We start from the raw sequence: 72089 nt of genomic DNA on the forward strand, positions 1-72089 counted from the left end.
AGAATAACAGTTCTGGACTATACGGCCTTTGAACGGAAACGTCTTGGTCGCCTTTTATATTTCAGAGAAATCTTTATTTAGTTTGAAAACGAGCCATTTGGTGCTTTTCTATTACAACCATTAGGCAGCATGTTTGCATAACTTTAAATGATTTCGCACTTTAATCAAAACAAATGGAAATCTCTTCACCAAATAATAATGAAATAGGTTTGTAACAAGGTCAGTAATTAACTGAGATGAAAAACAGTTTTTATAATTTGAAAATTTAGTTTTGAATTAAGGGGCAAATCTGTACATCGCTTTGGCGCTAAAGCACTCCACCTTTTTTTCCGAGATAGAGACTAAACAGTGACTTGCAAGGAGGAAAAGAACTCCGTTTTTTCACTGTTTAAAATGATTGAAGATATTACTTACTTCCTTTTTTCTATATTTGTTCCTTTTTTAAACTGCTTTGCATAACAACGATATTTGGTTAGGTTCAACAATGGATAATTTGAATAAGTGTAAATATATAACTGAACTTTCTGGCGGATGAAAACTGTGTGCTGCACCGAGTAAAGTCAAGGTCATGAGTTCGAGTCTGTCTGGCGCCGTTTTAATCTGGCGGAAATTATATAAACGCGCACACCCCGTTGCGGAGTGAAAATTTCATTCACGAGATACATTCAATTAGCTGTTACAGGGTAATTCCAACCCAATATTACTGGGTATACTAGAACCCACTTTACCATTCTAGGTGGCGTTTTAAAGTAATTCAGCTACAGAAACCCAAACAAACAGCGCAAGCATCAGTTTGAGTCTGTAATTAATCACCCGTCTGCATTGTGCAGCACCGAAATATTTAAATTAGCTTGTTCTACACTCGCCAACGGCCTTGCCGTAGTGTTAACGCCGTTTCTCGTTTGGAGGTTAACGCTGTCGGACTCTGCTAGCGCTTGGATGGGTTACTGTCCAGGACTTCCGTGTGTGTGTTGGCAAGTGGGGTGCACTCAGCTTTTGCGAGGCCAATTGAGGAGCTACTTGACTGAAAAGTAGCGGCACCAGTCACGAAAACTGACAACGTCCAGGAGAACGGTGTGCTGACCACGTGCCCCTCCTATCCGCATCCGGTGACGCCTAAGGGCTGAGGATGAAATAGCTCCGATCGGTGCCATTGAGCCCTCAAGTCTTGTTCGGACGGTGTTCATTTTATTTTCCTTCTGCTGGTAAACTGGAGCCACACAACAAGCGAAAAGCCTTTTAAGACTGTAGCTGTAACAAAACGGAACTATGTTGGTACGTGTGCTTCATCTCTAACGACCTCGCCGTCGGTTTGCTCTTAAACCGAAACATTCATTTCAAAAGATTTGGACTCTCGCTGTGCTTGTGCAGTGTCTGGGAGACGGGGCGGGGCCTAATTTCCCGCACACGCTCGCGCATCCTATCCAGCTCTTAAAAGGGATGGATCAAAGCAAAAAAACATGGGGTCGTTCGGGATTTGAACCCGGGACCTCTCGCACCCTAAGCGAGAATCATACCCCCTTTTTTTTTTTTTTTTAATTTTTATACAAATGGATAAAAGGCCGTTCCTCTTCGGCTACATAAACAGAATAATAGGAAGTCGTCCCGTTACGACAAAGGATGCTCCATACAATAGCCCGCTGCGAATTTTTCGATGACTGTCTTCACGTTGCTGTGTTGTTTCCGTTGTTTGTTCAATCTCATAAAAAAGGGAACTGGGAAGAGGTGCTATGGTTATCTTCTCATGTCATCGATAATCCAGTTGCGAGGCGGATTATGGAATTTGCTCCAAAGAAAATTGGAAAAATATTGCCTATATTTAGGGTTCTTGACGATCGCACAATGTCGTTCGTTGAGGTAATACCGAAAATCGGATACTGTCTTTTCGCCATTACCGAAAAGGTAGTGAACAGCGTGGCCGCTGATGCACGTCACAGAGTTCGTTTTTGCTCTTGGGAAATAAATCTTATCGGGGAAAAGAAGTGATCGGGTAGTTATCCTGTCGGGAGTCGTGCGTGTGAGAAAAGCCAATTTCTGACGCACCAAATACCAAACGTCCTTTGCCGACCCGCATTCGAAACGATGTTCATCCGTGTCAATCACTTGGCATGTGGCACACAAGAGTGAATCAGGGTGGTGGATGTGATGTAGGCGGGACTGGCACAACTGTTTCCCATTAACAGTTACGTGCCATGCAGATTGCACGTCAGTATCAAGGGTGGTGGCATTCACTGCCTGCCACACAGCGCGCCACTTTGTAGTGGGGTGTTTGCTTTCAATCACATTCGGCGTCCTGTTCATTTGCAGGGCAGCATATATCGCCCTCGTCATCATCAAGCGTGTGGGTGCGGTGCGGATGTAGCTTAATTCAAGGAAGAATTGGCTAGTGTAGAAGAAAGGTGCTGGGATGTCCGATATCATCACAGGGGGTGAGAGTGAGATTGGTCGTAAGGCTTCCAGTAAGAGACTTGTGAGGCACGTCGGACTTCGTCGCTACAGTTGCAGGTGACAGCTGACGAACAGGGCCTTCACTCTGTTCTGAAGATGACAAAGGCCTAAACACCTCTGTTCCTCGGGAGGGTTAGGGACTCGTAACGAATCTTAAATAACATGCCCGTATTATCAAAGGATCCCAAAACCGCCATCATGCGGTGAGCCAGGGTAGGTAGTATCGGGAGTATCTGTGCAAAATGGGGGATACGTGACGCCAAATAGACGTTAGCATATCGTGTCCGTTGCCTGAGTTCTAGATGTCTAAGACGGTGGTCACTTATTCCTGCTCTCATCTGATTCAATAAACGCCTGTAGTTAAGGGCTGTTGAACGCTTCATGTCAGATGTGAAATCAATGCCAAGACAGCGGATTGTGTCACTGATTCGTAGCGGTGCGACGCTCTCGTCGGGTAGGCTTCTGCCTATAGACAGGGCGTGTGATTTGTGGAGATTGAGATGGCTCCCCGATGCCGCGCCGTAGGTCGCCACCCACGCCAGTGCTGCACGAACATCGTCATTATTGCGAAGAAGGAGTACCAGATCATCCGCATAGGCAGTGAGCAAAAAGTGTGTCCACCAAGGGATATCCCAGTCAGGCGTTGTCAGAGGCCGCAGAAGAGTGGTTCCAAGACGATGGCGTACAATATCGCCAAAAGAGGGCAGCCTTGTCGCACCGATCGCTGGATCTGTATCGGCGGCGTAAGACACACGAAACGTGGAGAGATTGACACACTTCGTGCAGGAGGCGGCCAGGCGTGTGGCTGTCGGCTGGGACACAACGGACAGCGCTGCGTGTCTGACTGTGTAAGGCAGCGCAGTGTTCTGATACAGTAGAGCACGTCAAGGCTGATGGAGAGGAGAAATACAGACGAGTCGAGATACTCTACAAGAGATACGCTTGTACTGCCTTCAATCAGTTGCATCTCATGGGCTAGTTTTTCTCTTCCATCTTTCTCTCTTACAATACGGAACGCCAAAGACTACACGTATCCGATGAATATAACACAAACTCGATTCCTGAATTTTTTTAGATTGTATTGCTTATAGTGAAGGAATAAATGGTACAGCAAATCGCTTCCGCATCGACGTTAACTAATGGAGTTGAAAACAAGAACGATCGCAAGATTGTGTCTCATTCACAGAATGACAGGATCTTGTTACGGCAAAAATTTCAGTCCATGTCGTCTTAGTCATCTCATTTACGAACGAATTTAAAGCAATTCCTTATTAGGAGGGATATTCCGAATTAAAATTTGTCCATACTGTCAAAAGTTGGCGGGGCAGTTATGTAAATGCACATGTCTTTGTGTCTCTCATATGCAACAGTTGGTTACTGTCACTGCGGCCGTTTTACGGACCGATAATATTAACTGAAATTTCTTTTTCCCGCCAACAGCTAGTTTACGCCAGCGATGACAGTTACCATCGCACTTACTGGTATCTAAATTGATAATCAGTTATGTCTGACGTTTGAAGCTGATTTGTGAGTGAGCTTAGCTGTGTTGGTACAAGCAATTTTCCCAAATCGTCAAAATGTTCAGGACGAAGAGCGCATTCGACCGCCATCTCTTATTAATGACGATATAGTAAGGCACAGACAACAGAAACGTACCAGTCAGTACTGGAGGCATGGGCCACTCAGCGGGAAAGTGACGACTCACCACAATGCTAGCCCATGTACGGTTCAGCTCACAACGCCTTTTCCGTCGGCGTCACATCGGGAACTGTTTGACCATCCATCCTATTACGCTGTCCTTATTTCCACAGATTACCAAACTTTGTTTTACACGAAGAAAAGGTACAGATAACTGTCACATATCGGTTCCAGCCAAAGGCGGCAAACGATTACAGCACAGAAATAGGCTGCTTGGTTGATTCGGGGAAGGGGGCCAAACAGCGAGGTCATCGGTTCCATCGGATTAGGGAAGGGTGGGCAAGGAAGTCGGCCGTGTCCTTTCAAAAGAACCGTCACGGCATTTGCCTGAAGCAATTAAGGGAAATCACGGAAAACCTAAATCAGGACGGCCAGACTGCAGGTTCCGTCGTCCTCACGAATGCGAGTCCAGTGAGCTGAACACTGCGCCACACCGCTTAAAGAAATGGGAGACATGGTCACCAGTATGACATTTGTCCCAGGTGCAATTATTAGTCCAGTAGTAGCTCAAGAATATGTTTGTCTTCAAATAAATTTTCCAGCCACCTACAGTCTCCTTCTGTTTACAGGTCGAGGGAAATCTACTTTCTAGGTTATCCTCGTACACCTCAAGCGTATAGTGAGACATCACAGGGACTTACATTCAGTGATTAACATAGACGAGGCTTTGGCTACAGGGAAATGTCACAAAAAGACTTCTCTATGGGCTCTTGAAGACCGTCACACAGCCTACTTATTGTGGTGACGCCGTACAGTCACCTCAGGTGATCACTGGGCAGTGGCTGGTGCTCGGTATAAGCCAGCGGGCCACACGGCTTCCTGTTTCCTTTGCTGCCTGTGCAGCCAAGATCGAAAACCGTCCCACAATACTACTCGACAGACTACAGGTATTCGCCAGAAATGCAGGTAACTACAGCTGTAACCACTTCCGTATGGGCATGGCAAAAACTGCTCGTTCCATACAAGCTACGTTTCTCTAACAAATGTGGATAGGTGACTGAGCCATTAGAAGAGGTATCAAATGTACACATAGGGTACATTACCCAGCATCTGGAGGTACACAGCATCTACGGGAATTTATAACGGCAATTAAATTATTTAAAAACAGCTTTGTGCGCATTTAAGAATCGTTTTGCGCAGTTTTTTTGTTAAGCAGGAGCAGAATTCATTAGACACAACGAATCTTGTTTACAGTTACGCCGAAACGCGTGAATGATGGTGTACATCTTCCGAAAGTATCAGCAGAGAACGCAGAGCTTCTGCTTAAATCAGACGATATGCTCATATAATGTACACGTTTTTCTATTTGGAGAATGCTAGGAAATGTGTGTCCCATATAGTATCAAGTGCGCGCTACTGTAGTTCACCCAACAAACGGACGATATATGATAACAGAACATCAAAATAAATTTTAATGCTACGCTAAAAGTAAGTACACTATTTCCCGAAATTCTGCAAATCCGTTTCATTGGATACAAACGCGTGCAAAATGCAGAACTCACCCGGGATTTGAGCCCCGGATCCCTCGTACCCGAAGCGAGAATCATAGCCCCCCCCCCCTCTTTTTTTTCTTTTATCTAATTTTGTTCAATACTGTTCGTTGCCTTTGCTTGGGGAGGACGTCCCTTGACAACCGTTCAAGTTAATCGTTGATCCATTCATCTTTTTTTCCTCTTTTTTTTTTTTTTTACTATAGAGGGCACCCCACTTGCCAACACACACACGGAAGTCCTGGACAGTAACCCATCCAAGCGCTAGCAGAGTCCGACAGCGTTAACCTCCAAACGAGAAACGGCGTTAACACTACGGCAAGGCCGTTGGCGAGTGTAGAACAAGCTAATTTAAATATTTCGGTGCTGCACAATGCAGACGGGTGATTAATTACAGACTCAAACTGATGCTTGCGCTGTTTGTTTGGGTTTCTGTAGCTGAATTACTTTAAAACGCCACCTAGAATGGTAAAGTGGGTTCTAGTATACCCAGTAATATTGGGTTGGAATTACCCTGTAACAGCTAATTGAATGTATCTCGTGAATGAAATTTTCACTCCGCAACGGGGTGTGCGCGTTTATATAATTTCCGCCAGATTAAAACGGCGCCAGACAGACTCGAACTCATGACCTTGACTTTACTCGGTGCAGCACACAGTTTTCATCCGCCAGAAAGTTCAGTTATATATTTACACTTATTCAAATTATCCATTGTTGAACCTAACCAAATATCGTTGTTATGCAAAGCAGTTTAAAAAAGGAACAAATATAGAAAAAAGGAAGTAAGTAATATCTTCAATCATTTTAAACAGTGAAAAAACGGAGTTCTTTTCCTCCTTGCAAGTCACTGTTTAGTCTCTATCTCGGAAAAAAAGGTGGAGTGCTTTAGCGCCAAAGCGATGTACAGATTTGCCCCTTAATTCAAAACTAAATTTTCAAATTATAAAAACTGTTTTTCATCTCAGTTAATTACTGACCTTGTTACAAACCTATTTCATTATTATTTGGTGAAGAGATTTCCATTTGTTTTGATTAAAGTGCGAAATCATTTAAAGTTATGCAAACATGCTGCCTAATGGTTGTAATAGAAAAGCACCAAATGGCTCGTTTTCAAACTAAATAAAGATTTCTCTGAAATATAAAAGGCGACCAAGACGTTTCCGTTCAAAGGCCGTATAGTCCAGAACTGTTATTCTAATCAGGCAAAATCGCCGTGAGAACCGAGGCAACCATACCACCGACGCGCCAGTTGAAGATACAAGTTTGGTAAAACACCGTGTCCTGGTGGTTGCAGAAGTCCATAAATGCCTCCTGTACGTCTTCGTCCGACGGGAATTGTCAACCCTTCAAGGACTGTATTACGGAACTGAAGGCAGGATAATCGCTGGCCTCCCAGATCGACCGGCCTCTTGTAGTGAAACGCGACCAGCACGGAACTCGGCTCAGCAATCGACAAAGGTGGTTCTCGACAGACATGCTGCCCCACACGCTTGCTTCATGCTCCATTGTATGTCTACCGGTGTTTGTCCTTCAGCACCTAAGAAAAGAGTAACAGCAAGTTGGTCCTGTTTGAACGCATTTTGTAATAACGTTGCAATTGTTTACGTTTCTGCATTTTCGCATGCACGTTGCATAAACACGAATGCCACATTAATCCCTTGCCTATATGTCGGTACTTATATACCGGCATCGGAGACATTACAGCTACACCGCAGCAGCGCCCCCAAAGAAAGCTTTTGACAGCCCCTTATAATTAAGGATCAGGGCTTAATTAATGATTTGTTTACTGCGTAGTACTGGCAGTTGGCATGTGCTAGGTGTGCTAAATTCAGGTGTTGTGTAAGCGTTGTACTATGCAGTAAATATGAGCCTGTATGGTGAAAATTAATCAGTTTCTGTGGTTCTGATGAACATACTAAATGATGAAATGACAAATTTGTAATTTACCACTTTCCTTTTCATTGCACTTCCACAAGCGTCCTCAATTTTTCAACAATGTAATATTTCTCTGTTTCTTACTTTTCCCCCGTTACAAGAACAATTTGGGCTAGAAAAAGTAGGCTGGCCGCACGACATACTTGGCGAACGGGTGGTGGACTCGTTTCCGCCAGAGGTAGATCTGTTTTGCGAAGAATGTAATACAGTATTCAGATAAACTAACATATGTCAAACGAACTTTATTTCACGGATGACGTCTGTTATCTGCAAATTACGAAAAAAATGTTTAAATGGTTTTGTGACAGTCAGATGGTACTCTCGCAATGACTGCGCAGGTGAGATTTGCAAGGTAAGATTTCGCACATCAGTCTCTCTTCCTCTCGCATTTGTCAACAGAAATAGGAAAAACCTGTTCCTTCGGTCACGTACGCTGCAGTGGTAGTGAGAATGAATGTCAGCCGGTAATTCAGCAACGGCGGCCGGCGCACGACCTTTGCTTCCCAGTGACAGAGAAGACTAGAAGAGCACTGAATACTCACGCCGCTGACTCGACGCCCGCGCGAAGACCGGGATACGTGACGGCTCTGGGGCGTGGCAGCCACTTATGTGGGCCACACGAGAACGCAGTCTGTGCACTCCTTCGGTAGCTCAGTTGGTAGAGCGGTGGACTGTAGTGGTCATTCTGGCAGATATCCATAGGTCGCTGGTTCAAATCCGGCCCGAAGGAATATTTTAGATTTCTCTATTTGTCAGACTTTTCCCTTGAGCGGATATATGGGCCCGACTGCCGCAAAGATTTTGAATGCCCAGCAAAAACTAAGAAGGGTGCAATGAGCACATAGTATTAGATTGGCGCTTAAGTTAGTATTATTTTTCAATAATTTTTATAAACACAACACAACACATACATATAGCAGAGTCTTTACTCATCAACGCTGGGGTAACTTTTCGATTCCGCAATTGTAAAAATCACAAAGTTTTGAGATGAACTCATCGAGCCGTGCTCATAGCGCATTTTCATCGAGAAAAGAAGTTCGTTCAAGGTTGTTCGATAGACAGCGGAAAAGGTAAAAATCTGAGGGCAGGATCTGGTGCATAGTGTGGGTGCAGAATGATTTCCCAACCCAAAGCCGGTATAGTGTTTCTTCTAAGTCTAGCAGAATCCGGGCGGACGTTATCGTGGAGTAACATTGCTTTATTCTTGGATTGCGTATGCAAGACGTCTCAATTCTTGGCAATACAAATCAGCAGTGAGGTTACACCTCGGGGAAGCAGTACGTAGTACACGCCACTGTCGCTCTTCCACCAAATGCATAACATTATCTTTTGTGGATGCACGCAGGTCTTTGTTCGGCGAGATGTTGCTTTGTTTGGGCTCAGCCATTCCTTTCTTTTCCTCTTGTTAATATAAAGATACCATTTCTCGTCAGCTATAATGAAACAGCATAGAAATGGTCGGTGTTGTTCTCGAGGCAATTGATGATGAGCGAGCAGAGATGCACATATGGGCACCCGCTAATATTCATGGTTTTAGCTTGGAGCCTGTGGTACCCGTACACGTGATTTTTCAAACTACCCCGTTGCTTGCAAATGTCGAACGATGACGGAATGATCAAATTTCGTCACATGTGGCACTAACGTGGATAATTGTGGATTAATGCGTTTGACTATCTTCATCAAACTCCGAGGGTCTTCCGAACCGTCGGAAGTCACTACTGTCAAAATGATCCTCCGTAACCAAGAAAGCCATTTTCTTGCCGTGCTCTGTGCAATGGCGTTATCCTCACACACGGCGCAAATGTTTCCGGCTGCCTCCGCTGCTGTCAAGCCTTTCCACAAGTCAAACAGAAGAATGACGGAAATGTTCCGATTTCTCCACTTTGCACTCAATTCTGTAGATTCCACAGCCCCACTCACAATCTCCAAATGACAAAAGGCAATGACTCAAATATCAACAGTGAACCATGCAACAACGTGATAGGTACTCCGCAAGCCAACGTACGATGCATGGCGAAAGGGACTTCGTACAAATGCTATCGATTATCCGTCCAATTCCATACAGGTATTGAGCGAGGGTGAGATGACTGTCTCCATGCCTGTGTAGGCGTCCTGGTCTTCATTACCTTGTTCTTACTATCCGTACGCCAGGTATACGGTGGTAGCAGCAGAACTGTCGCACGCTTCACTTCGAATATTCGTCGCCCCAGTTTACCCAAGAGTTTCGCGACAATCCTCAGTGCATATTTTGCATTATGACCCGTTTATTACGAAAGCTGTTTTTCTTTAAAGCCGACTTAGATGTGTAATTAGAACACAGATGCATTTTCCATCAGTTATGGTAGCGTATATTGGCCTCGGTTACCCGCGTTACTGGGTGGTTGTCGAGCAGACATCTGTAGCGAACCCTGATGTCAAACTGCGATAGATGCAGTCCTCGCCTGTATTCTTACAGGTAAACACTTGTGAAACTCCTCTCTGTCCCACACCAGCGTCTCGTCAGTTGAACATATTTTCTGCCAAAAATAATAAAGGTAGTACTTTAGACCCCAGCGTTTTCCTCGTGAGTTGTAGGTAAAGGGTTGATTTTTAGTGCCCCTGTTACTTGTTTTGAATGGTATTGTGAAATTTTTTCCCAGCAGGATAACAACTGTTGTATGCCGTCATCATTTTTTCATCCGTATTGCGATTTTCGGCAGTCCTTGTGTAGCGCTTTGCATATAGTTGTGTAACGAGGTTCAATCTTTATGACCTAATTACAAAGTTAGGACCGATCTTTACTTCAGTTTTCCAACTAAAGTAGCTAAAGTACACTAACCTAAGCTTCCTGCATCTGGGCAGTTTCCAGGTGTTGGATGGTGCCCTAGGGCTTTCTGTCCAGAAGGACCAGGGTTCGAGCCCGAAAAGGGCCTCCCAATTTTAATTTCCCGCCAATTCTCGGAGGGGGAAGGGTGGTATGGGATGTCAGTACAGCCCTGGAACAAAGAAATTCCGACCAAAGTTTCGAAATTCCGACCAAAGCTTCGAAATTCCCATCAATAGTGCATGTGGGTGGGCGGAAGGGGAGGGGGTGGAGAGGGGGAGGGTGATGGGGCCTATGTGCAGGCTAAGAAAAACAAATGTTCAAATGCGTGTGAATCTTAGGGGACTTAACTGCTATTGGGGTTGGGGCCCCATTACCCTACTACTAAGACGTGTGTTCGGATTGGCACTGACAGCTATTCTTTTATGGTTTCAGAGTCATTCAGGAGGTTCTCAAGACAACTATTCATGCAAAGCATTGGTCTTTTACCAATCATTTATGGAACAATTGTCTTGTAAATCATTCCAGAGTCGTTTTTTGTCACTGCAGTAGACTGTTGCATTTTCTAATATTTCTGCAAATAGATATGGTGTCTTTGAAGCACTCCCGGTGGAATAGCAATGTAGGAAATCTGTGAGACAGTTTGGGTAGAGAGACATGAAGGAATGCTGCACTTTTTGGAGGTGACAATTCAGCGAAAAAATGCCCAGTGAATGATCGCACCGCAGTGCGGTAGGAACTGCATCCGAAGAGCAGTGCCTTCGACAGGCTTTACACAGCTCTGAATTCATTCTCTTGATTGTTTGCTAGAATGACGTGTCGTGTAAGTTGTGAAGTATAATAAACCTTTTTCTTATCTATTAGGAGGCACATCATCTATTTTCTTTAGTTTTTCGTTTTTTTTCTTACTATATTGATAATATTGTCACTCAGCCGTTTTCTTCAACCAACGGCTTCATACTTAAAAAGAACAGTGAAAGCTGTGAGGAGCAGGGCACCAAATCGTCCTAAAGCAGAAGCGACAAAATGTGGATTTTGTTTTCTGGCAGCTGATCTTCGAAGCTTATGCCTGGATGACCTAGCTTCTTATGACATTCTTGCTTTTCCTGCTGTCCGTAGTAACTGATTCATGGTTAATGTTCACTACATATAGTACACTCCTTGTTTTTAGTCCTTTTAGAATTACTGTTTTATCCCCATAAACTTGAACAGAATATTTGCACTATGCCATCTTTCTCGGTAATAGCATTCACAGACACCAGATTTCTAGAGTTCAGAAACATAAATAACATCCTTGAGAATACAGTTTTTACCTACAAAGTTTAGTGTTGCATCTTTTTTCACTGGTTAGCCTTGTTTGGCAACTTACACAAGTCTATCACAGTCTTTTACTTTCGTTACCTTGTCCAATTCATAACACGTACGAGTAAATCGTGCACATGCACTATCAACAATCATGACCATATCTTCTTCCTCATTAGTTCCTTCTGGAATATTTCTTTGTTGCATTTATATGCAGGAAATACAATGCCTTCCTTCTTCTTTTAAGTCTCCCTTTGTGTTCTCTTCAGTGACGACTTCTCCCTCCTTGTCTTCTGTGGTGTCCCCTTTTTTTGTGTTCTTGGGTGATGTATTCTTTCTTGTTTTCTTCCATGAGTGTGCCAAAAATGTTATATTTGTGTTGTCTTTGCTCTTAAAGTAACAATCTTCTTTTTCTTCGTGGTTTATCCTTTTGCATAGAGGACACGGCTCGAAAGGCCTCAGTTTTGGTTCCAGAATTTATTTTTATTTGTAAAGTGGCATTCTCCCTCTCTGTGATTATTTTTCTTTCGTACAGAACAATGTTCAGTTTTTTTACGATTCTTGCATTCTCTTGCAAAATGTCTTTATCGAGCACAATTGTTACAGATTAGATCCGTAATTTATTTTTGTTAAAATGAACAAATGCTAAACTTTCTTCTTGCTTATTACCCTTCGACTGTTCATCTTCTCTTATGAGCCTTGCAATTAAATTTTCCATAGTCCTCTGAGCATAGGCTATTGAAACCCATGCTGCACAAAATTTTTTAATTCATGTGGCAAAAGAGACATTATCTCGGGTATGAGCATGGTGTCTGGCAGCTTTTCTGACTGAAGAGGGTTCAATTCAAATGCTGTGTTCTGTAGAGCAGTTACGTTACTAGCCAATTCCTTATTTTATGAGATATGAAATTTTATAATTTTTGAAGGAATCGCAAATTTCTTGCAGAAGTGTCTCCTTTGTATATTTCTTTAAGTTTATCTTACGCAGACTTGGACGTTTCACAACACTATATACGTCGCTTTACCTTCTTGTCAATTATCCTCATTATAGATCGTTTCGCCCTCCTTTCCCGTTGCTGACATTTCTTCTGCGTCGCATTTTTTCAAGTGATTCAGTTCCATTCAGAGAATCACTCAAATCCTGACTAGTAAACAGAATTCTGACTTTGACGTCCCACATGACGAAAGTACTGCTGCTTACGAGCCCTTAAATGTCGCGAAATTCTTCATTTTCTTGAGGCTTTTTAGGTGTCTCTCTTCTTTAAATGTTTCGTGTCTGTTTTCACGTTTCTTTGTTGATTTCGCGATCTTTTAACGCTGTTTCGTCCACTGTTTTGCCCTTTCTTATTTTTGAGGCTGTCGATTTTTTTTTCTTTTGGTGTTCACTTTATAATGAATATTGTAAGATACACATTGTTTAAGTAAAGGAATATTTATTGCCTTCTTCATACAACAACTGGCCACAGACACAGACATTATGCACACTCTCCAATAATTCGCATCTTCTACTTGTTCTGGTTGCCAACCTTGCAAAACATAGTTAACACTGCCTTTTACCAACTCTTCAGAACTTTCAACAGACAGAAGAGAAAGCTATAGACCCAGATACGAATCTAAATATACATCGCACGTTGATGAGAGCACTGGAAATGTACGCAAATATTAGACAAAGTGGAAACTGAAAAAAACCAGGCGCAATACTGAAATGTTTAGTTGGACCTCCTCAGTTTACACCAACTCGGTTCCGTTAAACACAAGCTGCTTCACTGCTATTTGGACTGTGGCTCCCATACGTACTGTCTTCAAACGCGTTTCATTAAACCAGTGGGTGATTAAAGCTCTAGGTCAGCCATGCACAGACCGCGACCCGCCCCTCATCGCTCGTTCTTGTAAATCGACAAAAAAAAACCTATTTCGAAATGAATGAGTGTCATGTTTCAAATTAAATCATGTAAATAATGCTTTCGTAAAAACACATCTTTGTAATTACATTTGTTAGGTAAAATAAATATTTGAGAAACAAGTGATGTGAACTAATTATGTTTTTTTCTTTTTGCTTGCGGCTCTTACGTAGTCACAGTAAGGGATTTGTGGCCCGCGCTACTACAGTTTGTATTTGTAAACCTGTGGCCCAGATAAAATGTTCTGTGATTGCTGCAACCTCAATAAATGTGTAGATTTTTTTCCTTGTTCGTGAAAGGTAATGAAGTGGGTCTGTACAGGCTGCAGCCGTGGTTTATCTACGACGAAGGATTGCGAGGTTAATGCAGGCGCACTCCTTCCTCCGCAATTCAAATATATATATATTAACTATTAACTTTATCTTAACACGTTTGTCGGTGTCATCATTTGCAAAATCAGGTACATAACTACTCGTTTTATAAACTGAACCGCCTTTTTCTATCTGCAGTAAGGATAAGGTGTGTCAGCAATGTTGTTGTTGTTGTCTTCAGTCCGAAAACTGGTTTGCTGCAGCTCACCATGCTACTGTGTCTGGTGCTAGACTCATGTCCGAATAAATACTGCAACTTACACCCTTCTGGATCGACTTACTGTTTTCATCTGTTGGTCTCCCTCTACGATTTTTACCCCCCACACTTCCCTCATACACTGAACTGATTTTCCTTGATGTCTCAGAATGTGTCCTATCAGCCGCTCCCTTCTTGGGGTGAAGTTGTGCCACAGATTTCTTCTCTCCCCAATTCTATTCAGTATTTCCTCACTAGATTCATGATCTGCTCATCAAAACTTCAACGTTCTTCTGTAGCACCACACCTGAAAAGACTCTTCTCTTCTTGTGTGAGCTGTTTATCGTCCTTGTTTCATTTCCATACATGGCGACACTCCAGACAAATGCTTTCAGAAAAGACTTCCTGACACTTAAATCTACACTCGATGTTAACAAACTTCTCTTCTTCAGAAACTCTTTTCTTGCCATTGCCACTCTACGTTTGATATTCCCTCTACTTCAACCATTATCAGTTTTTGCTGCCCAAGTAGCAGTAATCAGTTAATGCTTAAGTGTCTCCAGAATGAGATTTTCACTCTGCAGCGGAGTGTGCGCTGATATGAAACTTCCTGGCAGATTAAAACTGTGTGCCCGACCGAGACTCAGTCGGGCACACAGTTTTAATCTGCCAGGAAGTTTCATATCAGCGCACACTCCGCTGCAGAGTGAAAATCTCATTCTGGAAACATCCCCCAGGCTGTGGCTAAGCCATGTCTCCGCAATATCCTTTCTTTCAGGAGTGCTAGTTCTGCAAGGTTCGCAGGAGAGCTTCTGTAAAGTTTGGAAGGTAGGAGACGAGGTACTGGCAGAAGTAAAGCTGTGAGTACCGGACGTGAGTCGTGCTTCGGTAGCTCAGATGGTAGAGCACTTGCCCGCGAAAGGCAAAGGTCCCGAGTTCGAGTTTCGGTCGGGCACACAGTTTTAATCTGCCAGGAAGTTTCTTAAGTGTCTCGTTTCACAAACTAATTCCCTCAGCATCACTTAATTTAATTCGACTACATTCCAATGGCCTTGCCACTGCGGTAGCATCGGTTCCCGTCAGATTACCGAAGTTAAGCACTTGGATGGGTAGCCGTCCGGTCTGATGAGCGCCATTGGCAAGCGGTTGCCCTGTCAGCCCTTGTGAGGCAAATTGAGGAGCTACTTCATTGAGAAGTATCGACTACGGTCACGAAAACTGACAGTGGCCGGGAGAGCGGTGTGCTGACCACACGCCACTAGATATCCGCATCCGGTGACGCCTGTTGTCTGAGGATGACAAGGCGGTCGGTCAGTACCAATTAGGATCTTCCGAGACCTGTTCGGAACGGAATTTAGTTTTTAATTTTTTTATTTTCCATTATCCTTGTTTTGCTTCTGTTATTTTCATCTTGTACCCTTCTTTCAAGACACTGCCCATTCCATTCAACTGCTCTTCCAAGTCCTCTGCTGTCTCTTACAGAATTACAATGTCATCGTCAAACCTCGAAGTTTTTATTTCTCTTCCCTGAACTTCAGGTCCTTCTTCAAATTTTTGTTTGAGTCCTTTACTGCCTGTTTAATGTACAGACTGAATAATGTCGGGGATAGGCTACTACCGTGCCCCACTCACTTCTCGAACACTGCTTCCCTTTCACGTCCCTGGACACTCACTACTACCGTCTGCTTTCTGTACAAGTTGTAAATAGCCCTTCTCTCTCTGTGTTTTACCTCTGCTACCTTCAAAATTTCAAAGGGAATATTCCAGTCAACAATGTCGAAAACTTTCTCGTAGGATCAATACTGCCTCGCGTGTTCCTACAGTTCTCCAGAATCCAAACAAACTTCCCCGAGGTCGGGTTCTACTACTTTTTCAATTCTTCTGTAAGGAACTTGGTAGTATTTTGCAACCATGACTTATTTACTGGTAGTTCAGTAATATTCACACCTGTCAGCACCTACTTCGTTCGGAATTGTAATAATGATATGCTTCTTGAAGTCTGGGGGTGTTTGGTCTGTCTCGTACATTTTGCAAATCGGATGGAAGAGTTTTGTCACGGCTGGTTCTCCCAAGGCTATCAGTAGTTCTGATGTCATGTCGTCTACTCCCAGTCCCTTGTTTTGATTTAGGACTTTCCGTGCTCTGTCAAATTCTTCTCTTACTATCACATCTTCCATCTTATCTTCAACTACGTGCGCCTTCATTTCTATAATACTGCCTGCAAGTACATCTTCCTTGTATAAACCATATATGTACTCCTTCCACCTTCCAGCTTTCCCTTCTCTGATTAGGACTGGTTTTCCATCTGATGTTGATACAGGTGCTTTCTTTTCTCCAAAGGCCTCTTTAATTTTCCTATGGGCGGCATTTATCTTTCCCCTAGTGATACACGTTTCTGAGTCCTTACATTTGTCCTCTAGCCATTCGTGGTCAGTCATTTTGCACTTCCTGCCAATTTTGTCTGCTTCACTTGTATTTTTATATTTTCTGCCTTCATCAATTAAATTCAACATCTCCTCTGTTATCCAAGGATTGATACTAACTAGGCCTCGTCTTTTTACCTTTTTGATCCTCTGCTGCCTTCACTATTTCATCTCTTCAAACTGCCCATTCGTCTTTTACTATATTCCTTTCCCCTGTTCTCGTCAAGCATTGCCTAATATTCTCTCTGAAACTCACAGCAACCTTCGGTTCTTTCAACTTGTGCGGGTCCCATTTCTCTAATTTTCTACTGTTTTCCAATTTCTTCAGTTTTAATCTACAATTGATAACAAATAAATTGTGGTCAGAAACCACATCTGCCCTTGGAAATATCTTACAGTTTAAAACCTGGTTTCGAAATCTCTGTCTTACAATTACATAATCAATCTGAAACCTTCCCATGCCTCCAGTCTCTTCCACGTATACAACCTTCTCTCATGATTCTTAAACCAAGTGTTAACGACAATTGTACAAAACTCTACTAGGCAGCTTTCTCTTTCATTCCGTGTCCATGTTGTTGTTGTTGTTGTTGTTGTTGTGGTCTTCAGTCCTGAGACTGGTTTGATGCAGCTCTCCATGCTACTCTATCCTGTGCAAGCTTCTTCATCTCCCAGTACCCACTGCGACCTACATCCTTCTGAATCTGTGTAGTGTATTCATCTCTTGGTCTCCCTCTACGATTTTTACCCTCCACGCTGCCCTCCAATACTAAATTGGTGATCCCTTGATGCCTCAGAACATGTCCTACCAACCGATCCCCTCTTCTAGTTAAGTTGTGCCACAAACTTCTCTTCTCCCCAATCCTATTCAATACCTCCTCATTAGTTATATGATCTACCCATATAATCTTCAGCATTCTTCTGTAGCACCACATTTCGAAAGCTTCTATTCTCTTCTTGTCCAAAATATTTATCGTCCATATTTCACTTCCATACATGGCTACGCTCCATACAAATACTTTCAGAAGCGACTTCCTGACACTTAAATCAATACTCGATGTTAACAAATTTCTCTTCTTCAGAAACGCTTTCCTTCCCATTGCCAGTCTACATTTTATATCCTCTCTACTTCGACCATCATCTGTTACTTTGCTTCCCAAATAGCAAAACTCCTTTACTACTTTAAGTGTCTCATTTCATAATCTAATTCCCTCAGCATCACCCGACTTAATTCGAATACATTCCATTATTCTCGTTTTGCTTTTGTTGATGTTCATCTTATACCCTCCTTTGCCTTTCTTTAATCTTTCTTCTAAGATAAGTCGTAGGGTCAGTGTTGCCTCACGTGTTCCAACATTTCTACGGAATCCAAACTGATCTTCCCCGAGGTCGGCTTCTACCAGTTTTTCCATTCGTCTGTAGAGAATACGCGTTAGTATTTTGCAACTGTGACTTATTAAACTGATAGTTCGGTAATTTTCACATCTGTCAGCACCGGCTTTCTTTGGGATTGGAATTATTATATTCTTCTTGAAGTCTGAGGGTATTTCGCCTGTCTCAAACATCTTGCTCACCAGATGGTAGAGTTTTGTCATGACTGGCTCTCCCAAGGCCTCAGTAGTTCTAATGGAATGTTGTCTACTCCCGGGGCCTTGTTTCGACTCAGGTCTTTCAGTGCTCTGTCAAACTCTTCACACAGTATCATATCTCCCATTTGATCTTCATCTGCATGCTCTTCCATTTCCATAATATTGTTCTCAAGTACGTCACCCTTGTACAGGCCCTATATATAATCCTTCCACCTTTGGCTCAAATGGCTCTGAGCACTATGGGACTCAACTGCTGAGGTCATTAGTCCCCTAGAACTTAGAACTAGTTAAACCTAACTAACCTAAGGACATCACAAACATCCATGCCCGAGGCAGGATTCGAACCTGCGACCGAAGCGGTCTTGTGGTTCCAGACTGCAGCGCCTTTAACCGCACGGCCACTTCGGCCGGCCCTTCCACCTTTCTGCTTTCCCTTCTTTGCTTAGAACTTGGTTTCCATCTGAGCTCTTGATATTCATACAAGTGGTTCTCTTTTCTCCAAAGGTCTCTTTAATTTTCCTGTAGGCAGTATCTATCTTACCCCTCGTGAGATAACCCTCTATATCCTTACATTTGTCCTCTAGCCATCCCTGCTTAGCCGTTTTGCACTTCCTGTCGATCTTGTTTTTGAGACGTTTGTATTCCTTTTTGCCTGCTTCATTTACTGCATTTTTATATTTTCTCCTCTCATCAATTAAATGCAGTATATCTTCTGTTACTCAAGGATTTCTACTAGCCCTCGTCTTGTTGCCTACTAGGTCCTCTGCTGCCTTCACTACTTCATCTCTCAAAGCTACCCATTCTTCTTCTACTGTATTTCTTTCCCCCATTCCTGTCCATTGTTTCCTTATGCTCTCCCTGAAACTCTGTACAACCTCTGTACAACCTCTGGTTGTTTCGGTTTGTCCAGGTCCCGTCTCCTTAAATTCCCACCTTTTTGCAGTTTTTTCAGTTTTAATCTACAGTTCATAACCAATAGATTGTGATCAGAGTCCACATCTGCCCCTGGAAATGTCTTACAATTTACAACATGGTTCCTAAATCTCTGTCTTACCATTATGTAATCTATCTGAAACCTGTCAGTATCTCCAGGCTTCTTCCATGTATACAACCTTCTTTTATGATTCTTGAACCAAGTGTTAGCTATGATTAAGTTGTGCTCTGTGCAAAATTCTATCAGGCGGCTTCCTCTTTCATTTCTTAGCCCCAATCCATATTCACCTACTACGTTTCCTTCTCTCCCTTTTCCTACTACCGAATTCCAGTCACCCATGACTATTAAATTTTCGTCTCCCTTCACTATCTGAATAATTTCTTTTATCTCATCATACATTTCTTCAATTACTTCGTCATCTGCAGAGCTAGTTGGCATATAAACTTGTACTACTGTAGTAGGCGTGGGCTTCGTGTCTATCTTGGCCACAATAATGCATTCACTATGCTGTTTGTAGTAGCTTACCCGCACTCCTATTTTTTTTATTCATTATTAAACCGACTGCTGCATTACCCCTATTTGATTTTGTATTTATAACCCTGTATTCACTTGACCAGAAGTCTTGTTCCTTTTGCTACCGAACTTCACTAATTCCCACTATATCTAACTTTAACCTATCCATTTCCCTTTTTAAATTTTCTGACCTACCTGCCCGATTAAGGTATCTGACATTCCACGCTCCGATCCGTAGAACGCCAGTTTTCTTTCTCCTGATAACGACGTCCTCCTGAGTAGTGCCCGCCCGGAGATCCGAATGGGGGACTATTTTACCTCCGGCATATTTTACCCAAGAGGACGCCATCATCATTTGATCATACAGTAAAGCCGCATGCCCTCGGGAAAAATTACGGCCGTAGTTTCCCCTTGCTTTCAGCCGTTCGCAGTACCAGCACAGCATGGCCGTTTTGGTTGGTGTTTTAAGGCCTGATCAGTCAATCATCCAGACTGTTGCCCCTGCAACTACTGAAAAGGCTGCTGCCCCTCTTCAGGAACCACACGTTTGTCTGGCCTCTCAACAGATACCCCTCCGTTGTGGTGGCACCTACGGTATGGCGGTATGGCTATCTGCATCGCTGAGGCACGCAAGCCTCCCCACCAACGGCAAGGTCCATGGTTCATGGGAGGGGGGGGGGGGAGGGGGGGGTCCGTGTCCATACTCACCTAATGTTTTCCCTTCTCTTCCTTTTCTTACTATCGAATTCCAGTCCCCCATCACTATTAAGTTTTCGTCTTCCTTAACTAACTGAATAATTTCTTTTGTCTCGTCATTCATTTCTTCGATCTCTTCATTAAGTGCGGAGCTAATTGGCATGTAAACTTGTACCGTTGTGGCGGATGTGGGCTTTGTGTTTTTCATGCCTACAACCAGCCGTTCACTATGTTTTTCATAGTAGCTTACCCAAATTCCTATTTTCTTATTCATTACTAAACCTAATCCTGCATTACCCCTATTTGCTTTTTTATTTAAAACCCCGTATTCACCAAACCAGAAGTCGTGTCCCTCTTGCCACCACAAATTCCCACTATATCTAACTTACATTTACATGTTAAAATTTTCTAACCTATCTGCCCGATTTAGGGATGTAGCATTCCGCACTCCGATCCGCAGAATTTGTTCCTCCTGATGACGACATCCTCCTGAATAGTCCCCACCCGGCTATAGTCCACGAACCCACGCGAATTGTAAATGGTTGCGAAAACACACTTGACCTCTTAGCCACAAACAATCCAGAGCTAATAGAGAGCATCATGACTGATTGTAGCTAGGCTCAATACCGTTTCTTCCAAATCCATCAGAAACAAACGCAAAATAATTTTATTTAAAAAAGCGGATAAAGTGCCACTAGAAGCCTTCCTAAGAGACAATCTCCATTCCTTCCGAACTGACTATGCAAATGTAGACGAGATGTGGCTCAAATTCAAAGAGATAGTAGCAACAGCAATTGAGAGATTCATACCTCATAAATTGGTAAGAGATGGAACTGATCCCCCATGGTACACAAAACAGGTCCGAACGCTGTTGCAGAGGCAACGGAAAAAGCATGCGAAGTTCAGAAGAACGCGAAATCCCGAAGATTGGCTAAAATTTACAGACGCGCGAAATTTGGCACGGACTTCAATGCGAGATGCCTTTAATAGGTTCCACAACGAAACATTGTCTCGAAATCTGGTAGAAAATCCGAAGAAATTCTGGTCGTATGTAAAGTACACAAGCGGCAAGACCCAGTCAATACCTTCGCTGCGCAGTGCCGTTGGTACTGTTACCGACGACTGTGCCGCTAAAGCGGAGTTATTGAACGCAGTTTTCCGAAATTCCTGCCCCAGGGAAGACGAATGGAATATTCCAGAATTTGAAACACGAACAGCTGCTAACATGAGTTTCTTAGAAGTAGATACCTTAGGGGTTGCGAAGCAACTCAAATCGCTTGGTACGGGCAAGTCTTCAGGTCCAGATTGTATACCGATTAGGTTCCTTTCAGATTACGCTGATACCAAAGCTCCCTACTTAGCAATCATATACAACCGCACGCTCACCCATAGATCTGTACCTACAGATTGGAAAATTGCGCAGGTCGCACCAGTGTTTAGGAAGGGTAATAGGAGTAATCCATCGAACTACAGACCTATTTCATTGACGTCAGTTTACAGTAGGGTTTTGGAGCGTATACTGTATTCAAACATCATGAATCACCTCGAAGGCAACGATCTATTAATACGTAATCAGCATGGTTTCAGAAAACATCGTTCTTGTGCAACGCAGCTAACTCTTTATTCGCACGAAGTAATGGCCGCTATCGACAGGGGATCTCAAGTTGATTCCGTATTTCTAGATTTCCGGAAAGCTTTTGACACCGTTCCTGACAAGCGACTTCTAATCAAGCTGCGGGCCTATGGGGTATCGTCTCAGTTGTGCAACTGGATTCGTGACTTCCTGTCAGGAAGGTCGCAGTTCCTTGTAGTAGACGGCAAATCATCGAGTAAAACTGAAGTGCTATCAGGTGTTCCCCAGGGAAACGTCCTAGGACCTCTGCTGTTCCTGATCTATATAAATGACCTGGGTGACAATCTGAGCAGTTCTCTTAGGTTGTTCGCAGATGATGCTGTAATTTACCGTCTAGTAAGGTCATCCGAAGACCAGTATCAGTTGCAAAGCGATTTAGAAAAGATTGCTGTATGGTGTGGCAGGTGGCAGTTGACGCTAAATAACGAAAAATGTGAGGTGATCCACATGAGTTCCAAAAGAAATCCGTTGGAATTCGATTACTCGATAAATAGTACATTTCTCAAGGCTGTCAATTCAACTAAGTACCTGGGTGTTAAAATTACGAACAACTTCAGTTGGAAAGACCACATAGATAATATTGTGGGGAAGGCGAGCTAAAGGTTACGTTTCATTGGCAGGGCACTTAGAAGATGCAACAAGTCCACTAAAGAGACAGCTTACACTACACTCGTTCGTCCTCTGTTAGAATATTGCTGCGCTGTGTGGAATCGTTACCAGGTGGGATTGACGGAGGACATCGAATGGGTGCAAAAAAGGGCAGCTCGTTTTGTATTATCACGTAATAGGGGAGAGTGTGTGGCATATATGATACGCGAGTTGGGATGGAAGTCATTAAAGCAAAGACGTTTTTCGTCGCGGCGAGATCTATTTACGAAATTTCAGTCACCAACGTTCTCTTCCGAATGCGAAAACCTGCATAGGTAGGAATGATCATCAAAATAAAATAAGAGAAATCAGAGCTCGAACAGAAAGGTTTAGGTGTTCGTTTTTCCCGCGCGCTGTTCGGGAGTGGAATGGTAGCGAGTATGTATGATTGTGGTTCGATGAACCCTCTGCCAAGCACTTAAATGTGAATTGCAGAGTAGTGATGTAGATGTAGATGTAGATCCGAATGGGAGACTGTTACCTCCGGAATACTTTACCTAAGAGGACGCCATCATCATTTAACTATACAATATAGGTGTATGCCCTCAGGAAAAATTACGGGTGTAGTTTCCCTTTGCTTTCAGCCGTTCGTAGTGACAGCAAATCAAAGCCGTTTTGGTTGATGTTACGACGCCAGGTCAGTCAATCGATGTTACGACGCCAGATCAATCACTCATCCAGACTGTTGCCCCTGCATGTACTGAAAAAAGCTGCTGCCCCTCTTCAGGAATCCCCTGTGTTTGCAGCTATGGAACGCCTATTTGTATGTCTGAGACACCCAGCCGCCCCACCGACAACAAGGTTCCATTGTTCAGGGGGAGGTGGGGGTGAGAGGGGCAGGGGGGGGGGGGTGGACTTGTACAAATAAGGATTAAAAGGAATATGGCTTGGTGTCGGTAGCGGGGAGGGAGAGAGAATTAGAAACTGAATTTTTCAAACAGACAACAGTAGAAGAAATGAGATAGAAGCGGAAGGAGTTCTTGGAGATCCGTCTTGTTATGCGCCTGCATTGACTAAAGGTTGAACCCAGGTTTGTGATGGTCACCAACAATGAGCTGCAACTTAATAACAAGCATAGAAACTTATGGAAGAAAAAAAAGAGGGTACCACCGCAGTGTCAGTGGTAAACGAAAGCTGAAGTGAACATTAAAGGTAATAAGACAGCTTATGTATGTCATTCAACAAAGCTGAATTTTTAGTTTTATACGCCGAAAAAACAAAAATATCAGTAAGTTCTAGAAGTATGTAAACGTCCTAGTCAGGCCATGCTTTTTACAGAAACGAGAGGAGGTGAAGTAGTTGCTGATTTTTAATTTTTTTTTATTTTCGGAAGATGTTTCCATCTTAATCTGAACAGAAAAAACAAACTATACGTACTCGTAAATAAATTTCTGTTCCCGACAAACATTTTCATTTATTCACGTACCGTCTTATACACTGATCTACGTCGAGTCTTCTATATCGTTTCACGTAAACGAAATATGTGCTTACCGAACATCCGACTAGATGTTTTAGTGGAATGAGAGCATTCCAGGAAACAGATTCACAATGTAATCGTCAATGGAGAGGCGTTGTATGAAGTGAACATAGCATTGGAGGTCACATACGCAAGTGTGATAAGACAGTATCGGTTAACGATGTATGTTAACGACTTAAAGAATGACAGTGGCTCCTTGACCTCGATGTCTCTGTACGTAGTGCATTGACATCTGAAGAAAACAGTCGCAATAGCTTACAGATAACTAACGTGTGAGAAAAAACTGTGCATTTACCCTCAGTTTAAGAAGTTATGAAGAAGCGCGGACGTATTGATGGGCTGAGTGCTGCAGACTCCTTATTAGTTCAAGCAGCAGGATTCCTGACTGTGGGGATAAACTGGCGGACTTCCACGGGTAGTGTGTTGGATTAAATTTGAGCTCCTATCTCGATTTCACCTGCAGGAAATTGCTTTTGACACCTGGCAAAAGAACTGCTCAGAACAAAGTATAGAGGGTGTTACAAAAAGGTACGGCCAAACTTTCAGGAAACATTCCTCACACACAAAGAAAGAAAATATGTTATGTGGACATGTCTCCGGAAACGCTTACTTTCCATGTTAGAGCTCATTTTATTACTTCTCTTCAAATCACATTAATCATGGAATGGAAACACACAGCAACAGAACGTACCAGCGTGACTTCAAACACTTTGTTACAGGAAATGTTCAAAATGTCCTCCGTTAGCAAGGATATATGCATCCACCCTCCGTCGCATGGAATCCCTGATGCGCTGATGCAGCCCTGGAGAATGGCTTATTGTATCACAGCCGTCCACAATACGAGCACGAAGAGTCTCTACATTTGGTACCGGGGTTGCGTAGACAAGAGCTTTCAAATGCCCCCATAAATGAAAGTCAAGAGGGTTGAGGTCAGGAGAGCGTGGAGGCCATGGAATTGGTCCGCCTCTACCAATCCATCGGTCACCGAATCTGTTGTTGAGAAGCGTACGAACACTCCGACTGAAATGTGCAGGAGCTCCATCGTGCATGAACCGCATGTTGTGTCGTACTTGTAAAGGCACATGTTCTAGCAGCACAGGTAGAGTATCCCGTATGAAATCATGATAACGTGCTCCATTGAGCGTAGGTGGAAGAACATGGGCCCCAATCAAGACATCACCAACAATGCCTGCCCAAACGTTCACAGAAAATCTGTGTTGATGACGTGATTGCACAATTGCGTGCGGATTCTCGTCAGCCCACACATGTTGATTGTGAAAATTTACAATTTGATCACGTTGGAATGAAGCCTCATCCGTAAAGGGAACATTTGCACTGAAATGAAGATTGACACATTGTTGGATGATCCATTCGCAGAAGTGTACCTGTGGAGGCCAATCAGCTGCTGATAGTGCCTGCACACGCTGTACATGGTACGGAAACAACTGGTTCTCCCGTAGCACTCTCCATACAGTGACGTGGTCTACGTTACCTTGTACAGCAGCAGCTTCTCTGACGCTGACATTAGGGATGTCGTCAACTGCACGAAGAATTGCCTCGTCCATTGCAGGTGTCCTCGTCGTTCTAGGTCTTCCCCAGTCGCGAGTCATAGGCTGGAATGTTCCGTGCTCCCTAAGACGCCAATCAATTGCTTCGAACGTCTTCCTGTCGGGACACCTTCGTTCTGGAAACCTGTCTCGATACAAACGTACCGCGCCACGCTATTGCCCCGTGCTAATCCATACATCAAATGGGCATCTGCCAACTCCGCATTTGTAAACATTGCACTGACTGCAAAACCACGTTCGTGATGAACACTAACCTGTTGATGCTACGTATTGATGCGCTTGATGCTAGTATTGTAGAGCAATGAGTAACATGTCAACACAAGCACCGAAGTCAACATTACCTTCCTCCAATTGGGCCATATTTGTGTATGAGGAATGTTTCCTGAAAGTTTGGCCGTACCTTTTTGTAACACCTTGTATAGTGCCCCCGAAAAATTTGCATAGTCTCTCAAAGGTTAAATACCAATTCAGTATATTTGTTCATGGTGATCCTTAAGAAAATTACGTAACGGAATCATTGTGAAACATCCTGCCCAGTCTCGGGTAACATATCCATAATTATGAGTTAGACATCATGTGACTGTCTTTTCTTTATGAAGTAGCAGCGAGTCATGAAGAGCATTTAAAACAGTCTGCTGATCAGTTTTTCACGGAGTTTCTTCAGAATATAAAGTCTGGTAGTTTTAGAACACCAATGTCGACTTCAACGAACTTAAATATTCGTTTTATTAATTTAGCTTGTGGCAAAATTACAGAAATACGTATCAAATTTAAAACAGAAAAATCAGAGAAAACAAATGTCAAAAATACTAATAAACTAGATTAAGATTATAGCAAGTATATATTTGGAATGGTTACTGATATCACAGTTCCATCGGAGCGCCATATACAGGGAACTTCGCGACACAGAAGCGTGTGGAGGGGCCTTTATGAAGTCGGTCATCCCCTTGAAATTTTCTCATTGGCCCGCCCTAATAACGTCGTGTACTGTTTGCTCAAAACGTTAAAATGTGCATGAATTCCTAAGGGAGCAAGCTGCTGAGGTCATCGTTCCCTATACTTACACACTAATTAAACAAACTTATGCTAAGAAACACACACACACACACACACACACACACACACACACACACACACACAGCCGAAGGAGGACTCGAAACTCCGACGGGAGTGGCCGCACAATCCCTGCATGGCACCTAAAAAAAAAAAAAAAAAAAAACTACGTTTATAAATAGTTGCTTTGCAGTCTGCGTGCCTGTTTCTGATGTGGTTGACGTAGTCCCGTTTTTTTTTTTTTTTTTTTTGTGCGAGGTATTTTTAGTTAGCTCTCCAGCTATCTTCCAAATCGCAAGAGTATATTGGTGGGGTCTATAAGAACCTCCTACATTCTAGATTTAACCCTGATATGTGGAAAGTGAGAAAGAATATCGTTGATAGCAAGTTTCCTAAGAACAAATTTGTTGCATATCTTACTCAGTTCTCAGTACACTGCCTGTTGTCGTCTGAGATCAGATGATGCTACCTCTATATATATAACAGGAAATGTCCTGACTAAGAGACTGACTCATCTCCAAGCCCAAACCGCTAAGCATATGAACTTGAAGTGTACAGGGTGTTGATATTATACTGTAGACATCGTCTAAGAAGAGATTGTTCTAAATTCTACCCCTAAGGGATGAAGTAGAAGATGAAAGGGTTTTAGAAAATATGTCGCTCTTAAGGGACTTTTGAATCTAGAACTTAAAAGAATACGCGTTTTAGTCTTTTGTGAAATTCAGCCCGTAAGAAGGTGACGATATAGGGGATAAAAATGTTTGAGAATATTTAGCTGTATTAAAACATTTTATAGCTGAGTCTATGAAAATTGCTATTTGACTTCTAAAGAGATGTGTTAGGACATGAAAGTTTCTAAGGAAATATCACCAGAAGGATGCCAAAATCATAATAAACAAAAGCCTTCGACACAAGGTACCAGAATCGCCTTTAGATCAAAGAACATTCGGAAAAGACCATGCTTCTATGGCCTTAATTGGCGTGAAACGTTTAGATGATGTTGCAGTTTAGGAACAACATAAACTTTCGATTAAAGGGGAAAAAAAGAAAACTGTCAAACCACGCGAGCGAAGTACTGTGTGCTAAGCTAGTGTTAGGTAAGAGATGATGGTACACTCGGAGCAAAGCTACGCTACAACAAAACGTTTGGTAGTTTTCCACAAAAGGCGGCCAACTAGGTACTCCGTCCATCTCGGCCAGAGATATGTACAGAAACGAGTAGACGATAACTACCAAAAAATTGTTTCTATTTGCCATTATTCATTATGTTATCGCAAACTTTTTCTTATTTGAATGTGTTCGGCTTACCTACTTAAGATTTCGTTAAATCAGACTGATTTTTACAGTCCATGTCTTCGAAAAGGCACAGTAATTTCTAGAAAGGGAAGGTCACGAAAACCTGCATTATTTCAACAGGCGTGTACTTTGCGTGGCTCCAATAAGTGTGCAAAAATACAGGCTTGTTCGGGATTTGCACCCGGGACCTCTCACATCCTATACGAAAATCAAATACTTCTTTTTCCCTTTTTTCCTTCTCTCTTCGTTCTGATCGTTACTGTTCGTGGCATTTGATGTGGGCGGACGTCACTTGACACCACTTCCTGTTCAGTCTAGTGAATTTCTCTATAGTCTCTAAACGTCGAAAGCTCACTTCGAATTTAATTTGACGCGGCAACGTTATGAGAAACTTTATTCGCAAGTCGAGCAAAGGCTGTGTAACGCATGCATACTGGCTATTATCCGAGTTCGTTGCACGATAAAATTTGAAAAAGAATATTTCAGCGCAGTTCTTGTTTTAAATATAAACAAGACATTCTGTAGGAGTCATGTCTATACACCAACGTGCTCTCGTTACGAGAAAGTAGAAGACAGAGGTTTAAGGCTGTATTTCAGAAGCTGATCAATAATAGCAAATTCCTCTGCTGTATAATGAAAGGAGATGTTAATGCGAAATAGGACGGAAACTAAATAATGGTTCTTGGGTTAACTTTGGATATGACACTACACACGATGTTGCTAGAAAAATTATGTTTGTTCCTATCTTATAGAAGAAGAAACCAAGCGAGTACGTTTTACTTACACGATATATCGACTCGGTACCTTCCATCGTTAGGATGCCCATTAAAACTATTAGTTCTTAATTGAAGACATAAAGTCTATAAATGAGTCAGCCATCATTTTTGGCACTTTATTTTCAAAAGTTCGTCTTGATCACACAGATTTCTTACACTTTATTATCGCTTTCGGCATACTGCCATCCTCAGATGATTAAAATATTCTGATGTAAATCATCGTCAAGTTAAACATGTGAGTACATTTTAATCGTCTGAGGATGGCAGTACGCCGAAACCGGTAATAAAGTGTAAGAAATTGCGTGATCAAGACGGATTTGCGAAAATAAAGCTGTTAGTTCCGCAACGATCTGCGAACGTTTATGCCAGCACTGGACCGGCTGTCAGTGTCATTTGAGGAGCCACTGTAACAAAACTGAGCAGCGACACCGCGAGGACATTCCACTGACAGCGAGACGATCGTTTTTCTGCCGCGATACGTTCGCAGATATGTCGCGCGGTTTATGCAAAAAGTTGTATCGCTCCTTGCGTTATTTTCGCCGACTATTTATTTTATCACATCCAAACAGAATAAGTTAATTGCAATTCTTTTATCGTTCCCTAACTGTGAAGATATGCAAATGGAACACGTGGCTATTACCTACATATTGGGCGGCGGAAGGGTTACACTTTTCTACTGAATACAACTACTGCGTATTTGCTACTCGTTAGTAGACGTGGCCACCCGAGCGAAACCTCGGCCCGTCTGCGGAGCCAGCACGCAGAAACAGCAGCAGTCGTGAAGGTCGCTAAGACGAATCTGAGCAGCGCAAGCGCTTTGGCGCTGCTGAATGAATCCCCACTCGTATAAAACACGTTACACCAGCTGCCAGTCAGCCGATGCAGTAGCAATCCGGTTCCTCCAGTTTGTGCCACGAGTGCGACTAACTCGAACACTCCTTCGGTAGCTCAGTTGGTAGAGCGGTGGACTGTAGTGGTTATTCTGGCAGATATCCATAGGTCGCTGGTTCAAATCCGGCCCGAAGGAATATTTTAAACGTCTCTGTGTGCAAGTATTTCCGTCGCGTTACCTATAAAGGGTATTAAATGCGAAAACTGTCCGATGCTCGATCTGGCGCTGATGATACTGAAATGAGGCCTAGGTTGATACGCTGAAGAAAAAGAGGAAAAATTTCAGTTTGGGTCCAAGAATCGAAAATATAGCACAGAAGAGGTTTGAAACACCTCCTAGAAATGTGAGGAGTAATGTAAAACGAACTTGCATACATTCATAGAACATGTGGCTCTAGAGGAACAGTTTGTTTTACTCGTAGAAGAGGGGAGATGGAATAAGGAGTTCGAAGTTCTACGGAATGAAGTTAAACTGCAGATATGGACGGGTAATTTACAATACCTTTAACATCAAAGTGGAAAATCAGGAAACACTGTGATGTGTTACGGCAGCTATAAAGCGCAGTTACAGGTTACGCCACTGTTGTTAAAGTTTTATGTTGAAATAACGAAGAAGGGAAAGAGAGAAAATATCAGAAGTAAAAATAGTTGAGGCGTAAAAAAATAGCAATGCTGAGATTCGCAGACGAAGTCAATAAAGCTTAGAAGTAATAATGTATGAAATTTGCAGGCCACTAACCAGTAGTGCACAATTTATTAAGATTTTTTTTTAAAAAAAGGATGAAAAGTGGAAGAAAGTAAAAGAGCAACATGCAAAAATAACAATTTTTTAAGATACAGTAGCAGAAGAGTAGAAAGAACACTCCTAGCTAGTAAACAGAACTACAGAAGAAGTAAATTAAAGGACGATACAAGCAGACCTGCGTACGCTCCACAAACTTCAAATGTAAACATCGAATTTAGCAAGAAGCTTCTGAAAATGTACACCTGCAGCACAACTTTTTTGAAGTGCTCGTGTACCACGGAGACCCTCTAAGGATTTTAATCGTGATGCTACAACAGAGGGTAAAAAATAAGTGGCCGGTAAAATACGAATTATGAGGTGCTCTAAAAAACAGGCGGAGAAGGAAATCTAAGAAAAACTCTTTGCCAGAATAAGGGAAAAGTAGTGGAGCTTTTTTAGTATTTAGGATTAGTTAACTTCACCGTGGGAGAACTACTAAGGGGAGGGGCCCATGGGTAGTGTGCGTGGGAGGGGGAGAGCGTAAGGCTTGTATAGTGTTAGAAAAATTGTGTTAGCAGTCACAGATTAGAACATGGAAAACGTTACCCAGGATTTTTGATTACAGGATGTGGAGGGATGGACAAATTAGCCCGAAACAGAAAGAGAGAAGTAGCATGAATTAGTCGGAAGATTGGTGTAAAAAAAATGATAAACATCCCTTTCTGTGCTGCAAAATGACTCTCTACCGATAAGCAGTACGGCTGTAGTTATTTGCATACCTGGACAACTGCAAAGGGCGGGTTTTCTTGTAACTTTGTCATGTGGAGTTATGGATTCGTATTGATTTCGTTGTTAGGCGAATCAAGGCACATGTGCTACTAAACTGTCGCGAAAAAAAATTAATTATGGAATAATCTTCGTTTCTGTTTTGTGTAAGAGCAGTAAGGTGAAAGATCAGTCATTCCACAGCTTCTAGAGTATCCTGAAACTGGACTAAAGTTGGAATCAAGACCACGTTTCTAATTACAACGGAAAGCAAGAAAAAAGCCAGGAAGGGACATCTCGTCGCCCGAGAGGTTGTTACAGACGAAACGCAATCTTGGAAAGGACACTGCGAAAATAGAGAAAGAACTGTCTCGGCATTAGCCTTAACGGATTCAGACAAACCACAGATATTCTGTATCTGGATGACCGCACAAGGACTTGAACAGAACAGTTACCCAATGTAAGTCCAGTACCTCAGCCCCTGCGAAAACAAGTACGACCGGACACAAACTGATATGTGTTTCTGTCGAGTGATGACACGACAGCTTATGAACTGACAAAAGCCCTCTGAAACACATTAGGATTGAGTCTTTTGCAAGTTGAGTAAATTGTTAATACCCTGACGTCAGTCCAGACCATTTCGTATGGTGTTGCGATGTCTTGTTTGTAGCACACAAGTCGTACAGATCAGAACCTGTTATCTATACACAGATGGATTTAGTATCAGTATTTTTTGTAGGTTGTGTTACGAAAGACTAACGAAGAGAAAACAAAGGAAAGGAGGGATACATATCAGAATTCGAAAAGGAAACACTCTGTTCAGATTACATAAAGAAGTTGTTGTAGTGTATGTTCGCAGCCTGTATGAATTGTTCAGCTAACAGAAATAAAACTTTTATAGTCACAAGCAGAAAATGACATCACTCGAACATGATAGATCTTCGAGTTTTAAGGAGTAACTTTAAAGAAAAAGCGTTCCTGGTTCTCCAGCTCGTTAATGTTTCAAGGCGACCAGTATGTTCCAGACTGGAGTTAGTTTTATTGCGTTGTTGATCTCCATACGGACATGTTCGGAACAGATTCTAAAATTCTCTACAAGCGGTATTAGCGACGATCCCCAAGTGAGGCTCCAAGGAAACGTCACATTCTGCTTCTGTGCATGTGCAGACTCGTCCACGTGTGCACAGTAGCAAACATAAGCAGAGAGTAGAATTATCTGAGCAATATAACTGTTGAGGAACTGTGGCCAAGTTCCAATGAGAACTGCACAAAGCTCTACAAATGTATTCACGTTGGAGGATAATCAAAGATGATAGAGATCAAGAACAATGATAAAAAACAGTGCCAACTGAAACAATAGGAACACAGCAAAGGACATATTCGCAGAGAGGCAAGGTAGATATTAAGCGAAACGCTCTAGGTTACCCGAAGGGCAATGCATGGTAATGCCTTCAACAAGTGAAACACAGCACGCTGTTAGCGGCAGAAAAATCAGTGTCCAGACACTTGTAGACGAAACGGGAACCGACATAGAAACTGTAAAACAAAATCGTAAACATTGAATTCTGTCTTTAAATCGTGAATGAATTTTCAATCTGTAGCGGAGTGTGCACTCGTATGAAACACTCTGACATTAGAGCAAGTGTGCCGAACCGTACTCGAACCCAGACCCTTTGCCGATTGACTTCTTCTGGTCGTAACTCTGGAAACGCACTCACAGTTTCACCGCCGCTAGTTCTTCTGTACTTCTAGCCAGTATTTGGAAGTCTGTACTAGAGGTACTGAAAAACAGCTTTGATCACTGAAACTTGGCAGATTTGAAGGTTTTTATGTAATTACATCTAACTACTACATTTACAGACTGATGCTCGTAATGGCTGTGACGAAACCTCATGGGTGTTGACTCAGTAAGTGCTCGGCGTCGGCGTCCAGTAACTTGAGTACTTCGTGCCTATCTGCTTATTTGCCGGCGTAGGCTGTGTGCCAACAGATTTACTGCAACCTGTAGCATCTGCAAGCGCCTTAAACTCCGACTACGCAGCATTTGCGGCAATTACGGCGCCCAGTGGCAGCTTCGCTGCCCTGCTCTCACTGTTACATGTTGTAACACCCGTGTGAAATCTTATAAGGAGATGACCACGTAGCCGAGACTATAATGAAGATGGTGTTTACTGACAAGGCGGGTAGTCATCTCCTGATCGGCAATACCTGGATACATAGATTTGGTAAATACAATATTTTTCGGCTCCACGAAATTTACAAAAGCACGTGAAAGATGTTGATCTCAGGCATTCTTCTTACCATGTGCGCCTTTATGAGATCGCTGTCAATCGTACTTACACCAACAGATCACAGATGTAACACTAACTAAGCAGTGCATAAAAATACCGTAGCCGGAATGTGGCGGATGGAAATCTCCAACAGAATTATGAATTTAAAATGTATCTGTGACTATAAAACTGATGCACACACCAGAAGCCGAAAACGCAATGCCACACGAGACTTCATGTCGTCGTTCCACACAATTACGTGAAATTGAGCTTCAAACTGAAAAGCTTGCCCATCTTCTTTGTTCTAGACTTAGCAGTGGAACGGGAATTAAAGCATCATCATTCTATCAGTAGGCCATCAGTATGAGCGAAAGCTACGACAGAACGTCGAAAAATCACGAAAACTCGAAGCGAAGCGCCTCTCCATGGAGAGGCATCTTGTCTAAAGGGCGCATGCTACCCTCGTTCTAAATACCTCCACAGGAAGAAGATATACATATTCAGTCGAAAAAAAGTCACTCCCTAATTGACACGTAACTAAGCTGTATCTGCTCGGAACTAAAACCTGCTGCTACTCAGAAACAAGTTCGAAAACACAGTGTGAAATTGTTCCTAATTGTTTAAATAAATCAATAAATAGACAAGGTGAAAGTGGTTACATAAGCACAGTCCGGCAGCTCAACACAGTCTGAGCTAGTTTCCTGCCTTTTTTTCCGGGGAGGTGGGTTGAGGAGGGGCCACGGGGAAGTGATATGTGAGTGTTTGGGAGTTTCCACAGGGGTAGGGGAAGGAGCCCACTTGCTGGCTGTGAGAAATTCAAGACGTCATTAGGTGATGGGGTAATTTATTGATCTATTTCATTAAATTGCATAATTAATTTGATATCAATTTGAAACAAATTGTCCTTGTATCCCCATAGCTCTAATCCCCCTACTCGATTTCCATACATTGCACTTTGGGTAGAAGAGCGCATTTTCCAGCAAAACAGCTGCATCAGGCAACAGCACCTTTTCACTGGTGGCAGAGACGAGTGCGGTAGTTTTGAATCAATGCTGAGAAAGTAAGTTGCTGATTAGTGCAGTTAGACATATAGAATAGTGATACTGAAGTTGAAGAATAGTGTAAAAGTATTGTACAGTGAAAGTGGCCACACACTCCTACTTTATAAAAACTTTACTGTCAATGGGAAAGTGGAATGTGCTGGTGCACAGGGCTACACCTATAATGTCAAAATTTCCTGAATAAAAGTACTTAAGATTACAGTTTACCTATTTTTAGATTCTGTAATAAAAATAAAGCAGTAATTTGCTTAACATTGTTACTCTCCTACAATATGACTTACTGATGTAGTCAAGGGAGAGCATCAGTTGTGCTGGTAGTTGCACAGTTCAAATGCTGGTCGTAAGGGCATTTTTGCACTAGTTGCAGAATTCGATGAGCAGAAATTTTGCATGCTGCCTTCATGACAAAATCGTACGGGATGACATTTAAAAACAAAGGAAAGAGAAACAGAGGATAAATAAATGAAAGGAGCAAACTGGCTGCAGGTAACTTATACTGAGTGGCTTTTAATTGTTCCCTTTGGATGGCCATTATCTGTTTTTCATCTAAATAGCGCGCCAGATATGTCCATCAGCGGAAGAAATCGGCTCTGCAGCCTGTTGGGGATGCGTAGCGAATCTCTCCGAGTGGGAGAGGCAAAGCGCCGACTCATGGACGTGTCAGCCAAGGGAGAGCCGGCCAGCTGCAACTGGGTTAGTCTCCTCACAACGTAGCAGCCACTATACGAGCTTCTCGTATCAGCGGCTCCTTGGTATAGGGGTATGATTGTCGCTTAGGTTGCGGCAGATCCCGAGTTCAAATCCCGGGCGAGCCCGTATTTTCTGCTTTGATGCTCACGTTTCAGGAGCTGAAAGTGACGCACGAGCGTGTTCAGGAAACTGGGTCCTGTCTCCCAGAGACTGCGGAAGCACAACGAGGGTCCACAGCGTTGGAAAGTCAGGAGTGTTTCACTTTAAGGGAAACCCACGCAAGCGATCATTAGAGATGAAGCACAAGCACACAACAGGGCTTCTGTTTGGGTACAGCTGCAGCTTTATAGACTTTTCGCGTGGTCGGTGGCTCCGGAGTAACTGTAGGACGTTCGTTTTAATTTTTCGGTGCTGTGCGTAATGCAGAAAATGAGATTCATTACGGGGGATATCATACTCAGTCACACGATCACATTTTTTTTTATAGCTTAATTCCTTTAACATGTCACCCACGAGGGTCACTCCAAAATAAATGCACACTATTTTTGTAAAAATACAGTTTTCATTCTGCATGTGTAAAAGCTTTACAGTGTGTAGATACATCCTTCCCGCTTGTTTTCAAACTTAGTTCAACCTGTTCCCGTGAGTGGCGCAATCACAACATGTCTTCAAGATGGCTGCTACACTTGACGTTCGTCAGAAGCAACGTGCTGTCATATAATTCCTGCGCTGTGTAAACGAGATAGTGGGAAACATCCACAAGAAGTTGAAAAAAGTGTGTGGAGATGCTGCTGTCGATCGCAGTACAGTTAGTTGGTGGGCAAGCAGGCTACGTGATGAAAGAGGGCATGGCAATATTGAGGATTGTGCTCGCAGCGGCAGGCCTCGTACTGCACACACTCCAGACAATGTCCAGAGAGTTAACGAATTGGTGACTGCTGACAGACGCATCACAGTGAACGAAATGTCACGCTACGTTGGGATAGGGGAAGGAAGTGTTTGCAGAATACTGAAAGTGTTAGCGTTAAAAAAGGTTTGTGCCAGGTGGGGTTTCCAGGATGTTGACAGTGGCTCACAAAGAAACAAAAAAAAAAAAAAAAACGGTATGCAGCGAACTTTTGGAACAGTACGAGAGTGGTGGAGATGAATTTCTTGCAAGAATTGTGACAGGTGATGAAACTTGGCTCCATCATTTTTCACCAGAGACGAAGAGGCAATCAGTAGAGTGACATCATGCAAATTCACCCAAGAAATTCGCTACAAATAAGCGGAGCAAATGGAACTTTGTAGACGAACAGAGTTGTTCGTACCATGGGGTCGAGATGAACTTCAGTATTACCACCTTTGTTACAGGTCTTCTCGAGCAGAAAATTTTAGGTTCATGTCGCAGTTCACTCCAGGAAAAATCTACTTTTTTTTAGAATGAGTCATTTATATTCTACTTTTACTTCTGATGCAAATACACTGCTGGAAAAAATTAGTACACCGTTTTAGGGGTTTCCAGTTCAGTCAAGATTTATTGTTTTAAGAGTGCATGTAGAGTACATGAAATGATTGCATTTACAGATCAATAGCATAAGCGGTTCAGAGCTACCAGATATCGACCCATGCTTAAAGCACTCACACTGGCACGTGTTGTAACCTCCACAGGCGACAATGCAGCCATTGACTCTGGCATTCAGGGGATCGTACAGATGGTGAATACTGCCCTGGAAAACATTATGCCATGCCTGCTGAAGATGCTCACGGAGTTCTGTAGGAGTTGTTGGTTGACGTGTCGCACGAGTCACTTCTCGCCACGCCAATCTCACACGGGTTCGATTGGGGAGAAGTCTGCAGATCGTGCTGGCCAGCACATTGAGTTTCACGGTTAGTGTGTGGGCATTCATTATCCTTTTGGAATAACACATCACCTTCCTGTTGAAACCATGGCAAAAGAATGAGTCTAACAACAAATAGAATGTACCGAGCACTGGTTACCGCCCTCTCCAGAAGAACCAGAGTGTTGTACCTTATCGCACCCCAGACTATAAAGACTGGGTGGGACCAGTACATCTTGGATGAATGCACTCTACGAGACAGCGCTCACTAGATCTACGCCGTACGTGCAAGCTGCCATCACTTGCATGGCATAGATGTGCTTTCGTCGCTGAAGACCACGACGCGCCATTCCATCTTCCAACTGATTCTCCGACGACACCAGTCGAGCCGCCGATGCTGTGGCGTGAGTGGCAGATGGGCTAGAGGTGTGCATGCCCATAGTGTCACTTACAATAAATAGTTTGCAACAGTTCATGTTGACATGTATAGGCTAACATGCCCTCTTATCTGTGCTGTTGTTGCTTTGAGTATTTCCTATTCAAGTGTAGGCACTGATGGCGCTCTTGTAGCTACGACACTACGCTATCTATTGTTGGACGACAATGAAAACACTATCCCCCAGGTGTCGTATGCCGTCATCGGACCAAAATCGACGTCGACTTTCCAGATGTACTAATCTTTTTTCGGGCAGTGTATATTATCAGGCACTTCTAACAAAAATAAAATCTAGCAATATAGGCCCCGTCATAAAAAGTTAGGCACAAGGCAAAGGAGGTGATGTATGTGGTACAGGACTGTAGTTTGTAACAGGTGACGAGGTGAAGTTTTACAGGCATGATATGTATCTGCATGAAAATTATTCATTCATGTATTTTCTGTGTATGAATTTGCTTTAAGCCCTGAAACTAGAACTTCATATTCCTTTTTATACTTTTTTCTTATGATTTTGTGTCATATCAAAACATTGCTGGTCATATAGGAATGCAGAAGTATTGGAGCAAGGGCAGTACAAGCACACTCTGCGTTGTTACCAGATGTATCCAAGATTGCGGCGATGACGTCATTCAAGATGGCGGTGTGTAGATTTGGCAACAGCACAATGGTGGGAAGTTTGAATTTAGCAGGATGTTTGGTTTTCGGCAGGAAATTTGAATTTTGGTGGGAAGATAGGTCATTTGGGCTACCTCCACTAACCTCACACTCCCTCCACTCCCTTGCCCCCAAAAAATGGCAGGAAGTTCAAATTCCATCAGGATAATGCATCACACCATGGTTACCTCTACTAAAATAAGAAAATGGCGAGAAGATAGGTCACTTGGACTACCTCCACTAAGCTGTCACCCGACCGCCACCTCCTCCTATGAACTGGTGTGAAGTTTGCATTTTGGCCGGAAGATAGGTCAGTTCATGTATCTCTAGTAACCTAAGAAAATGGCGCGGAAGAAATGACACTTGGACTACCTCCACTAACCTAAGTCACCTGACCACCACTTCGTCCTAGGAAATGGTGGGAAGAGGTCTCAACTTGTGCTGGACATAAGTCTTGATTTAAACAATTAGATACAGTACAGCCATCCAGTATGTTCACCACGAGGTCAGGACTCCAGCTGACCTAGTACACAGTACCATGGCAACAGGGCGCTCTCATCTGTGATGTAATCCAAGATGGCCGCCATGACGTCAGCTGACAATGCAAGTACTATTATCCAAGGTGGTGGAAAACAGTGTGTTCGCCATGAGGTCTGGACCTAGTACACAGTACCACCACCAGAGAGCAGTGATGTCAGTTCTGTGATGTAATCCAAGATGGTGAGGGGAAAATGGCAGCAGACAGTGTCTCCACCAAGAGATCTAGAGTCCAGTTGGCCTAGTACACACTACTGCCACCAGAGAGTCCTCTCATCTGTGACATAACCCAAGATGACTCCAGACTTGGGGATTACAAGAACACATGTATTTTCACAGCGTTTGCCATAATATTACACTATTTTCGCGATACTTCTAAATATCAAGCACACAGCTGCACAACATAATTCCCAAGATGTAGACTGGAAATTATTTCTCTACAAACCCCAAACTTTAGCGAAGTGGAGCATGCTCTAGAAAACTGAGTAACTAGAAACATATCTGTGAAAAAAACTCGACAAAAGAAAAATTGAGGAAACTGATATTTCCACTTGCTAATATTGATGTTGGTGATTTAACAGGTTCCAAATCATCTGTATAATTTACAATGTCAAATAACGTGTTTCTCATGTCTATAGACCCAGCAAACGTGTTTTCACCTGCTAGATGTACACACCACAATCCATGTCCCCTCCATTGCGCAACATTATTTTGGCTCACATTTTTATGCAAATACGTTATTGCACGTTCTCCAACACCTGCTATGTTACCTTAGGTTGTAGGTGTGCTAAGTCACAGCAAAGGAAGGCATTTGTAGCACTGACGTGTGAAATTATTTGCTATGTTGTCGGACTTTCTTGTCACAGTAAAGAAATGGAATACTTACGAACCAATAACGCCTAAATTGGTACGTACGCGATCGCATATTTTCAAGAGCTAATATGTCCAGAAGCCATATTACCCAACCAGAATGTTCTCTCTTTACTCCAAAATGATAACCATTATTCATAGTCTTCAAACTTCGTCGCATCTGCTGCATCTACGATCTAAAGAGTGCAAGTCTTAGGCATTTTTAATGTAAATATTGGACCCATGGAGAACTAAAGTTTCAAACGATAAAACTATTTTTCATCTCAGTTAATTACTGACCATGTTACAGACTTCCATTGTTATTTGATGAAGAGATTTCAACTTATTTTGATAAAATTGCCAAATCATTAAAATTATGGAAACGTGCTACCTAATGGTTGTAATAGAAAAGCACCAAATGGCTCGTTGTAAACTAAATACAGATTTTTCTGAAATATAAAGTTCGGCCAAGGCGTCTCCGTTCGAAGGGCGTATAGTCCAGAACTGGTATTCTAGTCTGGCAAAATCGCCGTGACAGCCGAGGCAATCATACCACCGACGCGCCAGTTAAATGCCGAGTCCTGGTGCTTGAGGAAGTTCATACCTGCCGGTTGCACGTTTTCGTCCGACAGGAATTGTCAACCCTTCAAGGACTGTATTACGGAACTGAAGGCGGGATAATCGCGTGCGGGAAGACGACTATAAGGACGGTGCCTGACTCTCTCCCACTCCTCCGTGATGGATGAGGCTGGCCTCCCAGATCGACCGGCCTCTTGTAGTGAACCGCGACCAACACAGAACTTGGCTCAGCATTCGACAAAGGTGGTTCTCGACAGACATGCTGCCCCACACACTTGCTTCATGCTCCGATGTATGTCTACCGGTGTTTGTCCTTCAGCACCTAAGAAAAGAATAACAGCAAGTTGGTCCTGTTTGAACGCGTTTCGTAATAACGTTGCCATTGTTTACGTTTCAGCATTTACCGCATGCACGTCGCATAAACACGATTGCTACACTAATCCCTCGCTTACACATCGGTGCTTATATACCCGCAGCGGAGACATAACATTTACACTGCAGCAATGCCCTCAAATAAATGTTTTGTTCGCCCCTTATAATAAGGGATCAGGGCTTAAATAACGATCTGTGAGGTGCATACTACTGGCAGTTCAGTTGGCGTGTGCTTGGTGTTCCGAATTCTGACGCTGTGTAAGCGTTGCACTACGCAGTAAATAAGAATCTGTATGATGAAAATTAAGCAAAGGTTCTGCGGTTCTGATGAAAATACTAAATGATCAAATGACAGTGCTGGCCGCGGTGGCCGTGCGGTTCTAGGCGCTTCAGTCAGGAACCGCAAGACTGCTACGGTCGCAGGTTCGAATCCTGCCTCGGGCATGGATGTGTGTGATGTCCTTAGGTTAGTTAGGTTTAAGTAGTACTAAGTTCTAGGGGACTGATGACCTTAGATGTTAAGTCCCATAGTGCTCAGAGCCATTTGAACCATCGAATGACAAATTTCTAATTTACCACTTTCCTTTTCATTGCACTTCTGCAAGAGTCCTCAGTTTTTCAAAAATATAAGATCTTTTCTCCTGTACGATTTCTCCGTTTCTTACTTTTCCCCCGGTAGAAGTACATGGGCTAGACAAGTAGGCTGTCCACAGGACATACTTGGCGAAGGGGTGGCGGATCCGTTTACGAAGAATGTAATATGTCAAACGAACTTTATTTCATAGATGAAGTCTATAATTAAAAAAAAATAAAAAATACATAACTGGTTTTCTGAGATGCGCAGATAGTACTCCCGCAATAACTGCGCAGGTGAGATTTGCACGGTAAGATCTCGCACAGCAGTCTCTCTTCCTCTCGCATCTCTCAACAGAACTAGGAAAAACCTATTCCTTCGGCCACGTACGCTGCAGTGGTAGGTAGAATGACTGTGCGTGTGTGTGGTGGTGGTGGTGGTAGTGGTGGTTAGTGTTTAACGTCCCGTCGACAACGAGGTCATTAGAGACGGAGCAAGCTCGGGTTAGGGAAGGATTGGGAAGGAAATCGGCCGTGCCCTTGCAAAGGAACTGAAACGTCCCCTTTGAACAATTATACACGAGACTGTGCTTAAACTGACACACAATATTTTGTTAGCGCAACGCAATCTGACTTTCAGAATTCCCTACAAAAGAATGGCCCTGACTAACATTAAACTATACCTTTCACAAATCACTAAATCACTTACCTCACAAAAATCTTCGTTACTCCCACTACTGCAATACAGCCAGCGCCACTACTGCCAGCTAAGTAAAAGATTCAAACTACGGAAGGCACTAACTACTGATAGGGATAGTTAGCAAATGAAAGATATTAATAGAGAACAACCAATGTATTTACCTTGATATCATCATTCATAAATATAGCAGTTCATGACAAATTTCAAAACTCCGCCATCTCTCTCCCCACATCCATCACTGCTGGCGGCTCACCTCCAACTGCGCAACGCTACGCGCTGTTCACATCCAGCTGCCGCTGCCCAACACTACAATGGCAGACAACAATGCAAACTAGACACAGACTGCACACAGCACAGCCAGTGATTTTTATACCGAGCGCTACGTAACGTTGCCAATAAGAAAACATAAACAGCCTACTTACATAGCCCCCATGCTCCCCACAAAAAATTTTTACAAATTGGTTTGGGCAGTGGCCAATACATATTTGTTAAAATTTTTTTCACAATTACAATAATAAAGAAATCAAAGGCACACACTTATTGATACAATGTTGGTCAAAAGCTAAAATTTTCTCACAGTCCATAAAGACAGTCCTCATCATTCGTCACAGTAAAATTGCAGTGTTTTTCTCAAAGTCTGAGCAGTAAAAGACAATGCACACGGAAGTAGTGGATTTCCATGCCGTCTTGAAGAAGTAGTGTTGTCCTTCCAATGGAAAGACAGTGCTGACTCTTGACATGCTGACAGGTAATGGGCCACAATGGAGCAAACCCACAGCAGAGTCATTCGAAGTTTTGAAGAATATTGGTAGGTAGGTCATCACAGAGCAGACCCACTGTAGTCCTGGTAGAAATTACGGTACTGGTGGGCCACCAGAGGTGCAGACCCACTGCAGTCCTGGTAGAAATTACGGTACTGGTGGGCCACCAGAGGTGCAGACCCACTGCAGTCTTTGTAGCAATTGGTGGGCCATCAAAGATGCAGACCCACTGTAGTCCTTGTAGAGATGGCCAGCAGCCATCTGTTGCGACTGTGCAGGTGCACAATCACCATTGAAGAGTCTTGCGAATAATATAGCAAGTCCATAACCACCACTTGTGCATTCACAAAGTTTTTGGAATTGTCCTTAGAACCAGCAATGCTGTTATCCAGTCCCTTGCTGAATTATTAACACACGTGCAAACACTATCAGTCCCTACTTCTCACATATTGTCCATATACTATGACCAACGGAAATGTGTGCAGTGAAATGAATGCTTACAAGTTACTTAGTTTGATAAACTGGTGTCAATTACAATTTTATAACATGAGAATACAGTAACAAAGGTACAAAATACATCATTAAAAACATAATAATACAGATAACATTTGTAGTACAGGCTTTACAAAAGAATCGAACTAACATATACATCAGTGGAATTATGACATGAGTACATACATAAAAGATCACAATAACTTTTGAAACATCAACTTCACACATGAGCATTAAACAGAACGGAATTAATAATGTCTAACATCTTTACAAAGTAAATAACATATTATTAATGCCAATTATATTCGAGGATAACAGTATTCCTCATCATAGTGAATGTAGCTTAATATTAAAAGATAAAAAAAATTCCATGAAACTACACAGAGACAGGAAGAAAACAAATACACAAGGGTACACAAACATATAGTGGGATAACACAAAAGGGAAGGACAGGGTTCGTTTTCAGCGTAACATGTGGTACTGCAGTCCAACCCAAAACTTCATATATCTTTCCTCTTATTTCATCCTTTGTTTCCACCAAAAAAAAATTCTATCTAAGCATGCTTTCTGTATTTATATGTTCATATTTCTTTCAATATAATTATTTCTCAGAGTACAATACTCATTTTGGCCCAAATCTTTTTCATATTGTCCATAGTCAGTTTCTTATATAGTCTACCTCCTCTTAAGCTAACTTAAATCTACTGAGCTCAGATGCTAAACTAAGGAACGAGGCAATGCAGCAGCACATAAAACAATTAACATAAACAGCAATAAAAAAATGGAAAATCGCAAAGCAAGCTACAGTAAATCTAAATTACCAAGCAATTCAACATTACAACTAATATGAGGCAATGCGCAGCAAACAAAAAATAAATCTGGCTTAGCAGAGTAACACAAATTAAAGTTCAGTAGCACTATGCCTGGCAAACAGCAGCTTATATCTAAACATGACATAGCTCAAGCAGAAAAAATAGTACACTAAAGATAACAATGCAGATAAGGGAAATGTATAATCACATCTTAATGTCTAAGTAATTAAAGTGGTGCACCACAACAACTTATTGTAAAAGAAATATTACCATGTACTTGAAAAGAAAATTATGAATGCAGTTCCTGTGAAGGTAAATGTCATTTTGTGCTCCCTCATTTTTTTTGAAAAAATTATTTTTTACTCGATCTGTAGACAGAAAATATTTATATTAGTACATCTATAAAATGTTATTTTAACCAATGCTGCAGTGCAGCTAGAAACTAGATATCAAATGAAATAAGCAACTATGTACACAGCAAAGCATAAGAACATCGTTCAATAGCCATGTGGCATTTCATAAGTTAGTAGAAAAATCTCTCAACTAGAGAGACAGTAGTCATAATCAGGTGTATAGACATAAAAATATTTCTCGTCATTTCATTAGGCATCCAGTGTAATCGTATGTTTTCAAGTTCGACCGTGTCGTTTTTGCGATGCTTTCTACAAAGGAATGTCAGAAGCGAGGTTAATGGTGTCTTTTTTTATTTTTTATTTTTTTCTACCTGTGCCGCTGAAAAGGGCTCGCAATAATGGCTTTTCCTCCAGGCAACTGGCACACCTGGCCGCTCGCAACGCATTACGTCACGGTCACTTACCTTTCTTACCGACATATTTACGACAGCAGTTTCCGCTACAGTGACAGTCTCATATAAACATTTCACAGGTCGAAAATTTGCGTAACAAATGTGTAGAAAAAAAATCCTGTAAATATAACAGTGTTCAAAAAATTTTCGCCAGCATTGTGATACATTCACGCATATACACACATTTCATAACTCTTAAAGTACGATTCTTGGTTTCCAACATCCTTTTTCACAAGTCAAAGTCCCACTACTCATTACTCCTTACCTTATTACACATATATATATTCGTCGACACGTCAATCTTGCGACGACACTTCAATATTTCATCATAATTGCATCAGCTTATTGATCATAAACATACCTCAACAGCATAATACACATCGTCGTCGTAAAAACATCATAACACCTCAGTCAAATCTCAAAAACGTCGTAACTTCCTCCAATAATTTCTAAGCCTAAAAAAATTCTCTGCTCATGTCAAAAGTGTCAGCTGCCTCAAACGTACTTTAAAAATCATGATCCCATACCAAATATATCATTCAAAGCTCTCATAGTATCACAATGGTTCCAAAAAAATATGAACAGTTCACTAAGTACAGACAAAATACAATTTCGTAAGTGTGAAGTTATCCAACGGTATAATTACGTAAACATCTGTCACTGATGTAGTAAAAAAAAAGTTTGTCTCTCTCAGTTAAATGATCAGATAGCTGTGTAATTATGTGTTAGAGAAATATGGTACCGATGTGTAAAGTTGAGTAAGCAAATACCATATTAGCTAGGGCTCCTTGTGGTTGCCACACACATGGTACACAAAGTAAGCGTGTACCCCCCTGAGGATTAATGTAATTATACCCTCAGGTGTTATAGATTATTGCAATGGAATGAAATGTATCACGGAAAACCTTCTTTGTAATTCAAAAATCTTTAAAAATAAATGGCTTAAGTACAAAATTAATCTCTCAAATGCGTGTCCTGTAGCGCTAAATGTGCGTCTTGCTGTAAGATAATTCTGTGGAAGTGTCGTAGTTATCGTCCTCCGAAAGCTAAGTTCTGCAGAAGTCAATGTACTTACCTCATGATAAACAAAAGTGAAATGCTTTGTGTATAGATATCGTAGTTATTACGCTTATTGTTGTGATGAAGAAAGTACTGTACAGTAACGTATTGTTGTGCCACGAAAAAGGCTGTCTCATTGTTGCTATACCACAAAAGTTACTACTAAAACATGTTTTTCTTTCCAGAATAAAACAGAAAACTGTGCAGATATAAAACAGATACACCGCAAAAGCAACATTGTAAATTGTCACTCATTAGTAGCGTCGTGATAAAACCGTGTAGTTGTCACATAAACTAACCACTGTGTCGTCTGGTCTCTCACAGAAAGTACTTTAAACCCAGAATGTATTTTCAAGTAAACCAAAATGTTGCATTAAAATCTCATTAGCAGTACCAGTATAGGTTCTAAGTATGTAAGCCTGATAGTCGTTACGTAATCGTGCAACTAACAAGCAAGAATGTACAAATACAACACTGTGGCGTCTGTTCACTATAACAATGCATTCGTCATTTCTGTTTAAATATGTTCCCTAGGTTCTAGACTGGATATTTAACTTCAAACATTATTGTATATTAACAGTTTCTTAAGTCTGACACAGCATCCTAGTAATGTAAAGTGAAAAGTTATATGGCAAAGACAAAGTTAAAAAGCAGATTATCTTTCAATAAACGGTTTTGCATGTGAAATGTGGTGTAAACCTTTACTCTTCCTAGTGCACAGAGTTTCAACTTCAACGCAATTATCATACAGTATACGTCGGTAAAGAATACTGGAATTTTTCTCAAGGTTAGCTTCTATGTTATTTTTCTCTGAGCCAGCCGGCGCAGGTGGCTGCCTGCGGTGCGAGTCATTGTCTGTTTCTTTGTTGGCGCGCGCCGTTATTGGGATTAGGAGACCGAACTTCTACAAATTCACCGTGACGAGAGGGCCCTGCTCTGTTTGAATCCTGCCAGTTCTGATGCAATTCAGGTCTGTCGTTACGATCATATCGTCTGTCGTCATGTCGGTAGTTCCTGTAGTTTCTTTCTTGTCGGTTAAGTGGTGGAGAATTTCTCCCTGAATCGTAACTGCGCGCTGGACCGTTGCGTCTAAAGTTATTCTGTCTCCCGTAATAATAATTATTTTGGTTCCCATATTGTCTGTTTCTCTGATTGTCTCTGTGATAGTCATTACTACGGAAATGCGATCTTTCTCTGTAACTATTATTACTCTGCCAACGGTTGTCGTACGGGTGGTGTCTATTTTGGTCACGATTTGCGTTGTAAGAATAGACCAGTCGTGTCCGGTTATTGTTTCTGTCGTCACGGAATTGTGACGGATGTGACCTGTAATTGTTGTGTCCTTGTTTTTGCGTTCCGCGATTATCAATGTCAATTTCTAGTTCTTGTAACAGTCCCTGAAAAGCTTCAATGTCGTCTTTGCAACGTCCTGCTAAAATAATATGCCGTAAATGTTCAGGTAATTTGATTAAGCAAATGCGGATGAGTTCTGAGGGGCTGTATGGGTTTGACAGGTACTGATTCTTGTGCAACATGTCTTCAAAATATTTCACAAGACTGGAGAATTCAGATTGTTCGAAATGTTTCATCATTATGATACCATGTTTTACTTGGTCTTGTGTGGCTTGAGACCAATATGCTGAGAGGAAGGCATGGTAAAATTCTCCTTCACTGTGACAATCGTGAATGACCGATCGCATTCTTACAGCTGGTTCATTCTCTAAGTAGCCACACATAAATTCTAATCTGTGTTCTAACGACCAGTTGGGAGGAAAACAATGAGAGAATTGATGGAGCCATGCTTGTGGATGAATGTCGTTGCCTGAATTCTTAAATGTTTTGAATTTACGTGTAGTAATGAACAGCTTATAGTCAAAATCATCATGTCGGCGAGTCGCATATCGGTCATTGTTAGGTCGTGTCGGCCGTTCCATCTCGAAATTCGGTGCACATTGCCAGTTTCTTTCATAACTTCCGAAATGCCCTGTGTTATTATTTTGCGTCTTTTCCGTATTTCTAAGTCCCTCTTCCCGTGTTGGGGCGCGAGCGTCCTCTGAAATACGTAATTCTTGTATTACCTGTGTCAGCTGATCTTGTACTTCCCGGATTTCTCTTTGGTGTTGCGTATTAATTTGATTCTGATTTTGTTTGAATTTCCTAATTTGTTCATACTCTTCTGTGTCAGTGAAGGCTACAGGTCTTGTGTCATTCAGATCATCATCTACCTTTGTAGATAAGTTAGTGAACTGATCTGAAAGTTCGGCTACTTTATTCGATAGTGTACTTATTTCCTCAGTGTGTTTTTCTGAACCAAGTTTCAGAGTATCTACTGTGTCCTTTAAGTTTTCCTGAGTTTTTGCAAGTTGCGTAACCGAATCGGTAGATGCAACTGAGTCAAATTTAGCTGCAAGGTCTCATGATTTTCATGAACAATAGTTTGCAGTTCTTTTATGGCTGCTTCGTGATTCCGTAATGCATTTTCATGCCGCGAAAAAATAGGTTGAAAATGCTCACAAATTTGAGTTTTTACGTCATTACAGACTTTTTGACATTTCGATTCAATGTTATGTAACTCAGTAGTTAAATCTTCACGTGTTTGTTCAAGAGTTTGTTCCAATGAGTCTAACTTTTTAAGATTTTGTTCCACTGTGTCTAACTTTTGATGTGTTTGTCTCTGATTTTGTTCCATTGTGTCTAACTTTAGAAGATTTTGTCCCATTTGTTTCTGATTTTGTTCAAGCGTTGTGTCTAACTTTTGTAGCTTTTGTCCCATTTGTTGCATTAACTGCAATAACAATGCAGTGGTGTCTGAAAGATGTTCCTCAGTGCTTTTCGGCAGTGAATTTGCACCGGCAACATTCACATTTTGACAAGCGGAAAATGTGTCTTGACTCATTTGAGAAAACGGTGAGGACGCAAAACCTGAATCTACAGTATTTGCAAAATTGTGTCCTGTCATTTCGGATTCCTGAGGCGAGCTGTTGCCGACCGATCGATCGATAATGCTTCCCTCTTCACTAATTGTTTCACTGTCCATGCCATTGTTTGCCGCCCGCTCCATTTCCCTATGCACGATTACCAAATTACTACTTTGAACATCAGTTAATTCATTACTCGGTGGCGCTAACACACTGCTTTCATTTTCACTGTCATTTCTCAGTTTACTTTGGAGCCTAGTATTACGTTTTTCACACGCCATTATTGTCACAGTATTTCACACGACAACACAGAAAAACACAATTTGAAGATCAAAAATAAGAGAACACATTAACATAGCACTGAAAATAATATCTAGTTAATTGCAAGCGCAGCTGCGAAATACTTGGTGCAAATCTACATGCATGCCACAACTGTTTTACTGTACAACAATGAAAGACTGCAACTACAAAGGAAATTCTCTCTATAATTACGCGCTAGCAATAAACAAAATCTACACTAATTACACAAACTACAAGAAAAAAATCAGAAGATTCCAGTGAGGTATCCTCGGCTAAGGGTCGGCATATGAAACGTCCCCTTTGAACAATTATACACGAGACTGTGCTTAAACTGACACACAATATTTTGTTAGCGCAACGCAATCTGACTTTCAGAATTCCCTACAAAAGAATGGCCCTGACTAACATTAAACTATACCTTTCACAAATCACTAAATCACTTACCTCACAAAAATCTTCGTTACTCCCACTACTGCAATACAGCCAGCGCCACTACTGCCAGCTAAGTAAAAGATTCAAACTACGGAAGGCACTAACTACTGATAGGGATAGTTAGCAAATGAAAGATATTAATAGAGAACAACCAATGTATTTACCTTGATATCATCATTCATAAATATAGCAGTTCATGACAAATTTCAAAACTCCGCCATCTCTCTCCCCACATCCATCACTGCTGGCGGCTCACCTCCAACTGCGCAACGCTACGCGCTGTTCACATCCAGCTGCCGCTGCCCAACACTACAATGGCAGACAACAATGCAAACTAGACACAGACTGCACACAGCACAGCCAGTGATTTTTATACCGAGCGCTACGTAACGTTGCCAATAAGAAAACATAAACAGCCTACTTACAGAACCATCCCGGCATTTGCCTGAAACGATTTAGGGAAATCACGGAAAACCTAAATCAGGATGGCTGGAGACGGGATTGAACCGTCGTCCTCCCGAATGCGAGTCCAGTGTGCTAACCACTGCGCCACCTCGCTCGGTGTGTGTGTGTGTGTGTGTGTGTGTGTGTGTGTGTGTGTGTAATATATACTCACGCCGCCGACTCGACGCCCGCGCGAACACCGGGCTACGTGCCGGCTCTGGCGAGAGGCAGCCACGTATCTGGGTCACACGAGAACGGAGTCTGTGCACTCCTTCGGTAGCTCAGTTGGTAGAGCGGTGGACTGTAGTGGTCATTCTGGCAGATATCCATAGGTCGCTGGTTCAAATCCGGCCCGAAGGAATATTTTAGATTTCTCTATTTGTCAAACTTTTCCCTTGAGCGGATGTATGGGACCGATTGCCACAAAGATTTAGAATGCCCCGCATAAAACTAAGAAGGGTGCAATGAGCTACCAGTGTCTACATCAATTTTTCAATAATTTTTATAAACACAACACATACACATAGCAGAGGCTTTAGTCATCAACGTCATCAACGCTGGGGTAACTTTTCTATTCCGCAATTGTAGAAATCACGAAGTGTTGAGACGAAGAACTCATCGAGCCGTGTTCAGAGCGCATTTTCATCAGGATAAAAAGTTCCTTGAAGGTAAAAATCTGAGGGCAGGATGTGGTGGATAACGTGGGTGCAGAATGATTTCCCAACCCGACGCCTGTATAGTGTTTCTTCTCAGTGTAGCAGAATCCGAGCGGATGTTATCGTGGAGTAACATTGCTTTTTGGCAGTCTTCCTGGTCGTTATTCTTCTACTGCGAATGCAAGACGTCTCAATTCTTAGCAATAAAAATCAGCACTGAAGTTACACCTCGGGGAAGCAGTTCGTAGTACACGCATAGTACCATTTCTCGTTAGCTATAATGAAGCAGCATAGAAATGGTCGGTGTTGTTCTCTAGCCAATTGATGACGATGAGCGAGCAGAGATGCACATATAGGCACCCGCTGATTTTCATGGTTTGGCAAGATTCAAGCTTCCGTATGTCGTCAACCACGTGCCTACAACCTACACCACCAGTCTAAGTTATTATGTATATTCCAGTAGAGAAGACATTTCATTCGGACGTAGCTTTCCCGGTATCGGCGGACAAATACGTTATTACAGTAGCTGTGTTATTCCGAATTACTATGTAACGTTACATCGGACGTCATCAGGCACGATTTAAAATTACGGAAGAGTATAACATCTGCATGTATTTATCGCTGTTAAAGTCAGTGGGACTGAAGATATATAGTGATAATTGTGTGAGCATGCTGCCCGCGGTGGCTGAACGGTTCTAGGCGCTTGAGTCCGGAACCGCGCGACTTCTGCGGTCGCAGGTTCGAATCCTACCTCGGACATGGATGTGTGTGATGTCGTTGGATTAGTTAAGTGTAAGTAGTTCTAATTTCTAGGGGACTGATAACCTCAGACGTTAAGTCCCATAGGGCTCAGAGCCATTTGAACCATTATTTGTGTGAGCACTGTCTACAACGGTACTAAATGACGCCTGGTGACCCGGGGAAGGCAGGTATACAAGAGGAGCACAGAAGAATGGGGAATCAATCTAGCAACTACACGTGCTGCAAATGGAGAAATCCACTGGTCTATGTGACTTTGACAAAGAGCAGACTGTAATCGCTCGGAGCGCGGGAACGAGCATCTCTGAAATGGCAACCTGCTCGACTGTTCGCGTACTGCTGACGGCACCACCCATGAAAAGTGGTGTAAGGGAGGTGAAAGCACGAGTAAGCGGCATAGTGTTGGACGCCACATCACCACAGAATGTGGAGGTCGTACACTTGCTCACTCTATACGACAATTATTATTCAATGACGTTGCAAGCACACCGCTCTTTGAGCACACCGCTCTGGGGCTCTGCAACAGACGGGCCCTACGCGCTCCCATGTTGACCCAACGACATCGCCAGTTGCGATTGCAGTGGGCAAGTCATTGAGATTATACCGTTGGTTAATTAGCAGGTCGATAGTCGCGTCCGCATACGACATTTCCGAGGTGTACGGCTGCAACGTTGGCTAGTAGGGCCGTTATTATGCAGTGGAGGACGTGTAGCTGGGCTTTCGCGGGCCTGTGGCATTGAGTGAAGGCACCAGACAGCTGTGCACTAGCTGAACGCTACTGCGGACCGCCTGCATCTCTTCATGCTTGATGTCTTCCAGCAAGATAACTATCTGTGTCACAAGGCCAGAATCGTAGTAGAGTGTGCTTACTATCTTGGCCACCAAATTCGCCTAATCTCAACCTCGTGGAACACGTCTGAGACGTTATTGGGCGCTAGCTCCGCGTCCACAACCCACCGGCTAGTAACGTAGGGGAATCAATTGACCTCTGCCTAGCACTGTTGAAAAACATTGATATATCTAAACCTTCCCTTAAAATATCAATATAGGTAGGCAATATTTTCTCTCCCGACATATATCGAAATGGCAACATCAAGTGCCGATATTGTTTATTTGTTTGATTTGTTCATCATTTTCAGGAAGTGTTTTTGAAGAGTGCCAATATGTAGAAATGGCACACCAGCTGCGTTAAAAAAACAATTTTAGCGCATCTGCTGTGCCATTTCTTCACATCGGCACTCTTCAAAGTCATTTCCTGAAAATGATGAACGAAAGTCTGAATGACAAGATTGGCCTTTGCGGTGGGCGGAGACGTGTGAGAGCAAATGCTAACTGAATCGGCGCTACCAACAAAAACTGCAACGTTTAGCTTCACCACGCAGTTTTGACATTTGAAATGACAGGTTGCTGGTGTTGGCAGAAATCAGAAAACAGGCAAGTCCACTTGAAGTGTTCCAGACAAATCCGATATGTGACGAAACCGTGCGGCAGATCTACTGGAGATCTGTCATTGTGCCACTTTCATGCAGTTGCCAATTGTTAGCAAAGTGGTTATCGCCAAAGTGAACATTCATAGTTTTCCTTTCAATTCCTGCTTTAAGAGAAACAGGGAGGCTGGTAGGTTATCTAATGATTAATCAGTACTTAAATATACAGCTCCAAAATAGGCAGTATGTTCACGATGTGCAGCCGCTCTGGAAACACGTCATGCCTTGTCGAACACACCACACCCAGTCTCTCTGCAATATTGCGTTACAGAGGTGGACCAATATGCTATTAAAGAGGGTGTCGTGATGTTTTGGCTCATCAGTGCATGTGATATTCACCGTTTTAAATTTTTGAAGTATGCTAGACACAGACAACTTTTGAAACTAGTAACAGAACAAGAAATAGTTTAGCATCTTTTTGGTGGCTATAAAAAACTATAAAAACTGTAGAGCATTCTTTAAAAACATGTTAATATAATTTCTTAATATAAAACCCGCTTTGAATGCTTATTTGTTCAATTAGTTTGTGCCTATGTTCAGTTCCTGTCATTTTGAATTCAACTCATATTGCTGCATGTAGCTAAGCATGTACATGTGCATGAACTGTTGCATTGTTGCATTCTTGGTGCGGCTGGACTCGTTGCAGGATTCTCGCGTTCTGTGTCTGTGATGCTGAGGTTCTGGGCTCTGGGGTGCATGCAGGCGGTTGTTGCGGCTGTGCGTCTTTGTCCCTACCTCTGCACCACTCAATGACTGGACAGCATTTTGTAGAGAGTATTCCTAAATGCGTGGGCAGTGGAGACATGTTGTAAGGGTGAGGTTTGTTCTTTGCGTATTCTTGAATTGAGAACAACTGTGTGAGATGAAATGACAAGTTTAATGACGCAATATTTCTCAGCAAATTACAGCTTTTCACACAGTTTTCAACTCGCCAACATAAAAACAGCCCAACATCAAAAAGTGAAATAAGTTTATACACAACAATGTTAAATATTAACTCTCTGAAAGAACATTAATCTTAAGCACAATATTATGAAAGTTTAATTGGAAGTTACTTAACATTAATCCTAAGCACAATAAAAGTTCAACTGGACGTTTCTTTACAGAATTGCTCCTACACATACATGATGTTGGTCAGTAATACGAAAATCGTCCGATTCCGGTTCGAAGTTCGGTACTATTTAGGCTGACAATCAAGACTACGGTGAGTGGTTAGTAAAGTGACAAATCTGAGCGCAAGATTACCCAAGGCCGCCCGAGTTTACAGTGGACGCAAGCTGGTGAACCTGCGAGGTGCCGGGGCTAGCAGTGTATTTAACACTAAATTCTTCTAGAATCTTCATATATAAATGATGCTCTAAGCCCCCCCCCCCCCCCCCCCCCCATTCTAACTCAGACTTTTGCTGTTGCACATGGGTTAAAAAGAAACGCGAACTGACTGTAATCGACCCTGCAAGTGGAGTAGAAAAGAGTTTGGCACCTGCAATAATTTAATTTGATAAATAAGTTAAATAAAGGAAAGTTTCATTAACGTAGTGAGAAATGAAAGGGTTGCTCTCCCGATTAACAGAATGACAGTTCTATCCAAAATAACAATATAATTTCTTATGACTAAACTCAAAATAATAAACAAAACACATAAAACATTTACAATACATCAAACTGGCTCAAATTGGATACTCAAATAAATGCTGTGAAGGTGAAGTTGTCCCTAAACTAGATTGTGACATTTATGACCAAGTGGCATGTGGAGCCAATTCCTTGCAACTCAAATCTTAAGAGAAACACACAGCCAACCCAACATTAATTGCTGCTACAGTAGTGAGAACTCAGACAATGAATACCAAAGACAGAACAAAGTTAGAAAAAGACGAACAGGTGCACTCTGCTGAGCTCTGATTATCACCTAGGAAAATCACTAATCTGCCGGTGCTGCGGACATACATTACCAAGCTGTCTCCTTAACTGCAAGAACACGATCTGGCATACCAAAGGCGATGGCTGGTTGCTTCGACGTCCTGTCGTGGTGATGATGATGTCGCGAGTATAGCCCGAAACAAATTATCCTGGTCTGGTTGTTCCAGACTAAAGACTTCCTACCAATACAAATGCGCCTCTGAGGGAGACGAAGAAGGCTCGCCACACAATCACTGAAGGTACAGTGATTGATTTTAACAAGCGAAGTCACACAGTAACTCCGATACAGTCAACTTTAGCCAAAACTGCTCAAGACAGACAACATAGGCCGCTTGTACGCAGAACGCCCAATTGCCAGCTGTACTCGGAAAGTTATGTTGAAGTCGGAACTTCAGCAACTTCGTCAAACAGTTACAATTAAATAAAAGTATATTAGACAGCCAACGGAAGGCAGGTGTCCAGAGCAGCGAGAGCTCAGTCTTGTAACATACTCCGACCGAAAGGCGAGAGCCGACTCTCACAAGAGCACCCATACAAACCGAACACAGAGCATTCCCGCCCCCGTGACAGTGGCCGTGGTTAAACGTTCCAATCAGCAACTCGAAAACTGGCGGAAAATTCCACTCTATTTCCGAAGCACTACCTTTCCACCAATGGAGATTCTTGGCGCCGATTTTGCTACGTCACGCAGCTATGCCCTGAGCAAGCCAATCACACTTAGGATTTTGCAGAAAACGCGGGAATTTGCCCGCCAAGACTGCCTGGGAACACAAGTCTTTCCCATGCCTCGCTGGTCGCCCGCCAGAAACGGTTTTCACTAAGTTTCTGGGAAGTAATGGAATCTCTAGCCCAGCCGCTCCGTCAGGCCCCTGTGGGCGTGTCGCCGCCACTCTTATGACAATGTCGGCGTCTGGAAAGCATTCACTCGACTCCCTCACACCCGTCAGCTTAACCCTTTCAAGATCAGCAGTGCCCGCCTGTCACCGGACCACCCGGGTCACGAGAGACACTGCGTGGGAAGTCTGCGTGTGAAGGAATAGCGACTTTTCACCGCATGCAATTAGAGAGGAAGATCAAATTACTCAGAGAAATATTAGAGGGGGCTCATGTCACCTCTTAAACCAACAAAGTCTTAGGCCTCTGCACACGGTATTTAGCTTAAGCTGCGACGTGCTGCTGTCCGCAAGGCCACTCTCTCCCACTGGAATTCCTACAAAACTAATCTGGCCTTTGCTGAACTTTCCAGCAGACACTTTTCCTATGCTTCTCGTTGTGCGAGAAAATATATATTCATCCCTAGTCTTATTATGTGACGATATACACGTGCATGGTTGGAGCAGCACGCATATTATAGTGCCCTCTCAGTTCCCGCAGGAACAATTAACTAATTTGGCTGGTTCGTTTCTCCACAGCTGGAGCTAAACGTTGTTACAGCTAATGTTAGCTGGAGTGCAGCCGCTGTGAACACAGTGTGCACACCAATTTCTTCTCCGTGCCTTAGGGATCATTAAGCACTCCGTTCTGCACTTGCCGCCAGTTCAGAGAAGAATCCCCACACCAAATTTCTCTCTTGTCCTACTCATGGCAGAACTGCCTCCCTCCACTTGGGTTCCTTTTTCACGTCATGGGTTTTTTCAACCAATAGGAACGTTCCTCTCGTTTTGTAGAAACACCCTCTACCAATCGCAACGTCCCTTCTATCAAACTGCGTTGAAACTTCAGTTGTTTTCTCCTTCCTAGTGAGTTTCTGCCAATCGGACGTTTTGTGCCCATTCTAGAAGCCTAAAGTACATTGACCTTTCCATGTATCACACTCGCTGGACGAAAATGCGTCACTTGCTTTTGTTCATATCCTGTTGGAATTTCGAAAAGCAGGTCTCTAAAGTTTCTTCTCTGCGCTTGTATCGATGCCCTTGCTACAGGCGCCCCTCCAGCTTGAATCACCTGGCCCGGGGTCGCTGTCCTCCTTTCTGCCAACCCTTTAAGTGGTTGCCGGCGTAACTCCTGCAGTGCGGTTTCGCTACGCCATTATGGAGCTGGCTTTTCAAAACTAAAAGCGACTCAACTCGCGTTCCCTGTTCTACCTTCCACTCAAAGACATATGCATTGTATAGGAATGGTCTGATAATTACCGTCGATTGACTGTCATCCCTTTTTGCGTTACATATTGATAGGCAAATGTTCTCACAACTGTCGATTTACGTTAGGTGTCCTCTTCACCTTCTCATTGTGATTTGTAAAGGTCTCATGTAAGGTGCGAATCTGACCATTTCTTCTGCCACCTTACATATCCTCCTCCTTCTGTCTTCAGTTTTGTACTGGGTCAATCAATGGTTGAGTAATTGATTGAAGACAGTGCAAAATCGGTTCAACTGCTGACTGTAGCAATTGAGATGTTTACTGACCAACTTCCTATCTTAATATCTGGTATAATTTACACAGCAGTTCTATTCAGTCTCCTTCATTTACCTTGCACTTGATTTTCTGATCTTTTGTACTGTTCTATTGAACTAATTTAAGGAATTATTTTCTTTCAAATGTAGTTGACTACATTGAAATTCAAACAATGTGTGTATCTTTATAAATTTGTATCATTTGAAAATTCTCCTTTTTCTTTTGAGCATGTTCTATTTCATTCAGTTAATTTATGTTAAATGATGATGGATATGTATTGAAGTTGAGGAAAACTTCATTTAATATTATCTTCCCCATTTCATAAAATATTTTACTTTTTTCTTTTATATTACACATAATCGATAACATGTTTAATTCTTACAAATAAACTTTATAAGCTATGTCTCAACCTGTCTCATGATTTTACAGTTGTAATCCTATTTATGATTCTATTTTAATTCTCTAGAAATCTTAATTCTACGCATCATGACTTTACAAAAATTATTGACATTGACTTTCATAAACACTGAATTTCTAAACTTAATTTTTACTTTACAAACTTTACATTGACATCCTGCAGTAGCTAAATCCATTCACGTTTATCTATCCTGTGTATTTTTATGAACACATTACACTCAAAAATTGTTAATAGTAGGTTTTTATTTACTTAAACAAGTTAAAAAAAGTGCAATATAAGAAAATATTATATACATGTCAAAATGAGCAACCAAACATCGTTAATAAAGATTTATCACTAAGACAGGAAAAGTTTATATTAACATATCTTTAAATACAATAAGAATTTAAATTGTTGTCCCTCATTTTTTTTAGATAGTAGTCTGTCACAGACAGTTCTTTCTCCTATCTGTAACATGCTTCACTTTTTTTTTTCCTCCCAAGTGTTTCGACGTGTTTCCGTCGAACATGTAATGACGGTCGGCTGTGTGCCTCACTGTGTCTCCTTTGAGTACGGTATGACGCTTGGTATGCATCTCGTCGTGTTTCTGTAGAGTGTGGCATGACGGTTGCCCGTGCCTCGCCGTTTTCCCATCGAGAACGGAATGACAGTCGGCAGAAAGGTCTGAAGGTCTGAGTGTGTCGTGAATGCGTGGTAGCCGTTTTTCCATTATGCATATACCTTTGGTGCAGTTGAATTGGAGATCCATTTTTGGCAGCCAAAACTTTTCCGCTTCCGCATTCGTCGAATCCTTATGCCAATTCACCGCGGGTCATTTCGTCGGTAGATTTCCATACGAGTTGTTATCTTCCATTTTTCTGGTATGCTCTCTGAAAGTGTTGCAATCTGCCATAAAGAACATAGAATATTTATGCTGTTAGAACAGTTAAATTAGATTCTCGTTGGTAGTTAAATGTAATAATGGTCTTTTATAGGAATGAATTTGAAAAGGTTTCTTGATCTCTTCTGGTCCAGGTTCTTCTTTCTTCCAAATCTTCTGCGTTGTGTCTTCTGTTCTTGGTGCTTCTTGCTGTCTTCTTACCTCTGTCTTCGTTCTTCTCTGGACCGGCAGTTACGATTGAAGACCTGTTTAACATCTTTGTCTTTTCTCCGTGCTCATGGCGCCTTCTTCACAGTTGTTGTCTATTCTTCGTTGTAATCGGTTGTTCATCTAGATAAGTTGAACAACCTTCCACCCTTTTCCTGCTCCGTCCCATGTGTTGTCAGGGATTGTGAAGCAGATGTTAAATTTCGTATGGTCTGATGACAGTTTCCGCAATTCTGCACATTGAATTACAGAAACGTGTTTCTTCCTGTGGTGAATCTAAGCTTCCGCTCATCCTCGCCGTAATATGTACACCTCCGTTCCTGTTCGGTGGACATTCTTTGTCCCTCCATATGCTACTTTGAATAGGTAGGAATAAAGCTCACTTCAGAGTGCAAGTTGCTTGCATTCAGGCTGCGTTCTATCTCTCCAAACTTTTCCACAGAGGAGTTATCCTCTAGGAAAGTCGTTTCCACCAAGGCCCCTTCTTTTATTATCTCGTAAGCTGACGTACCAGGCGCTCACACTCAGTGTTCCTTCCTCTCACGCCTAACCGCTCTCCTCAGTCTCGTCGTCGATCTGGCCGCAATGATGCTGCACCTTGGCTGCCGACTACATCTTCAATATGTGACAATCTTACTTTCCTTACATCCATAGATTACGCTATCAGCTTTACACTATCAACTTTACAAAAATTAAACAAATTTTTTATATGACTTTACAAAAAGTATCATTAATTCTATCAAAATTAGCTTCCCCTTTTTTTTCATTTAACTTAATTCTACTGTAAGATAAAGGTCATGGTTTCTTCATCTTCATCACGATGGATAGTAAGAGTGAGATTGATGGTGATGACGGTTAGTATGTTAGTAACCCCTTTTTTTCTAACTACAGGTATATTTTGTTGCTTTGAAAACTTCGCACCTTGACTCGGACTCCAGCGTCTTTTTCTCTGCAATCTCCTCTGTTTGTCCTTAGCTGTAACAAACCTCAAAACACACTTTTTATTTTTTTGTTTTTGCCTTCAAAAACCGTCTCTATTGTTCTGTTGTATTGTTTTTAACTTAGTACTTATCCATTCCTCCTAATTTTTGATCGCAAACTATTGCATTCCTATCTTCCCTCATTGTACTCTTCCATATAGAAATCCTTTTGGGTGACCTTAACCTCCTACTGTTCTACCTCCTGCCACGAAATAAACATGTTTCTTGCTTATCTTAATATTTCAGTTCTCTTTCCTAATAGTTACCTCCTAACGACTTCTTATTCTTCTTTCTCTCATCTTTCTATTTCAATATCAGATTGTGGTATCTTCCACAAATCCTACGTGTTTCACATATTCCCCAAAATATCTGTTCAATTATTTCTTCACCGTGTTCGACGGAAAAAATTATAATTGCCTATCTCCTTCTCCCTTAATCATCTATGTTGTACTTACTTCTTCACTTCTTCTCTTCTACAAAAATCAACTTGCTCCTCCTTCATACTACGTCTTTAAGAGAGAATCTACTACTATTTCGTTAAACCATCCACATGCTAATCTCCATTTTTCTTCGTACGTTCAGTTCTTTCCCCAGAACACACTTCGTTTGCAGAAGAGTTACGTTAGTTGTTACTTTCTTGTCTTTTCATCATCATTACTAATTTACCTCCTTATGGAATTTATTTTATTTAATTAATCGAAATAAGTACAAGCTAAAAGTTTTACTTGTGTGCCTTTTGCTTTCTTTCCTATTCTCTGTTTTCAGTTTCTTTTGTCTAACTTTTGTGTAACTTTAAATGACTCGCGTGGTGCAAACCTAATGCTTTTCCTGTCTTTGGGTTAAACAATTCGGCAACGTTATCATGGACTACTTTACTCACTTCCATGGGGCCTTTGTATGCCGAAAAGAATTTGTGACTCTGGTGTTTTTTCTTGCTAGAGAGATGGTGTGCTTTTACGAGTACCTTTTGCCCTGGTAAAAATACTCGTGTGTTTGCCGTTCTGTCCGCTCGGTCCTTTCTCTTTAACGCAGCAGCTTTCAGACTGCTCAGTGCTAATTTTACTACATGCTGATGCTGTACACGGGGTACTAGACGGAATTTAATTATTTCTCGGATTTTATCTGGTGGTGGTTTATTTTTAAGAACAGTAATTGCGGGTAACAATGTACTGCTATGTGGCATTTCATTTATGGCATCTTGGAAATCAGACAAATGTCTGTCCCAGGTATTATGCTGCTTACTACAGTACAAACGACAGAGGGTTCCTAAATCTTTCATCGTTCGTTCAGCTGGGTTGGCGCTTGGTTTGTACATGGAAATGAAAATAGGTTTAATTTTATGTCATCGCAGAGTGTTTTGCCATTGTGCTGAACGATATTGCGGTCCATTGTCCGATAACATTTTATCGACTCAACCAACTTGTCGAAGGAAATTTCGTGTCAGCGCTCTGCTTGTGCTCCTACCTGTTGCTTTCTTCAAGGGTGTAAATGTCACGTATTTTGAAGTTAATTCTATGACTACAAGAATAAATACATGACCTTTCTGTGTACGGGGTAGTGGACCCATGAGATCTGTCGCAGCTATATGTCTCAATTTCTCCAGAATGATAGGGGACATTGGTGGTCGCGTTTGAAATGTCACATGTTTGGCTCTCTGGCATTTCTTACATTGAGCTAGAACCTGTCTGATTCTTCACTCCATATTTGCGAAGTGACAAGACATTTTTAATTTTAAAAAACATTTTTAGGTCCAAAATGGCTGTTACTCAAATGAGTGTACCAAATGTACTTGTTTATCAATTCCTGTGGTAGGCATGCTACCCATAAACTTGTATTTGTGTCACGTCTGTAGAGTAATACATTGTCCCCTACGAGATAAAATTGCCTAATATCCCGTGATTCCCTGTTTTTCCACTTAATTTTAATTTTGGCTAGGTCTGGGTCTTTGCCCTAACTGTTTCAAGGAATTGGTGACGTAGTTCTCAAAGGGCACATTTTTCAGGTAACACATAAGTACTTGCTTTTTTTCCGTATTGCTCATTCTGTTTTTGTTAACCTCTTCTGGCAATCGGGAGAGGGTGTCAGCTATGACATTTGAAGGTCCAGGTACATAAGTGATTTGAAAATCATATTCCTGCAACATCAACATCCACCGACCTAGTCTTCCAGGCAATAGTTTTGCACTTAACAGGATTTCTAGTGCTTTATGGTCTGTGAACACATTGGTTTTTCGCCCAAACAGGAAGTATCTAAATCTGCGAAACCCCCATACTACTGCCAGCGCTTCTAATTCCGTGACTGAATAATTTTTTTCACATTTTGTGAGGATACAAGTAGCGAAAGCTACTGTTTTTGTCACCCGCTATCCGTCTTCCTCTTGTTGTTGAAAGAGTACCACTCCCAAGCTGGTTTTCGCACTGTCAGTTGCAATACTGAATTCTTTCGTTAAATCGGGATGCGCCAAAAGTGGTGCTTTTACCAGCGATCTTCTTAGTAACTGGAATTCCTGTTCTGCTTGGTCATCCCTACCCAGGGCATCTTTTTACTGGTCAACGCACATAAATGTGGGGTAACAAGGGAGTCTATCCAAATGAATCTTTTATAAAAGTTATTGAGTCCCAAGAAACCACGCAATGTCTCTCTACTATATGGCGTACCCGTATGGCTTGCAGTTTGTTAGGGTTGGGTTCAATCCCTTGTCCAGTGATAATGTGGCCTAAAAACTCAATCCTTTTATTTACAAAATTGGATTTCTTTATATTTATGGTTACTCCACGTTCTGTTAACCTCCTTAACAATTTATCAAGTACCTCATTATGGAGTTTCCAGGATGACTCAGCCACTAAAATGTCATCAACATAACAGGTGAGACGCTGATGGAGTTCTTTATCCAACACAGTTCCTAAACCTCTTATAAAAGCAGCAGAGAATTTGTTCAAACCGAAGGGGAGTCTTTTGAATTGATAACTGCGTCCAAACGCGATAAAGGCCGTATACTTTCTGCATTAAGGTGTTAGTTCTATTTGCCAAAAACTAGCTCACAAATCAAGGGAAGAAAAAATCTTAACTCCATATAACTTTTGCAACAGCTCTTCTAATTTTTCTGGGCGATCGTTTTCAGGAATGATAATGGAATTTGTCTTGCATCCACGACTATCCTAACGCTCCCATCCTTCTTATCTTCAATTTGTAAGGGGCGGTTGTGTGGCGAATTGAAGTTTCAATAATATCATCTTCTATCATTTTGTGTAGTTCTGCAAATACTTGTTTTCTGTAAAATAGTGGAATAGTGTAAGGTGGCTTGTTTTCTTTCACTTGGAATTCGTATTGAAAATTCTTAATGCCACCGGGTTTTGGTAGAAACACCTCGGCATTTTGTCGTAATATTCTTTCTAATTCGGCTTTGTCTGTTTCTGAAATATCTTTTACTTGTCATCTATCTTCTGATGAATTTGCATCTTTACCTCCTCATCTACAGGTCTTGATTCTTTCGTCCCCCGATATCGTGGATGTCCCTCCTCCGATTGATACATATGCAGTTGTATATTTGTTTGTAAGACCCTGGCATCTCTTCATGTCTGATTTTCTCTTCAAAATTAAGACGCACCTCCCCGAACATCATATACCCTTCGTCCATATTAAGCGTAACGCGATTTTGACTCATGAAATCTGCTCCTATTATTATGGGTACTGAAAGTTTTCGCACAATTACCATATTCGCCTCTATTTCATGCCCCTGACATGAAAAAGTTACCCGCGTTTCCCTATTAATCTTCGCAGACGCACCCATGATCGGTCCTTTGACTTTAACCCGTTTCGTCCTTAATTCTGGTAGTGCCTGTTCAGCGTTACATTTCTTAAAGAGATCTTCTGCAATCGCCGTCATTTCACTTCCAGTATCAAGAATGGCGTCTACAAGTATGCTCCCTACTTCAATCGGAAATATAGTTTTCATCTGCCTTAGGTATCACTATCGGTGTTGCCACCGGTACTTTATCCTCTTGACATACTATTACTTTCTCCGGTTCGTATAAACGCGCTACATCTTCCACAGTTTGGTCATCATCATCAATTTTTGTCCTACTGTCTATATTCACCGTTTCTGACTCCTGGTTCCTCACCATCGTCGGTCGATTCCCAGTCAACTGAATCCCAGCATGCTGGTGCCTGTATTCGATCTCCCCTTAAACCTACTTTAAAATCTGGCTTATCAAAAATAAGTCTATTTACACATTATTCGATCGAATTATTTGTGACTGGTCTTCGTACCGTTCATCTCGTCAATTTGTTTACCTGGGTTTGGTGGCCTCACCTCAACTTCCTCTATCGGTTCTTTTCGCACGTTTTGTCCCGCTGAAGTTTGATTTTTCCAACCTCTCTGCGTTCTGGCCATTCCACTTCCACCTGAATAACCTGGATTTGGCTGCTGAAAACCTCTAAACCTTCCGCCTTCGTTTGCACGGGGATTGTATCTCGGATCATAGTTACTACTGTAGTTTCTAGGACCAAATCCCCATTATAATTCCTCGGTCCCCCGAAACCATAATTGTTATTTGCCCTCTGTGCGTTACCAAAACTATAGTTATTATTTTCCTCCCATGGGCGACTAGCCGGCCGGAGTGGCCGTGCGGTTCTAGGCGCTACAGTCTGGAACCGAGCGACCGCTACGGTCGCAGGTTCGAATCCTGCCTCGGGCATGGAGGTGTGTTATGTCCTTAGGTTAGTTAGGTTTAATTAGTTCTAAGGTCTAGGCGACTGATGACCTCAGAAGTTAAGTCGCATAGTGCTCAGAGCCATTTGAACCATTTGGCGACTACTCCTCCTTACAAAATCATTGCCTTCTCACCGTTGGAATTATTATTAAAACCTGATCGGTTACTGTTACTCCCCCTACTATTGTTTTCTCTGCTTGTACGTTGTTTTCTTGCGTCATCTTCACTGAGGATGAATTAAAGTTCTCTCAACATTCCTTTAAATGCTTGTATCTTATCTCCTGCCCAGCCAACCAATGATTGCTGATAACGTAACGGTAACTTCATTGTGCACATCCATATCAGTTCCCCATCACTGTATGGATTATCTAAACACTGATTTTTCTTTGTCATATCTTCGAAAAATCTAATGGGTTTCCTTTCTCCGGAATTTTCGAATAACTCTTACTGCAACAACTCATACTTTATCCTGTTTTATGTTTCTGTCGACCGGTACCGTTCCAAGAATGCAGTTTTAAATTGTTCATATGAATGACAGTTCGCCGCTACTCTTTGCATGGTTTCTGCTATTGCTCCGTCCATATGCCCACAAATGAAGTCAAGTTTATGGCTAAGTGGCCAGTGCTCTGGTAAACCGATCTGAAATTGATTTATGAACGTGCGTCGATGTAAGCCGTTCCCACTTTCTTTGTAATGTTGGAATTTTCTGACTGTCAAAAAGTGATCATTGTCAAATTTTTCTCTTCCACCATACGGCATTTGTGTTTTCACAACATGACCCGTTTCTTTTACTTGTGTCATATTTTCTTGTGTCATCTTCAACTTCTCATGTAAGGTGCAAATCTGACCATTTATTCTGCCACCTTACTATGTGATGTATTTCTGTGAGATGGCCCAGAGTTTTTCACTTCTTTTATGTTCGTTGGACATCTGCTAATACGAAACCTTTTTGCTTGAGGCTTACGCTTGGAATCGTGGCGAAGAGTACTGTGTCATTAATCAGACTGCATCGCAATCAGTTATATTAATAAAGGGAACCGAATTAAGGTCGTATTTAATGAGTAATTTCCGACGAGAACTTAGCATACAATAACGATGATCTGTAGGTCAATATGCACTAGAATTGTTATATGTCAAGGTATGCGGAGTAATTAAAATTCTAAATCTTAACTGAATTACATAAAATGTAGGTATCTCAATAAAATAATACGAGAATGAGGTTAGTTTTCAGACTTAGTGTGGTGTGATTTAAGAAAGAGAAAGGGTTCACTTGTCGTATAGCTTGAGCAATGTTTTTAAAGTGAACAAACTAGTAGAAATGAAAAGTCGTTTACATTAACCGTTTCATATTGAAATCACGAATGTCTGGCTACAGGGCTCACATTTTTGCCCTACACAGTTTACACTTACAAGGGGAGGCCGCCAATTGTGAAATTCAGATTCGATTCATACTGCGCGTAATAAAAGCTCATGGCCAGAGGTGTAATGTGGCAAAGCACCAAGATGCACTTATCAGCCGTTGTCGAGAAAATCGACAGTTAAAAGAAACCGTTGCGGTGAAATGCTCTCTACGATCAATAATTTTCTACAGCGTCGTGGGGCAGCGGTAAGCGCACGGGTTCGTAATCCGAAGGTCGCCGGATCGACTCTCGCGCCATGCAACTTTTTTTTTTAGTATTTGTTTTTTGTAATTCATATAAATATAAATACACACACACACACACACACACACACACACACATATATATATATATATATATATATATATATATATATATATATATATATCAGTTGCAACAATTATGCGTATAATAAGTTGTGGAAAGTCGTTTGTCGTGGAAAAACTGGCGACTTCGAACATCATTATGTTTTCCGCAAACAAAGTTGTATTTCACAAACGTTATTAATTATCTTCATAATGTTATCCACGTATAGTTAACGGAAGACGTAGAAACGATATTCCGAAACGAATACGTATAGCGTAAGTCAAACGTTCGAGTTAGAATATTGACACCACGAACACAAATTTGCTGTGGCAGGTATGAAATATAAACTCCGTTACTCGCTCGTTACACTTGAAGGACAGATGTTGAATGGGCCGAAACGAGCCGCCGCATAACAGCGTAGTTGCGTGCTAACTTCGAAAGAAGGTAGATGCGGTCCCTAGCGCAACTTATAACATCGTCGAAAATCAGTGCGGACGGAAGAGCTTTGGTACACCCTGTTAAAAAAAAGGGAAAAATCGAGGCGGTTCAATTGGAGAGCAATCCGCCTTCACCAACATGCATAAGCAATTCATTAATAGTATATATATATATATATATATATATATATGAATTACAAAAAACTAATAATAAAAAAAAGTAGCATGGCGCTAGATTCGATCCGGCGGCCTTCCGGTTACTAACCCGAGCGCTTTCCACTGCGCCACGACGCTGTAGAAAATTGTTAATCGTAGAGAGCATTTCACCGCAACGGTTTCTTTTAACTGTCGATTTTCTCGACAACGGCTGAGAAGTGCATCTTGGTGATTTGCCACATTACCCCTTTGGCCATGAGCTTTTATTATGCGCAGTATGAATCGAATCTGAATTTCACAATTGGCGGCCTCCCCTTGTTAGTTACGATATTTTCAAAGAATTAGTTGACACCTGGAAGGTGGTCATTTGTACCATATCGACTTTTTCCATCGGCTCCAGTCTTCTGAACATGTACTCGTAACGTGGCTATTTTACGTGCGTCTCTTATTTGCATGAAACCCAGATGGATTGGAATGCTTCTAATGTTTAGCGCAGTGCACGCCGTGTAGGTTAGATATTATGGCCAGTTAAAACTGAGTGCCGGATATTGACTCAAACCCAGATAGTTGTTTTCCGTGATGTGCGCGCACTACAGAACACACGAGGCTGGATTCAAAGGAGCGGAATGTCTGCGGAGCGGCAGACGCACTGCGCGTCTGCGCAATGCCCCGGCGCCCTGAGGCCAAGCGGGGGGTACTTCACACCACACGGCTTCGGAACACGCCTCTGCCAGTGGCATCGCGCGCAACAGCGTATGTTGAGGGAAGCAGTTGCTCTGTTCACGAGAGCGGTGCGGCGGGTGTACGCGGAGGGAGAGGTCGGCTGAAGACAGCTGCTTCTGTGCTCTTTGTTTTCCGGAGCGATTCTCTGCAACCGGAACCTTTTATTACCACACAGACCACGATATTACTGCACTTTGACTCCTGTACAGGGCTGTCTAAGGAAAACAACACATTGTGAATGTTGTGCATTTACTATGAAGTGGTCCAGCGAGTCCTCGTGAAACGTCACGATAAAAATTCACGATAAGCCGACCTAACCGCCCGCAGTTCCAGGTGCAATAACGTAGTCGTCGACTGCTAGATGCCGAGGGAATTGTCACCGAAATCTTAGTAACACAAACTGACAAAGGGCTTTGTATTGCTTCATAAGGATCGATAAACTCGAGCACAGAAACAAGAAAGCCTTGAAATTTCAGAATGCCTTATTGACTGGAACATAGCGATCGGTATAAAATGTTAAAAAACCAATAAAAACAGTCCCGATTGCGATTTTTTGTTTGTTGGCACCCGGTTTCAGCCTTTTCTTCGAACCATCTTCAGGTTTACACCGCCGTTACGGCTGCTGCTGGCGGCAGGCGGAACGAGATCCGTAGAAGTACCGTTGTTCGAGGAAAGGGCCAAAACCGGTTGCCAACCAACGACAAAATCTGAAAACGCGATCGTGACTGTTTTTATTGATTTTTAAAGAAAGTCTTCTTATTTAAAGATATTTTCTGTGAATTGTTCCCATATGTCACATAGCATTCAAGTGGACTACTAAAATTTGTCCGTTACTTACCTTTTTCGTTTACTCATTGTCAGTAACACACTAGGGTGCAGTATTCCGTCGGAACAGCAAAATAATTAGCAATATTTTTCCCACAGTAACATGTGGCAACTTTTATGTTTTAAAAATAGTACCGTCAATGATGAGTTTTAAATACCGCTTACATTTCTCTTACTCTTACTGTCATTTATTTAGTTATTTATTTATTGCCAGTACACAGAAGAAGTCAACGAATTTACCATACAAATATTTCAGCTGCATTCTCACCGAATTATGTAACCCATTTTTCAACGCGCAACTGGCGACAAGAAATGCTAAAACCTATAAAATTCGCTATATTCGTATGTTGAAAAAATAAATATTTAATATTTTCATCCATGTTAGAACGACGAACAACAATTACAATTAAGTATATATAGCAATGAAGCCATAGCAGTAATTACGTTGTACCAATTTTCTGCTAGATACAACATTATCTTTCTTAGTTTTCTTTAGTTCCTGAATTGTCATTTAGTCACATGCTGCATTATTTTTTGGTAAAGGATTTTTGTAACAGAAATGTAGCTAAATGTTTCGATCTTTCAAAGAAAATGGCTCTGATCACTATGGGACTTAACATCTATGGTCATCAGTCCCCTAGAACTTAGAAATACTTAAACCTAAGTAACCTAAGGACAGCACACTAGACCCAGTCATCACGAGGCCGAGAAAATCCCTGACCCCTCCGGGAATCGAACCCGGGAACCCAGGTGTGGGAAGTGAGAACGCTACCGCACGACCACGAGCTGCGGACTTCGATCTTTCAATAACGGTAACAAAAAAGGAACTAAAATTATTCCTCTCCTTATTTAAAATGATGCAGCACATGTTATTATTAAAATTGCCATTCCATGTTTTTTAAAGTTTAGATTAACACAGTTAATAACGACAGCTATTGAATGTTTCGTGGACAAAATTTTCCCACTGTTGACATAGGAAAACCTTTCCACCTGAATATGCAATTGGAACTCCTATAGTCACTCTAATTTACTCTTCAAGAAAGTGATACAGATAGTGATGCAATCACCAGCATAATAAAATATGTGGATGTGGACACAATAAACTGATCCAAGTTAACGAAAAGTTCATGTAATGTAGGCAACAGATATGTCATTGATTACAATGAAGCAAGAGACAACATGAAACTTAAGGCAAATTGATAAACACATGGTGGCAACACAAAGTAACTGCACACCCGTGTGCTGCGTCCACAAGTGGTATCAAAATGCCGCAGTAATACTGAAGGCAAGACAGAACAGCAAAAATGGTTCAAATGGCTCTGAGCACTATGGGACTTAACAGCTATGGTCATCAGTCCCTCTAGAACTTAGAACTACTTAAACCCAACTAGCCTAAGTACATCACACAACACCGAGGCAGAGAAGAACAGAACAGCAGAAAACGACAACATACTAAGACGCATACACACATTCGCTGAATAAAACGCCAATCAACAAGACAGACTCTGTAATACCGTACTGCCTTCGCAAGGTCTCTACAACAGGGATGACCAAGATTTCGGCTCACGAGCTGGGCCCAGGCAGGGGTGCCAAAGCGCACAGCCTCGCTGGACATTACCGCTACCGCTGTCTGAGCGCGAGAAGGGAGAAGAGGGAAAACAGCGAATGCGCCACATTTAAACGGCAGTGCAGTCGCATTACATACGACTTGGTTTTATATTTCACAATTCCCAACCACATAGATCACAAACAAACAATTTTTCAGTATTATTTATTATTTTTGGAATTTTTATCTGGCACAAACTGTCGGCGTACGCACAGGCACAGACAATTTCACAGTGTTTTGCACTTAAGTTGCCAGGTAATCTTGACTTATTAAGCTCAATAATCGAGAAAAGATCTTTCATACAAATATGCAGATCGAAGTTTTGCAACCTCATTACGGAGACTTGGAAATTCTATTTTAGAAAAGCAATGTGGACGTCCTGAACAGTTTTAGTGTGAGAAGATTTGTCACCAAAACTGGAATTACCTCACGGGTTAACCCTCTACGTCTGCACTTTCACAGGGACGCTTTCAACTGTAACGGCAAACGGTGTCGAAAACAGATGTAACATTGACAGTGTCCTCATAACCTTATAAAACTATCTTTGCAATTATTTCAAGGCCACAACGAATTCTTCGAACCTCGCGTTTTCTTTAATGCAAGTGGACGTAGGGAACTGGACGGTCTTTGTCACAAGGTGTCCCGCTATTACATACATCCATATCAAATCAGAAAGAAGTTGTCATGCAGTGACTTACTGTGGGCAGTGTGCAGTCGAGTCCACTTAAAATGCGAAGTCTGTAGTCCATGTCTGATGTTCCAATTTTCGTCCCTGCATGCTTTTTCCTTCATAATTTCAATAATAGCGAGTTAAATCGAAAATTCGTTCCATGCATGCGCCTTGACTTAACCAACGTAATTTGCTGTAATATATGAAGTCTCCATACTCGTCGTTAAGTTCCATTGGAAATGGTCGCGACTTACAAAAGAACAACTCTGCGACTTCAGAAATTTTACTATTCGTACTACCAATTTTATGACGTGCTCCATGCCTGTGAATTTAGCACGAAGTACTCTTGATGCACAGAACAATGAATGCCGTCTGTCTATCGCTTTTTTGTTCTTTCATTGTCAACTAAATCTTCAAATTCTTTCTGCATGTTACTGTAACGTCTTTTAATGACATATACGCAGTACCGTTTTCATCATTCTCTTCTGTCGTTTCCATTCATTTTAAAGGATTATGACGATAGATTGCTAGACTGTCTCGTGTTTGTGCAAACAGCCACTGGACATGTGAAGGTCTTCAATACCACAAACAAATGGTGGACGGTATGAAAGACAGCGGTGCCTTCCGGGCAGGCACTTTCCCTTTCATTTTGTTTCGGTGGTCATCATACAGTTTCATTTGCCTTTGGTGTATCTAAATTTTCCGTGATTGATATTAATCTGATGGACTTTTAGTGTTAGGGTGAACCACTGATTCGAGTAGCAGTATTAGAATTAAACTCGGCTATAGAGACGGATGTTTGGACGCTGGAGGTGACCATTGCTGTAAGGGCAGCTTTACAACTTTCCCCGAGGAGGAAGCGAGTTCACGGATTCCTTTGTATTCACCAAACTTGCCATGCGCCCTGCAGGGCAGTGGTTTATGGTCCGCCATTCTGGCGGACGGCCTTGTTCCGCTAGCGTCCAAGCAAGAGGGTAGGAACGCCGTGGCTGAAGGCGAAATGACACTTCTTTAGAAACTGGCAGCGCCGGGCATCCTGGCGCCGGCCTAACTGCTTTATTAGTGAGTGGACGTGGTGTGGGAGCCTGGTCTCCTTATCCCGCGTGTGGGTCCAGTTAAAGTAGCGTCTGGTTGGCGCTCGGCTAATGTGTTTATTACAAGAACAGTGCACCACCTTGTGAGACAGGACGACTAATTTCTCAGGATGTCGCGTTTCTTAGATGCTGCTACAGCTCGCCAAAACCGCAGCCACTAAATCGTTTTATGGATTGGACGGAGCTTGTTTTCGCTAGGAAGCTTCTCTCATCTTGTGAAACGCGCCGGGGGTTTGGCTGCAAGACCTCCATAGATTGTGTGCTGTTTTTTCAGAGAACGGAATGTGTACTGCACTGCAGTGATTGGTTGAGGAAGATTGGGTCTCCTTGCTAGAAAACGTGATTAGCACGGTAACCACTGCTGGGCCATGAGAAGTTTATTCAAGAACATAGGGGGGGGGGGGGGGGGGGGGCAGCTGTTTTTCGGAAGGTTTTGAACAACGGGAGAGGCAGGGACTTGCTTCTGAACCGGCACGGAGTACAGTTGCTAGAGCTCTTCTCTTTCTATGGAGAGAGCAGTTAGTTGTAAAGACGTCCGGACACTCGGTCGAAACTTTATATTTTCACACACGTGAGACAATCACTAGCAGATGTGGGGTCATCTCCCTCTCGGTAGGACGCTTCGGAAGTGCCTGCACGCAGGCGACAGCATCTCATCTTTCACCAACTATATCGATAACATTGCACAACTGTGGCAAATTCAGAACCCTATCAATCGTTTTCATGACCATCGTTTTTCATAGCACTCTTGTACTCCCACTAGTCACTCCC

The 72089-nt window shown here is 42.1% G+C and overlaps 3 non-coding genes across 3 annotated transcripts; all 3 read left to right on the top strand.

Annotated features, from left to right (window-relative positions):
* The first annotated feature begins 8211 nt into the window (after positions 1-8211).
* Positions 8212-8301, top strand: Trnay-gua. The gene is given in 2 exon segments: positions 8212-8248; positions 8266-8301. It is a non-coding gene; the product is annotated as a tRNA-Tyr (tRNA).
* Positions 8302-29684: 21383 nt separating this feature from the next.
* Positions 29685-29774, top strand: Trnay-gua. The gene is given in 2 exon segments: positions 29685-29721; positions 29739-29774. It is a non-coding gene; the product is annotated as a tRNA-Tyr (tRNA).
* Positions 29775-49961: 20187 nt separating this feature from the next.
* On the top strand, positions 49962-50051 carry Trnay-gua. Its single transcript is given in 2 exon segments — positions 49962-49998; positions 50016-50051. It is a non-coding gene; the product is annotated as a tRNA-Tyr (tRNA).
* Positions 50052-72089: the final 22038 nt, after the last annotated feature.

Source organism: Schistocerca americana, chromosome 2 (genome assembly GCF_021461395.2).
Source record: "Schistocerca americana isolate TAMUIC-IGC-003095 chromosome 2, iqSchAmer2.1, whole genome shotgun sequence".
Taxonomy (NCBI): Eukaryota; Metazoa; Arthropoda; class Insecta; order Orthoptera; family Acrididae; genus Schistocerca; species Schistocerca americana.